The sequence below is a fragment of the Carlito syrichta genome, unplaced genomic scaffold (genome assembly GCF_000164805.1).
Source record: "Carlito syrichta isolate Samal-C Ts95f unplaced genomic scaffold, Tarsius_syrichta-2.0.1 Scaffold289212, whole genome shotgun sequence".
Lineage (NCBI taxonomy): Eukaryota > Metazoa > Chordata > Mammalia > Primates > Tarsiidae > Carlito > Carlito syrichta.
The window spans coordinates 175,249-241,474 of record NW_007233308.1 but is presented as its reverse complement, the minus strand read 5'-3'; the positions used below and the strand labels follow the sequence as shown (position 1 = coordinate 241,474).

Genomic DNA, 66,226 nt, shown 5'->3' with positions numbered 1-66,226 from the left:
TCTCAAAAAAAAAAAAAAAAAAGAAAAGAAAAGGACATCTGGTCCAGGAAAGAGCTGTGTTTAGTTGAATAATCTCAGAGCCATGTGGCACAGGAGAGCATATTCAAGTGTGCTTCAGATTTTCTGGTTCTGGCTAAATATCGGGCACAGGTGTCCATGGAAACTAATGCTGTGAAAGATCGTTAAAGTCAATGGGAGCCATTGAGAGTTATAAACCTCTCCGAGCAGGACTTGAAATTATTGAACAGCACTTTCAAGCACTTTGCAACTGTACCCAACTAACATTTAGTGGCACTAAAGGGGAGATAACAAAACAGTTTAAGGGCAAGGTAGGTTCTAAAGAGGTCAGTGTGAGAGTAACAGCCAGTGTGAGGTGCTGTAGAGTAATGGAATAGTAAGTACAGATAAGATAATCAATAACATCATAGGCATGTTAAGGACATAATGTATACATCAAGTTCATGCAATGCATGTATGAGAGTTTTAAAAGGAAAATACAATATATACACATACACACATATTTATATATGCAACTGGTGTGCTAAAGGTATCACACCAATCTGTATTCTAAGATAGACATATAGCATATATATAACATAAATATATAAGTATATAATATTTTTACTAAAAAATATATAGTATATACAATTAATATATTACTAATATATATTTCCTAAATAGGTATATGGGAGAAATGGAAGGATAAATGTTCAGATAAAGATCAGTAGGTAAATATTATGATGACTCAGACATAGAATCAGCTTGAAGGGCATTCAAAATCTAGTGGAGAGAATAGAGACTACCTTGAACATAGCACCACATATAGATTTAAGGCATAACACTATATGCAGTTTTTTTTTTTTTTTTGAGTTGGAATCTCACTCTGTCACCCAGACTGGAGTGCAGTGGCTGCTCCCGGCCACCGCAGCCTCGACCTGCTGGGCTCTGGCGATCCTTCCGCCTCAGCCTTCCCAGTAGCCGGAATTACAGGCATGCGCTACCATGCCCAGCTGATTTTTTGATTTATTGTAGAGATGAGGTCTCACTGCCCAGGTGGGTCTCGAACCCGGAGGCTCAGGCAATCTACTCACTTCAGCCTCCCAAAGGTGCGGGATTACAGGCTGAGCCACTGAGCCCTGCTGTATATGTAGTTTTTAATATAAGAGAAAATAAAAATTGACCTGAAATAGAACGGAATGGAGACAAATTTTTCTGTGAGTTTAGGAAAGGAGTGATTCTTTTTTTTATCAATATTTTTTATTATGATATTGTGGGGTACAGTTAAGGGTTAGGTATACAAATATGCTTCGTTCAGGCACCCTTGTTGATAAGAGGTGTCTCCCTGAGGAGTGATTCTTAAATCAGGGTATTTACATGTACAATCATATACATACATATTTCTAGGTAAATTTAAGTATATACTAAAAATACAGAGAAATTCATGCTGAAGTGCTAACATAGTGGTTGAGGTTGGTACAAAATTGTCAACTCTGGATGATTTGAGAGCAAGTTCTCCATTAGTTTATGGAAGAAAGTTGAATCTTAACTTGAAAGAAGCCAGAAAAATAGCAAAGAACATTGAGTGCTGGGTCAACAGACAATATAAAGAGGACTTAGGGATATTTAAATTGAAGCATTTGTGACAAAATAAATTGGCACATTGGAAAAGAAAATAAAGAACATGTATTGGTGGATTTTTTTTTAAAGCTGCAAGAGAGTTTGGCTCAGCTTACATACGAGACTAGGGGTGCTGAGACCAGCACTGCCATTTGTCTCCTCTCCCTGCCATCTTCCAAGTGCTGATTCCCAAATTTTGCACCCTGCTTTGCCAGTCTTAGTGTCACTAGCATGCCAGTCCTTGACTGTAGCCACTCCTACTGCTCTATTTCTCTAGGGAGTACACAGAAACTGTTCCCCAGCTGCCTAGAAAAAAAAAATCTAGAAATAATTAGTATCATTGCAGGTACACCATTTACTGTGTTCTAGCATTCCAAAGTTCAGAATATATTTGAGTTGAAGAGACATCCTTAGTCTCTTTTCTTTCAAGTTTCTGACACCACGACAGTAGCGTCTCTGTTAGTATAAGAGTTTTACAATGCAAACTGGCTCTTTGTTACTAGGTACAGCCCTTCCTGCTAAGCATGGACATAACCATATCAAATGAACATCAGGTGGTTCTTGAAACAGCAAGAGCTTCCAATGCCCTGAAGATTTTCATATGTTTCCATTAAGGTTTGAGCTTGCAATCTGTCTGACCTGCTCAATGACCGGACTTGCACTGTAACTCGTAAGGTTGCCAATGAGCTAGGTTAATTCAGGCATTGTGAAGCCTTCTATGATTGTCCTCTCAAGTGAAAAAGGTCATCAGAACATCTCTGAAGGAGTTGACGTATGACTCACTGAGTCTTTTAGTGCACCAGGAAGAACTGTTTTGGAGTATGTAATAAAGGACAAGTGATATTAGTGAGTGCTTAGAAATAAGGAACGATAATGTTCATCATTCCTGCATAGTGGCTTCAGCATAGTGGGCACTGGCAGAGAAAATAACATCAGTGGCTCAAGATAGCATATTAGTAGTGACACTTATGAGGTGAGACACCCCCTCCAACTGCATTTTATTTATACAAAATTGTGTATTTGTTCTTACATGTCTAAACTTCAGTCACCTTCAGAGTGCTCTCCATTTGATGCAATACACCTATTGAGATGCTTTCCCGACTTGCTCAAAACAGTTTTTGAACTCGTGAGTTTTGATGCCTTGTGTGTGTGCGTGGTTCATTTCTTCCGCATTAGGCAAAATGTTTTTTCTTTGAGGACTCTTTTCATCCAGGGAAACAAAAAATAGTTGCTCGGGGTGAGATTAGGTGAATAAGGAGGGTGTGGCGTAGGCCATGCCATTTTGAGTCAAAAACTGCTGAACACCCTGCATGATATGGGCAGGTGCACTCATAAATCACCCATCATGAAATGGGCAAACACCTTGAAAGAATCATTTAAAAAAATTCACTGACACTCAGCCCCTCACAACAATGCTAGGTGGTGCGCTGATGCAGATGGGTTCCAAGAACACTTACCTAGCAGGGAAAACCTATAGTACAAGGCATCCACCCTCCAGAAAAATAATTCAGTTTTTCTTTGGGTCCCCTGCATATAAGCCACCTGTATCATGTCCATGCTTTCTCCCTCCTTGTTCCTTTCTCTTTAAACCAACTTCTTAATGTCCTGGCGATTCTTCTAACTTCTTTAGATGTAAAAGTTGAGGAGTTTTGCAACTTCTGTTGAGAAAACCAGTGTTCTCACTTTTCTTTTCCTCACACTTCTATAGATTTCACTTAATTTCAAGCCTTTTCTATATTTCAGTATAACTTGGAAAGAAAAATCGAATGCATGATCACTACATGCCTCTAGAGTCAGCAGAATCTGTGAACTCATTTTTGGGGATCACTACTAACCTGAGAAGGTGTCAGTTAAATCTCTCTGCCTCATTTTTGTCTCCTTGGCCACTATTGTTTTCACCACTGTTTATGAGATAATGCAGTTGTTTAGTAAATTATCTGTCTGAGAGCACTGGGGAAGGGTCAAGGGACTGGGGATGATCTGTAAGGAACTTTGTCTTTCCTCATTTTCTTTTTGAGCTTGTGGATCCTATTATACATTGAGGATGTATTTTGGAGTTTGTGAGATATTATTTACCTTTGTGATGTACTACTGAGATTTCAATGAATCCTTTCCTTTGGTCAGCTACCCTGGTGAGGAGGTGATCAAAGGAAATGCCATTCAGATCTGGATATTTTCATGTAGAGTGGCAGCAGATACATCCATTTGTGTAGATGCCATTGTTTCAGAAGCTGCTTGTGGCTTAGATAATTGCTCCTGGGAGGTAACTTTTAGGTTCTCTGCTGTAGAGTGTAGGATTAAAGAAGAAAAGGGAATAGAAGATATTGTGGCTCTTCTCATCCCCGTACCTGAGACCTCATGATGCATCTCATCTCTGGTAGAAAATACATACTCCAAATACAATGTTCCACATCATTTCCTGCTCTTCAAATTTCCGTATATTCTTCTGCTCACTTTCTATCACACCATTTTGTCCCGAAGGTGAGTTGCATATTAAGAATATTAGTGTATACATAAGTAACTTTGGTGTGTTTTCTTTTGAATTTGGTTAATACGTGAGTTTGGGCATTAAGATTTTATTATTATATTTATTATTTCTTCTCACTTATTTACTTTAGTCAAAAGTTTTAAATATTGATAACTTCTCATCTCTCTTAGGCATCTCACACTTATATTTCTATTTTGTGATCATATGTTAATAAACTAGTGTATGTGTGGCATTACTATACTGATAAAAGTGAAACAATGCATTTTAACGTCCCTAAAAAGAATAAATATTATGAATATAATTAATAAGTAATATATCAATTTTGTAACTATCTTATAATTACTCATGTGATTGAAGTAAAAACTCTCATTCCTATAGTTTGAAAGCCTTTGACTCATTCACATTTATTAAATGTTTTTCAGTTGCAGAATGATCCAGACTTCAAAAATAAAATTAAGGCACATGCTTTAATTTACCCTAGCTTACAGATAATTGATTCCTTCATGCCGTCTCACCGAGAATATGAACACGGTCCATTTATGAAAAGGTATATGACAATTAAAATTGCATCCTTATATTTTACTAAAGGATCAAGCACTGCTCCAAGCAGCGATAAAAAGTCAACATATGCCTCAAGAATCAAGACATCTGTTCAAGTTTGTCAACTGGAGTTCCTTCCTTCCTGAGAAGTATAAAAAGCATCATGTTTATGCTGAACCAATTCTCGGAAGACTTAACATATCATACCCAGGACTTATGGATAGCAGAGTATCATCCTTGTTAGTCAATGATTCCCAGTTACAAAAGCTACCATTAACTTATATTCTCACCTGTCAACATGATCCCCTGAGAGATGAGGGACTTATATATGTCACACGACTTTGAAAAGTTGGAGTTAATGTTACTCATGATCATATAGAGAATGGAGTCCATGGAGCTCTGACATTGATAGCATCACCATTTTATTTACATCTAGGTTTTAGAATAAGAGATGGGTATGTTAGTTGGTTAGAAGAAAATCTATAAATGGTATATGCAGCTAGCTAATATTTTAGTTTATGTTATAATCCAAAGGTTATGTTTTGAAGTCTTGGGAGTTTAATGGGCAGAACAATGATATGAGTTTTGGATAAATGTAAGTTTAAATCAGCATAAAGGATATCATGTACCTTTGAACAAATTACTTAATTTCCATAATATTAAATCTTGCCAAAATGAAGACATTCACTGTATTATTCTCATTAAATATTATTTATTCTGCTTGACAAGCTCTAAATATGCTCCAATACCAGTAACGTATAAAAAGGGAGTATGATGACAGGCAAACTAGGCATGACAGTTTCCAGGCAGTGATAGGAATACTAGTGAATGTGTGATGAGATAGTCTAAGGAAGGGATGGCATTTACATGGCATCATTACTACATTATATTTAAGCCATTTTTTTCCAGTTAGGTGTGGTTCATACATTAATTGCATCTGCTCATTGTAAACTCTGTTAGCTTTTTTCCATTCACTTGATACAAAGTCAGCTTTCAAATGTAGGTAGGCTTTGTTGCTTACAGCAGAAAAAAAATTAATTTCTGGACTGTAAATCTTCCACAGCCTGAAGATTTGATCCTTACTCAAACTTTTAGCAAAATTGACCCTGATGGTAGACCAATTTACTGCATTGATATTAATCCAGGGCATTCCCTAGTCAGTTGTACATGGCAGTCAGGATAACTTATTTTATTTTGAATTTCTGAAATGAATCCTTTACCTGTGAACATAGGCTACATAACTAGCAAGATATTTAAGCAGATGATCTTTGTACCTTTTCCTTTCTTGGTGATAATGAGACCAACATTCATGTCAGCCTACACCAACCTCACAACTAAAATGCATTCCCATTAGGAAGCATTACAAACAATGTCTAACTTTATGAGGTCCTTGTGAAGCCATTGTTTGCCTGATGTTGTTTTCTCTGTTCTGTGTCTTTTCTGAATAGTAGCAAATATGGTTTTGTGTGAATTTAATTGTATCTTGTGGGTTTGTTGATAATCCAATAGCAATAAAAATACAATAAAAACTTTATTTTTTTCCCCCACATATTGATCACATGCCTTTTGGCTATCTCAATCATAATCTGTTCAATAACTTCCAACAGATTTTACCACATAAGGCTCTTTTCTAAAATTCAAACCCTGAGCTGTTGTATAAACTCCAGAAAGTGATGATTCGAAAATATTCTTTGCTATTAATTACCCCAAGATACGTGTAAAGCTATCACATCCTTTACAACAATCAAGAATGTTTCATTTATAAAGCAAAAGGAACATTGATCAACATCCTAAACCAGATTGACAAAATCTGTGTGAATTTGAACTAATTACTAATCATTCAAATTATGTGAGTAAGCAGTGTATGTTCAATATTTGTTTTGCCAGCAAGTATCCGGACTAATTGCAGCATTCATGGATGCTTTTGTTCACTGATTCAGTCACACAACTGTTGAGCATTTTCTACAACTTCAAAAAAGCCATGAACATGGAGAAAGAATGAGAAAAGTGAGTCATTCTTTTTGTTCATAGTGTAAGTATTTTGAAGTAAATTATTTAAACGTTAAACATACTAATAGGGGATTGAAAGCTAAAACATAAAAATGAATTAAATGTGAATTACATGAATTCTAACACCATTTATATGATCAATTTTTCTGTTTATAGATATGCTTAACCATCAATATTCTTATACTATATATTTCTGTACAGACTTGTGAAATATTTAAAATATTTCTAGTGACAGAGTAACTTTGTATCTAATATGTTTTGGATATAGGTATTGAATTATCAGTTCATTTAAAAACATGAAGTAAGTTATTAATTATTACCTGAGATATAAAGGGGTCTTAAGAGAACTCTAAATTGAAAAAAAGTTAAGGTGTTTCTTAGCATTAAAGTGATTGAGAATTTGTTTAATGATCTATTAAAATAAGGCACCATAACCAGATAAGTTCATAGCCATACCATCTTATGTTTAAAATCAGTTATGTAAATGCTCATGAAAGCATTTTGTATAAAATAAAAGTGAAAAGGCTGTGTAAATTATTTTATTAATTCAGCATAACTTCTATGCCAAACCATGATTAGGATAATAATAACAACAAAGAATGTCACTATATGAAGAAAACATGGTATATATCCACAACAGAATACTATTCAGCTGAAAAAAAATGATAAAACTTGTCATTTGCAGCAACATGGATGAGCCTGGAGAACATTATGTTAAGTGAAATCCATCAGGCACAAAAAGACAGACAGATACTACATATTCTCACTCTTATGCAGGAGCCAAAAGCTAGTAGAAGTAGAGAGTAGAACTGCTGTAACTAGAGGATGGGAAAAGTAGGGGAGGGGAGGAGAGGAAGAGGTTGGTTAATAGATACAAATTTACAACTAGATGGGAAGAATCAGTTCTAGTGTTCTATAGCACTGTAGGGTGAATATGGTTTACAATAACTTAGTGTATATTTTCAAAGAGCTAGAAGAGAAGATTTAAAATGTTTCCAACACAAAGAGAGGTGTAAAATATGCTAATTAATTTTATGTTATCATTACTCAAGGTACACATGTGTCTAAATATCACTTTGTATTCCATAAATATGTATAATTATTATGTGCCAACTAAAAATAAGAGTAAAAAATATGAGAAGAAAAAAACTCTATTATAAATATAGATGAAAAATTCTAGTAGCAAATGATATCATTGTTTACCTAGAGAAGTTTAGAGCTTAATTAGAATGTATGTGAGTCTAATACAACCTTTGGTATAATAGTTCAATTGCAAGTTGAATATAAAAGGATAGTATTTCTCTGTTCTACCAATAAACACCTAAAAATGAAATTAGAGCATATTATGTGAACATAAAAAAACAAAATTAAGAGGTAAACGATTAAGAAGAGGGTCTAACTTACTTGGTAAAAAGAATAACATATTTTTAAGGAATGAGAAAAGTAAGATATGAATAGAAACAAGATTAAATGTTCTTGGATGAAAAAATTATCATAAAAAGTTCACTTTCCTTCAGATTAACATATATGTATTAAAATTCAAATTAATGCACAGTATATATTTTAGTCTTTGTTGTTTTGGTGTTGGATAAAACAATCTTAAATGTTAGAGAGAAAACGGATACTCAAAAATGGTTGAAAAAGAAAAACCCTGCAAAAGGACAGTAAGGATGAAACTACTTTACCAGAAATCAAAACATCCAAGTAGTTAGAAAAAAGCTAAGCACATTAAAAAATGTTATTGTTCTGTAACCAGATTACGTATAAACAAGCAAGACAAATTGCAGAAAAACAAATTTCTCTATATCTGTGTGTACACATTGCCATAGTTTTTCTGTACACTAGTTTTTGACAGTTCCTCTGCTGGTACAAACAGATGGACCAGATGGTGTAAATCTTTCAGAGAGAGCACAGTACTGTCAAATGTGTCTGATAAAGCAGTAAACTACATTCATATTACTGTTTTTTAAAAAATTTATTTAAAAAAATTTTTTTATTTTAAAGATGTGAGGTACAATTCAGGATTACATGTACACGTGGTCATTGTACAGGTAAAGTTTGGGCTGCCCTTTAGTCACCGTTTGCCTGGTTTGAGATCATGTACCTTTATTGATGTTGTGTCCCAGCCCCCAACTCTGGTAGTATCCCCCTATTGACAATCCCTTTCTTATAGCATTACGGGAAATATTCAGGGTCAACTTACGAGTGAGAACCTGTGGTACTCTGTTCTTTGTTTCTGTGATAGATCATGGAGTATGATGGACTCGAAATCCATCCAAGTTGCTGTAAAGTCTGTATGTTTGTCCTACTTTATGGCTACATAATATTCCATTGTGTATATGTACTACATTTTTTTAGCCAGTCCAGTCTCAATGGGCAGCACAGTTGATTCTATGTTTTTGCTATTGTGAATAGTGCTGCAAAAAACATGTGTGTGCAGGTATCATTTTTGTAGAATGATTTGAGTTCCTTTGGGTATATTCCTAGTAGGGGGATTGCTGGGTCAAATGTAAGGTCAGTGGCTAGTTCTTTCAGAAATTGCCACACTGTTTTCCAAAGAGGTTGTACTGGTTTCCATTCCCACCAGCAGTGTAAAAGTATTCCTTTTTTCTGCATCCTCACCAGGATCTGTTGCTGTTTGTTTTTTTAATGATGGCCATTCTTACTGGGGTGAGGTGGTATCTCAATGTGGTTTTTACTTGCATTTCTCTGATGATTAGTGAGGCTGAGCACTTTTTCATGTCTCTGTTGACTGCCCTTCTTTTGAGACCTATCTATTCATGTCTTTTGCCCACTTTTTACTGGGACTGTTTGTTTTTTTCCTTTCAGCACATTTGAGTTCTTGTAGATCCTGAATGTTAGGCTTTTGTCAGTTATACAGTTGGCAAATATTTTTTTCCAGTCTGTGGGCGGTCTCCCTTCTCTTGATGGTTTTTTTGGCTTTGCAGAGGCTTGTCAGCTTGAATATGTCCCATTTGTCTATCTTATCTCTTATGGCATGGGCACTTGGGGTTTTGATCAGGACTTGGTTGCCAGTTCTAATTTCCATAAGGGTATCTCCTGCATTTTTAAGGTTCTTATAGCTTGAGGTTTTATGTTTAGGTGTCTGATCCATTTAGAGTTGATTTTTGTGTATGGTGATAGGTAGGGGTTCTGTTTCAATCTTCCGCATGTGATCAGTTTTCCAGCACCATTTTCTGAATAGGTTCTCCCCTCTCCAATGGTTGTTGGAGGAGGCTTTGTCAAAGATGAGTTGATTGAGAAATTGAGGTTTTGCTTCCAGAATTTGTATCCTGTTCTATTGGTCTGTATGCCTGTTCTTGTACGAATACCAGGCTGTTTTGATTATTGTAGAATTATAGTAAAGTTTAAAGTCTGGAGGTGTGATACCTCCTGCTTTGTTTCTTTTGCTAAGGATTGTTTTGGCTATTCATGGTCATTTATATTGCCATATGAAGTCTGTATTGCCATTTCTAGGTCTGAGAAGAAAGGTATTGGTAATTTAATGAGTATTGTACTGAATCTGTAGATTGCCTTTGGTAGAATGAACATCTTAACAGTGTTGATTCTTCCTATCCATGAGCATAAAATATTTTTCCATTTGTTGTGTCTTTTTGGATTTCTTTGAGCAGTGTTTTGTAGTTTTCATTGTAAAGGTATTTCACTTCTCTGGTTAGGAAGATGCTGAGGTATTTCATTTTTTTGTGTGTAGCTATGGTGAATGGGATTGTGCTTTTTTTTTTGGTTCTCTACCTGCTTGTTGTTAGTGTATAAAATGTGACTGTCTTTTGCACATTTATTTTGTACCCCATGACTTTGCCAAAGTCCTTTATCAGTGATAGCAGGTGTTTGACAAATTCCCTTGGATTTTCAAGGTATAGGATCATATTATCAGCAAAGAGGTATATCTTAACTTCTTTTCCTATTTGGATGCCCCTGATTTTCTTCTGTTTTTTAATTGCTCTAGCTAGGTCTTCAAACACAGTGTTGAACAAGAGGGGAGAGAGTTGGAAGCCATGTCTTGTTTTGGTTTTCAGGGGAAATGCTTCCAGTTTCTGTCCATTTAGCAATATGCTGGCTGTGGGTTTATCATAGATGACACTATTTTGAGTTATGCTCCTTCTATGCCTAGGTGTTTGAGAGTTTTTATCAAGAAAGAATGTTAGATTTTATAAAAAGTATTTTCTGCATCTAATGATATAATTATGTGGTACTTGTTTTTACATCTGTTGATGTATTTCATTTCATTTATTATCTTGCAAATGTTGAGCCAACCCTGCATCCTGGGGATGAAACTTACTTGGTCATGGTGGATGTTTTTCAAAAAGTGTTATTGGATCCAATTTGCTGGAATCTTGTTGAGAACTTTTGCATCTATGTTCATTAGGTATATTGGCCTGTAGTTCTCTCTTTTTGTTGTATCTTTACCTGGTTTGGGTATCAGTGTATTGTTAGCTTCATAAAATGATTTGAGGAGCATTCCGTCATTCTCAATTGCCTGGAAAACTTTCAATAGGTATTAGCTCCTCTGCATGTTTTATAGAATTCTGCTGGAAAGCCATCTGGTCCAGGGCTTTTTTTGTAGGTAGTTTTCTTATGACAAAGTTTATTTCTTGGGTTGTTATCAATCTATTTAGTATCACAATGTCTTCTTGTTTCAACCTTGGGATGTTGTGTGGTATCATAAAATCCTTCATTTCATTTAGGTTATCAAGTTTGTCCATACAGGTGTGCATAGTAATCTCTGATAATCTTTGGTATTTCTTAGAGGTCAGTAGTGATTTGATATTTTGCATTTATGATTGTGATTTTGAGCTTATATTCTCTTTTTCTTGGTCATTCTGGCTAGCAGTCCTTCAACCTTGTTTATTCTTTCCAAGAATCAACTTTTTGTTTTGTGGTTTTTTTCTATGATATTTTTGCTTTTTATGTCCCATGTTTGAGCTTTTACTTTGGTGATCTGGATTTTTCTGCTATGTGTTGGTAGTCTTGCCTTTCCAGCTCCCTTATGTGATTTGTTAGGCTATTAATTTGTGATCTTTCCATTTTCTTGATGTGTGTTGGTAGAGATATAAATTCCACTCTTAGAACTGATTTCATGGCATCTCAGAAGTTTTGGTAAAATGTTTCTTCATTTTCATTTGTTTCCAGGAACATTTTAATTTTTGTTTTGATTTTGGGCTTCACCCAGTAGTCGTTCAGCATCATGCTGTTTAGTGTCCATGTCCTTGTGGGTTTTGGGCTAATTTTGTTGATTTTGTTTCTTATTTTTATTCCACTGTAGACTGAGAAAGTACATGGCAGTATTTTGATCTTATGGAATTCATTTATGCTTGATTTGTGGTCAAGAATGTGACCGATCTTGGAGAACGTTCCGTGTGGTGGTGAGTAGAATGTATATTCTGAAGTTGTTGGATGGAATATTCTGTGGGTATCTATTTAGTCTATTTGATCAAGCGTCAAATTGAGGTTGCTGATGTCTTTGTGGATTTTTTGCCTCAATGATCTATCTAGGGTTGTTAGCAGGGTATTTAAGACCCAGCTATAATAGTGATAGAATAAATATCTTTTTTTAGTTTACTTACTAGTTGCTTTATAAATGCTAGTGCTCCTGTATTGGGTGCATATATGTTTAGTATGGATATTTCTTGTTGATGGAGTGAACCTTTTGTCATTATGTAGTGTCCTTTCGTATCTTTAAAAATTTTTGATAGCTTAAAGGTTATTTCATCTTATATTTAGGTCATTACTCCTGCCTTCTTTTGTGATCCATGTGCCTGGAAATTTTTGTTCCGGCCTCTAACTGTGAGTCTGTGTGCATCCCTCATGGTGAGATAATTTACTGGATGCAGCAACTTATTGGGTCATGGGTTTTTTTTTTTTTTTATCCCACTTGCCATTCTGAGTCTTTCAGTGCTGCATTTCATCCATTCACTTCAAGCTGATTATTGAAATGTGATTGTTTATCCCCATCATGAGGTTCTTATAAAGATTTTTCTTTGTTTTCTTTTAGCTTTTGGGTTGATGTATGTGTGTGTTTTCAAGTTTGCTGTTGCAATGTATTCTCTGCTGAATGTGTTTTCTGCTATCCTCTTGGGAACTACATGTTCATTCTTTTTTCTTCTTTCTTCTCTGCCTAAGACCATTTTAGTGTCTCCTGTAGAGTTGGTCTGGAAGTTGCATAATATTTTAGGGATTGGATGTCTGGGAAGGATTTTAATTCTCCATCACTGATGAAGCTGAGCTTGGGTGGGTAGGAAATTCTTTGTTGAAATTGTGTGTCTTTGAAGGCTTTGAATATTGGACTCCAGTCCCTTCTAGCTTGTAGTGTTTCTGCTGATAGGTGTGCTGCTATTCTGATTGGTTTTCCCTGGGAGGTAGTCTGACCTTTCTCTATTGCTCCTTTCAGGATTTCTTCGTTTGTGCCTACTTTGTGTAGGTAAATTACTATGTGTCTAGGGGTTGGTCTTCCCATTTGATGTCTTGAGTGGGTTCTCTGTATCTCTTATGTTTCAGTGGTCCCATCTCTAGTGAGATGAGGAAAGTTTTCTTGGATAACCTCCAAAAATTCTTGCTCCAAGATTTTCTCCATTTCCCTTTATTCTTCTGGGATACCAGTCAGGCATAGGTTTGACTTCTTGATATAATTGCAAATATCTTGGAGGTTTTGTTCTTTCTTTCTGAGTTTTCTTTCTATGCTTTTTACAGATTGGGATAATTCCATGTTTTGGTCTTCACATTCTGAGATTGTTTCTTCTGCTTGATTAAGTCTGCTTTCCGTGTTTGTCATCTTGTTATTCACTTCCTGGATGAAGTTTTGTATAGCCAAAATCTCTGTTACAAGTTCTTTCAGTGTTGCATCTTATACTTCTTGAGTTTTATTCACTCTTTCTATCTATTCCTTAATCCTTGTTGTATTCTGGGGCTAGTGTTTGGTGACTTCCATTTCTTGAGCTCTGAGGTCTAATTTTTCAGGTATTGTCTCTTTGTTACACTGGAAATTACCTGTGATCTTCCATTGACTTTTTCCTCATTTGTGACAGATTTCTTTCTTTTCTCTTTATTTCCATTATTCAGTGCCAGTGGGAGAGACTTTCACTTCTGATGTTTGCTCAGCCCTCTATTCTTCCCTGATCAGGGCTCTGAATTTGTTCTATTTTGAATCAGGGCTTTGAGTGAGAAGCTTTTCTGTCTCTTGTAGTTTTGAAAGTTTTGAAAGTCGAATAAAGTGGAGGATGGGGAGCTAGGTTTCAGAAAATACTTGCAAGTCACAGTGTTCACTGATTGTGGTATGGGTTCCCCAACACCATTCTATATGACAATGCAGTGGGTATGTGTTTGTACTCCCTGAATCAAAGATACAATAACGGCAATGAGGAAAACAGAGAAAAATAGAATGGAATAAGACAGAAAAAATTAAACAAGCAAACCTGAAAAAAACACAGAAAAACAAAAGTTGAAACCAAAGCAAAAAACAATTGAACACACACATAGAGACACATACCAAAAGAAACTGGAATAACAACAAAACAAAACAAACAACAACAAAAACAAAACACAGGAAAACCAAATAGACACACACACCTAACACAAAATGAAAGGAGAAGGAAAAGAGAAAAAATGAAAAATAAAAGAATAGAGAAAAAAAGGAATTCAGATTGAACCCTCACACATATATCACACACACATTAAATTAAAAAAAGAAAAGAAAAAGGCAAAAACAAACCAACAGAAAGAACTGAAAGATGAACACTTAATCATTCTCACACACACACACACACACACAACACACACATACACACACACACACACACATAAACAGAAAAAAAGAAGAAAGAAACATTTTTAAAAAGAGAGAGTTGCAGATAGAACCCTCACATACACACTTACATATTCATACACAAAGAAAAAATATTTAAAAATTTTAAAAACTTACCAAAAAAGACAAAAAATAAAATAAAATAAAATAAAACCTTGCCTCTTGTGGGAGGTTCTGTAACTGTTCCTTTCAGCTGCTTTTCTGCTGTCTCTTGAAGTTTCAGCCTCATTCATGGTCTCCCCAGTGTCTGGGTTCAGGAAATGAGAGAAGGTGGTGGAGGTGAGTGAGGCTTCAGCCCTACCTTCCCACTTTCATATGGTCAGGGGTGTCCCCTACAGTGGGGAGGTACAGGATTGTGTCTTCCTCAGGTACTAGAAAGGGAGGGGGATGCCCCAGCCAGGCTTATTCTGGAGAAAAGATCTCCTATTATGGATGACATCTAGGCTCTACCTGGGTTTGTCCCTCTCAGTTGTGCCCCTGCTGTATGGCTCTGACATTCAGGGGATTGCTGGGGAAGAGGGGGTTGGGTCAGTCCTGGAATCACCACTGATCTCTTTGGAAGTCTTCCTCACCATTTTCTGACCATACCCTTTGTCCCTTGACTAAATCAGGGTAGAGGGTGGTTCACCTGAGACTCAACACTCACCCTGTCCCTCCTGTGTTTGTGCTTTCAGGTGACTCCCTCTGGGTCATGATCAACCCCTGATAAATCAACTGCCAGTCACAGAGATTGGGTCTGTTGTTCCGTGGTGAGAAAGCTGGAGCACACTCTTGCCCAGTTTTCAAGATGGTGGCAGAATGCCTCTTCTGCCTTTTTTAGTGGGGCTCTGCCTCTGGGCTCCCTTAGTGTGCTCCCTCTGCAACCCTTGCTACCAGTGTCCAGCCAGGAGTTGCAGTGGTGAAGCAGAGCCTGGAGCTAGCAGTCTCTTCCAGCACCTTCTCCCTGGGAAGGCCTTTGTTTCTTTTTTAAAAAGGCACTTGGCTTCTGTACCCCCAGGAAGCACTAGGGAATAAGCGGAGAAGCTGTGGCACCAGCTGCTTCACCAGGAAAGCCCTGGCCACTTGCTCTCAAGCCCACACTCACTCAGTCTTTCCCAGTAGCTTCTTCTCGTCAGGGGCTTATAGACTTAAAAAAAAATGATGCTTGGTTTCTGCATCCCCAGAAGCTCTAGGGACCAAGCAGAGCAGTTGCGCTACCTGTCACATCACCAGGAAAGCCTTGGCCACTTGTTCCCTAGACCCTACTCAATCAGCCACTCACATGCCCACTTACTCGCTGATACATACGCGAAATTTTTCATGCACTGGGACTCGCATCGTCCAACTGGCTCTGCCTCCATATTCTCTTCTATGTTGCTCTTTTGTAAACTTCCAGGAAATGGACAGATAAGAGCTAGCTGTGAGTTACAAGTAGCTCAATCCTTGTCTGAGGAATTCTTCACAAGCCTGGAAATGTACTGGTACTTTTTTTTTTTTTTATAAACTTCTGTCTTCAAGGGAAGCAGATGATATGAACCAACACAACTGCTGCTTCAGTTCTAGAGTCACATGGAAGATAAAGATGACTATGCATTTTATCTCATGTTCAGAATGAGGCTACAGTTTATTAGGTGGAAAAGCAAATCTATATTATCCACCTCTGGAGCACTGTAAAACCAAACTGCCCAATTGAAGCATGTAAGAGAATGCCAAAGTTCATGCCTTTCTACCATATCATGCACAATGCTTTTAGTACATGTTTTTATGCAGACATAGTGATGTGCACTATGTGTCCCTCCCTATTGCTGTGGAAAACTCTGGAAACTTCATTCCAACAAGATATACAAGAAGTTTTAGAAACTGGCAATCTATCTAACTTGCCCCTATGGTGAGAACAAGGTAATGCTTTTCTTTGCTCTTCCTAAGGTTGCCAGTATTGAGGCAAGGGAAAGCCACTTGCTATTGTCCTTCCAATTAAAAGTACACCTTTTGAGAAGTCATAGTCTTCCAAACATCTCTGAAGGGGTTGGCATGTGACTCACTGAGAGCCCTTTGGTAGAGTGGGCAGCAATTCTTTGGAGAATGTAAGAAAGGATAGTGATTTTAGTAAGTATATAGAGGTGAAAGAAGAGATTCTCCTCATGTCAGCATAGTGCTTTAGAACAGTGGGCATTGGCAGAGGAAGAGATGTCAGTGGTCCAAGACAACTTAGTAGTTGTCACTTGTAAGCTACTTTTATCCTTTCTATGCATTCTTCCCTTTCCCGCTTTCCTCTTCATTAACACCTTAATATCTTGGTGTTGCTTCTAACTTCTTTTGATTTGAAGCACGAGAGTTTTGCAAATCCTACTAGAAAAATCAGTGTTTTTCTTTTTAAAAATTTAATTTTAATTTAAAGTTGTGGGGTACAAGTTATGATTGCGTAGAAAGTGGTTTAGGTACAGGTGAAGTCTTGGGTCTCCCATGGGACATCACTTCGCCTCTTTCTTTTTTTTTTTTAAATAAAAAACACTACTATGGATTTAATTTCATTTCTAAGTTTCTTCTTTATTTCAGTCAGATTTGGCAAGGGAAGAGATTGAATGATAGGCTTGTGTAGCTCTAGGATGAGCAGCTCCTGTTAGCTTATCTTTTGGATCAGGTGTATTTATTTCTGTTATTATTCTGAGAAGAGAGTGGCAAAATCTTCGGCCCCTTTTTCTGTTTATAGAGGTTTTGATCATCATTGTTGATTTTTTCCTTTATGCTTATTGAAAATGGCAGGTTGATGAACTATCTTTGTCTAATATATCATCTGTCCTGAGCCACTGTTGAAGGATCCAGGGCCTGGGAGAGAGAACACTGGACCACATGGTAATTCTATTTTTAATTCTATGAAAACCTCCATACTTTTTTCTATAATTGTTGTCTCATTTTACATTATCACCAACAATGCACAGGGTTCCAATTTTTTCCCATCCTCATTAATACTTGCTACTTCCTATTCTTTTAATGGTGGCCATCCTAATGGGTGCAAGGTGATATTTCCTTGTGATTTTGACTGCATTTCTCTTATGATTAGTGATGAGTGTCTTTCATTCAGTTATTAGATATTCATATATCTTTTTTGACAAATTGTCTGTTTAAGCCTTTGTCCATTTTTAAAGCAGATTACTTGTATCATTCTTGTTGTTGAGTTGCATATTTATTACATATTTTGGACACTAAACTTTTATATATAAATAACTTGCAAATATTTTTCTCCTATTATTTTTTTTTGTTTTTTTACTCTGTTGATGGTTTCCTTTGTCGTGTAGAAGTTTTTAACGTTTGATATAGTCCTATTTGTCTATTTTGGCTTTTGTTACTTGTGCTTTTAGTGTTATATCCAAGAAATCATTGCTAAATTCAAAGTCATAAAAATTTCCTCCTATGTTTTCTTCTAGGATTTTTACAATTTTTAGGTGTTCTATTTAGGTCCTGAATCTGTTTTTTTTTTTTTTAAATTTAATTTAAATTTAATTTTATTCTATTTTAAAGATGTCAGGTACAATTAAGGATTAGGCATACAAGTGGACATCATGTAGATAAAGTTTGGGCCTTCCTTCTGTACTCACTTCTTTAAGATCAGGTACACTTATTGATGTTGTGTCTCCACCCACACAACTCGGCAGTATACTGATACTGCTAATCCTTTTCTTATAGTAGTATGGTAAATGTTCAGGGTCCGCTTATGAGTGAGAACATGTGGTGCTTTGTTCTTTGTTTCTGTGATAGATCACTGAGTATTATAGACTCTAAATCCATTCAAGTTGCTGCGAAGTCCATATGTTTGTCCTTTATGGCTGCATAATATTCCATTGTGTATATGTACCACATTTTTTTTTTTATCCAGTCCAGTTTCAGTAGGCAACAAGGTTGATACCATGTTTTTGCTATTGTGGATAGTGCTGAAACAAACATGTGTGTGCAGGTATCTTTTTTGTAGAATGATTTAAATTCCTCTGGGTATATTCCCAGAAGCGGGTTGCAGGATCATATGGAAGGTCAATATCTAGTTCTTTTAAGAATTACCACACTGTTTTCCATAGAGTTTGAACTAGTTTGCATTTCCACCTGCAGTGTAGAAGCATTCCCTTTTCTTTGCATTCTCACCAGCATCTGTTGTTTTTTGTTTCATTTGTGATGGCCATTCTTCCTGGGGTTAAATGGTATCTCAATGTGGTTTTGATTTGCGTTTCTCTGATGATTAGTGAGGCTCAGTACTTTTTCATGTGTCTGTTGACTGCCCATTTATCTTCTTTTGAGAAGTTTATGTCTTTTGCTTACTTTTTAATGGGGCTGTTTGTGTTTTTCCTTTCAGCACGTTTAAGTTCCTTGTAGATCCTGGATTTTAGGCCTTTGTCAGATATACAGTTGGCAAATATTTTTTCCCATTTTGTGGGCTGTCTCCCTGCTCTCTTGATGGTTTCTTTTGCTTTGCAGAATCTTTTCAATTTAATGAGGTCCCACTTGTCTATCTTATCTCTTATGGCATGAGCACTTGGGGTTTTGATCAGGAATTGGTTGTCCGTTCCAATTTTCATAAGAGTATCTCCTGCATTTTCTAAGGTTCTTATAGTTTGAGGTTTTACATTTAGGTCTTTGATCCATTTAGAGGTGATTTTTGTGTACTGTGATAGGTAGGAGTTCTATTTCAATCTTCTGCATGTGGTTAGCAAGCTTCCTAACACCGTTTACTGAATAGGTCTCATTTCTCCAGTGGTTGTTGGTGGACGCTTTGTCAAAGATGAGTTGGTTGAGAAATTGAGTTTTTGCTTCTGGAATCTGTATCCTGTTCCATTGGTTCATATGTCTATTATTGTGCCAATACCAGGCAGTTTTGATAATTGCAGCCTTATACTAAAGTTTAAAGTCTAGAAGTATGATACCTCCTGCTTTGTTTCTTTTGCTAAGGAATGGTTTGGCTGTTAATGGTCATTTATGTTTTCATGTGAATTTCTATATTATCATTTCCAGATTTGAGAAGAATGATGTTGGTATTTTAATGGGTATGTGTTGAATCTGTAGGTTGCCTTTGGTAGGATGGACATCTTGGCAATGTTGATTCTTTCCTATCCATGAGCATGGAATACTTTTCCCTTTGCTTGTTTCTTCTTGGATTTCTTTGAGCTGTGTTTTGTAGTTTTCATTGTAAAGGTCTTTCACTTCTCTAGAAAGATGCCAAGGTATTTCCATGTGTGTATGTGTGTGTGTGTGTGTGTGTGTGTGTGTCTCTATTGTGAATGGGATGGTGCTTTTTAATTGGTTCTCTGTCTGTTTGTTGTTGGTGTCTAAGAATGTGACTATCATTTGCACATTTATTTTGTACCCTGAGATTTTACCAAGGTCCTTTATTAGTGCAAGGAGGCTTTTGACAGATTCTCCTGGATTTTTGAAGTATAGGATCATATCATCAACAAAGAGGGATAACTTAACCTCTTCTTTTCCTATTTGGATGCCACTGATTTCTTTCCCTTGTCTAATTGCTCTAGCTAGAACTTACAACAGAATATTGAACAGGAGGTATGAGTGTAGGCAGCGTTATCTTGTTCCTATTTTCAGGAACAGAAAATTCCAGTTTCTGCCCATTTAGCAATATGCTTGTTGTGGGTTTATCGTAGATGGTGCTTACTATTTTGAAGTATATTGTGAATCTGTCTTTGAGTTAGCATTTTTTGTGTATGTTGTCAGACTAAGTTTACTTTTTAGAGAAAATTTCCCTGTAAAATCAAACACAGATATAGTAAACCACACAAAGCAAATGTGTTGTTAATTAATTACCAGGAAGTGAAGACCCTTGTAATCACCACCTGGGTTAAGAACTAGAGCTTTGCCAGCCACCCAATGCCTATTCTTGTGCCACATTCAAATCACTGCTGTCCTCTTCTTTCAAATGTAACCACTATCCTGAATTATATAGCAGTAATTCACTGTATTTTAAAAATAGTATTAATACCTATTCATAACCCCTCAGAAACTCTTGTTTATTATTGCACAGTTTAAAACATGATATGTCTTTAAATCTCTTTAATCACCAGATACACTTTATTCCAAATTTATCGGTTGAAGTACCATGGCCATTTGACTTGTAGTTTCCTGTATTCTGGGTTTTGCTGATTCTATACACCTTTGCAATTACCATAATTTTTTATACATTATATTTCCTGTGAATTGTCAGTTTTGACTGCTGGAATGTCTTCATCTCAGAAGTGTCTGTCCATGACCTCTGTCCAATTTTAACACTTTTTTTCCTTTCAATTCATTGAGTTCCTTGTAGATCCTGGATATTAGGCCTTTGTCAGATATAGAATTTTCAAACATCTTTTTCCATGTTGTGGGTTGTCTCTTTGTTCTCTTGAGGTTTTCTTTTGCTTTGCAAAATTTTTTTAGCTTAATAAGGGACCACCTGTTAATTTTAGATTTTGCTGCTTTTGCTTTTAAGGATTTGACCATGAATTCATTGCCTACTCCAATGTCCAGGAGGGTATACCCCAAGTTTTCTTCCAAGATTTTTATAGTTTGAGGTTTCACATGTAAATCCATGATCCATTTTGAGTTTTCATTTGTATATGGCAATAGGTAGGGGTCTATTTTTAATCTTCTGCTTGTGGCTGGCTGATTTTCTCAGCACTGTTTACTACACATGGCTTCCTTTTTCCACTGTTTGCTTTCATCTGCCATTTTAAAAAATGAGTTGGTTGAAGGTCCCTGGATTTACTTCCAGATTATTTCTCCAGCCTGATAGCTCTGGCTAGGACTTCTAGTATGTTAAATAGGAGGAGTAAAAGTGGGGATTTTGGTCTTGTTCCAATTCTTAGGGGGAATGCTTTCAGCTTCTGCCCATTAAGGTTGCACTGTTGAGTGGCCATTTGTGTTTTTTGTTTGTTTGTTTTCTGGTCTTTTCTCCTCTTGACCATCATGAGCGGGGAGGGAAGCAGTAGTAAGAAGAGCGGTGATTTGGGGAGAAACTGTCTGGAATATCTTCACCAGTGTAGTATCGTAAGAACATAGTGTTCCTCTCCCTTTGGGGCTGGAGCAACTGGCCAGGACCCACCTCTCCAGGTCACTTGTCAGCAGGATTGTCAGGTGGTCACTTGTGGCCCTGCTGCTCTACTCTGGTTCAGGTACTCAGGGGTTGTGGATAGTCTTCCTTCCATTTGGTCAGGACCACTCCTTTCTTCCAGGGGTAGCTAGGAAGCCATGGGGGTTGTTATTTCTACCTCTTTTCAAAGGTGGGCAGGACCACTACCACTTCCTGCTGTGCATAGTTGCTCAGTTTCTTAAGTCTCACCTTACTTCATGGGAGAGAGGAGCTATGGCCACCATGGAGGCCCCTGAAGGTGAGCTGTGTCTACAGCAAAGACCTAGGGCTGCAGTGGCTGCCTTGCCAGAGAAACTTCTCTGAATTGGTCTCTTAGCCTCTGCTGGGTGCTGGGGAGGGAGAGATGGGGTGCTCCCACATGGCAAAGACCACCCCCACAGGGTGCTTCCCTTTCAACCTCTCTGTGTGGGGGAGTGTTGGCAGCCATGGCATGTAGCATCTGGTGCTGGGGTTCCCTGGGCTCCATGTGGCACCTGCCATTGTCTTTGTCTCTATTTAGGGTCACTTTCCTCACCTGACTGGTGCAGAGGATGTAGAGGATAGGGTTTCTGGGCTGTCTCTCTCTTGGCTGAGATTGCAGAGGCTCACTTGAGGTGTGTGGAGAAGAAAAACTGTTATATTCATTCATTTCTTCTGTTTCCAGCAGTGCTCTCTAACTCTCTCATGGGGCTGCTTCTAGGGATTTTCAAAACTTGAACTATCTTTTCTCTATGTTCCCATTTACCATCTGAAAGACCTCAGGTTAGATTTTTCAGTTTGACCTTCAAAGACCTGGGTCTGCTCTTCTGTATAGGTTTCTTTGCTGAGTGTTGCAATCCCACGATTTCTTTAGTTAGCCATCTTGGCCTTGCCCCACTTCTTATACTGTTTTTTACAGAATTCACTCATTTTTTTTGAGTACTTGCCTCATTTTTTTGTTTCTTTGTCAGTTTATTTTTATTGTGGTAAAATATAACTAACATTTTAAACAATCATAAATGTGCAACTCAGTGGCATTAACTACATTCACAGTGTTTTGTAACCATGATCTGTTCCCAAAACTTCCATAAGTCTTTGAGGTACTCTCTAGCAGCATTTCTTTAGCATTTCTTGCAAGGTAGGCCTAGTTGTATTGAATGCTCTCAGATTTTGTTTATCTGTAAATGTCTGAATTTTTCCTTCACTTTTCATGTTTTCAGATATTGAATTCTTAGTTGATAGGTTGCTAAGGGAGGAGGAATCACTTGAACTCAGGAATTCAAGCCTGCAGTGAGCTATGATTACACCACTGCACTCCAGCCTGGAAAATAAAGTGAGAACCTACCCCATAAAGTAAAAATTAAGAAAAAAAGTTAGAATTAACTTTTGATAGTTTTTTTTTTCTCTCACCACTATCACTATATCAACCTATTGACTTCTGGCTCCATGATAAGAAAATAATTGACTGATAATTTAACTGAGGATACTTTGTGTGTAAAGAGTCATTTTTCTCTTACTATTTTCAAAACTCTTTCTTTGCTTTTTGACAGTTTCATTATAATAAATCTTGATATGGGCCTCTGAGTCTATCCTATTGAAAATGAACCTTCTTGGATTTGTAGATTCATACCTTTAGTTAACTTTGAAACATTTATTAGCTACTATTTTTTAAAATATTCTTTCTGCTCCTTTTCTTACTCTTTTCCTCCTTGAATTCCCACAATGTGTATGCTGGTTTGCTTGATGGTGTTTCACAGGTCCCTGAGGGTCTATTTGCTCTTTTTTATTCTTTTTAGTTTGCTTCTCAAACTTGATAATTTCAAATGTCCTATTTGCTGATATTTTTCTTCTGCCTTCCCAGATCTACTTTTGAGGCACTGCAGTGAATTTTCTGATTCAGTTATTATGCTTTTAAATCTGGAATTTATTTTAAGTTCCTTTTTTATAAATTCTGTTTCTAAATTGACAATCTCATTTTGCTCAAAAATCATTTTCCCCTTAGCTCTTTAAGCATCTTTAAGATGTTTGTTTTAAAGTCTGTCTAATAAGTGCAACATCTGGGCTTCCTCAGAAATGGTTTCTGTTGATTCACTTTTTCCATTGAATGGGTCATACATTTCTGTTTATTTTTATACCCTATGTTTTTGTTGTTTTTGTTTAAAGCTGGGCATTTATAATGTAAAAACTTTAAAATCAAATTTTCCCCTTCCCTAGAGACTTACATTGTGTTTGTTTGTTTGTTCGTTTGTTTTCTCCAAGGAGATTTCTGTGCCAGGGATCAGCCTAAGAAGAAGAAACAAAATTTTCTCAAGTATTTTCTGAGATTGCATCTTTCCCTATGCATGTATGGGACCTTCTAAATTTCCTTGTATGCACAGTTGTTTTAATTTTCTTAAGCCTGAAATGTCTGGCTCCTAAAAGTGAAAAAAAAGAAAAATATAGAGTGAATTCTTTAAATCTTTTGGAAGCTGACTCTTCTGGCGGGGGATAAAACAACAACAGTCAGCCTCTATGCTTTTATCTCAATGATTAAGAGTAGTTGTTAAGAATCAGAACACAGAACCCCAATATTTGGAGGACAATGTTCTTTTTGTCCACCTTTGCTTGAGAAAGTTGTACTGGGATGCAGGTATGGCTGCTTAACACAGGACTTGGGGGGTGAGGAACAGACCACTACCACTTTGAAGGTTAAAGTTATCCAAAATTATTGACAGCCTACCACCTAATATTTCCCTTGGATTGTTCAAGCATCAAATAGACACCAGTGTTTTAACATAGTTACTTGTGACAGTCAGCAAGTATAATTGTCTAGGTGGAAAGATGGATTCCTAGCACTGCTTGCTCTGCTGTCTTTTCAAACATCACTCTTTATTTTTAAAGAATAATTTTGCTGTATATTAATTTTTGATTGACAGGTTTTTATTTCAGCATTTTTAATATTTTTTCCACTGAATTCTAACCTCCATGATTTCTGATAAGTAAGCATTTGTTATTCTTATTGAAGATACTATTTTCAAGATATATTGCTTTACTGTTACTGCTTTCAAAATTCTATCTGAATTTCAACAATTTGCTACTACTTGGAGCTCATTGAGCCTCTCAGATGTATAGATTAATGTATTTTTTCAAATTTAGGACATTTTCAGCCAGTGTTTTTTAAATATTATTTTTACCCCTTTTCTCACTTTTCTTCTAGGACTTCCACTATACACATGTTGTGTGGTGAATGATGTCTCACAGTTCTCTGAGGCACTGTTGTTGTTTTAAATTCATTTTTCTTTTAATTTTTTAACTTGAATTATTTTAATTGACTTATCTTCAAGTGTACAGATTCTTTTTTCTGCCAATTAAAATCTGCTGTTAAGCTTTCTCTAGTGAGTTTGCATTTCTGTTTTGTGCTTTTCAACTCCAAGTCTTCTAATTTTTTAAATTTTAAATTTTTATTTTTTTTGAGTTGGAATCTTGCTCTGTTGCCCAGGATGGAGTACAGTGGCATGCTCACAGCCACCACAGCCTTGACCTGCTGGGCTCAGGCAATCCTTCTGCCTCAGTTTTCCAAGTAACTGGAACTACAAGCATGTGCCACCATGCCCGGCTAATTATTTATTTATTTATTGTAGAGATGAGGTCTCACCAAGTTGCCCAGGCTGGTCTTGAACCTGTGGACTCAGGCAATCTTCTTGCCTTGGCCTCCCAAAGTGCTGGGATTACAGGCTTAAGCCATCACGCCAGCTGACTTCTAATTTTTTAAAAAATAATTTATTTCTTTTTATATAATCTCTATTTGGTGAGACATTGTTTCCATACTTTTCATTTATTCCTCAGACACAGTTTACTGCAGTCCTTTGAACGTATTTTAAATATCTGATTTAACATATTTGTCTAGGAAACCCAATGTCTCTTCTTCATTTAGGCCATAATTTATTTCTTTATATGCCTAATAGTTTTTTGTTGAAACCTTTTTACATTTTAAATAATGTAAAGTAGTAATTCTGGAAATTAGATTGTATCCTCTTTTCAAATTTTATTGTTGTTTATCTTTGATGTTTGTGCTGTTTCTTTAGTAATATTTTGCACTAAGTCTGTAACATGCATATTCTTTGCTGTGTGTGACTACTGAAGTCCTTGCTTAGTTAGCTTATAATTCGTTAATTAGCTAATCACTGAACAGAAATTTCCTTAGTTGCCTGGAACCAATAAGTCTCCAAGCTTTTGCTAAGAGTCTCTGTTGGTAACTCTTCCTGAGCTGTCACTTCCTGCTTCTGCAGAGCTTTGAAATCAGCCAGAAGTTAGAAGCTGGGCCTTCTCAGGTCTTTCTGAGGCATTTTTTGCAGTCCTTTACATACTCATGAATTATATCAGAATTTGTATATCTCACCGGTGAATGTAATATTTTCTGTTGCTCCATTTGTTCTAGTCAGGTTTTTTTTTCTTTTTCCTCTGTTATGGGCATCTCAAGCAGTTGCAATACTAAACAATTGTGGGGCAAATTTAAAAATCAAAATTACTGGAGAAAAGACTCCTGTCACCAGATGAGTTGTAAGTAAATTCAAATAAAGACAAATCCCAAGAGTCAAGTTGTATATAGGTCAAATGATAATTATCTGTGAATGGGACTTTAAAGGCAGTTGTATCTCCTCTTGCCTTCTCCAGTGGCTTGTAGACCACTGATTGTCATATTCATTGAAAAGCTGTTGGATTTTGAAGCTATTGCCCAGTTGAGGAGAAGAAGATGTCAGTATAGCAAATAAAAGTTAAACAAAGCTTCCTGTTCTTATAAAATTTTTCCTGTTTTTCCTGAATAAACATGTCTTAGATTAGTGTAAGCCTTTGATTAATTTCCTTAGATCTGAGAAAGCTGATTTGGACAATTTTTACCTGTGTTCTTTTTGCTTTGTTGGAGGAGTAGATTGTCTGCCATTTCTGCTGCCATTACATTACAATTAATTTTTATATATTGATGTTGTATCTTGCTATCTTTCTGAATTGTTTCATTAATTCTAATAGCTGTTTTCTGGAGAAAATTTAAAATTTTCCATATACATGATGTTATCTGTGCTATAATATATCGGGGTGCCAAAAAAAGTATACAAATTTTAAATGATGTTAACTATGTATTATTTTTAGTTCACCATAACTAGAAGTGTCTGGACTCTGATAGTAAACATTATGGGCACCTCCTGTAATTGCAAAAATCAAGCACAACTTGTATTCATCTTGTGTTATTGGTATATATTGAGTATTATAATTTTTTTTTTTTTTTTTAGAAAGCAGGATTTATTGAGAGGACAGAAAAGCTCCCATAGTAGGAGGGGACCCAAGGGGATTTGCCCAAGTATTATAATCTTAATACAGTTTTTCCTTTTTAAAAAGGTGTAAAAATTTTTGTCACTCTCTGTGTTGTATGATTATATCACTTCTTCCATTTCTAATTGTATGCTTTTGCCTTCTTAAAAAAATAATATAGATTAATATATTTTGCAGCTTTGTAGGTTTATCTCTGATGCTTCTGAAGATTTTATTTTATTGTAGTACATATCTTGCAAGTCACCAGTGCTAAGTGATGGTGAGAAAAGATCATATTTATGAGATAGTAAGGGATAAAACTGATTTCATTCTTTCTCAAATTTAATATTTATGACTATTTCCCCAGTACAAAAAGTTGTAATATTATTGTTTTGTGTATGACTTAAAACTATATCTTGTTTATCCCAGAAAATGAACAAATATGAACATTAGTGTTATCTATAATAGTACCATAAGCTGAGGGAAATGATAAATTAAGAGATTAAGGATAAATAAATTGTAGTCTATGCATAAAATAGCATACTAATCAATAATGAAAAGAAATGAAATTGCATTATATTCCAAAATATGGATGGCTGTCCAAAACATTTATGTTGAGCAAAAGGAGTCTGACAAATATAAGTCAAATTGTATGATTTTGTTTATACTAAACTCTATAATAGGCAAAACTAATCTACTGGAAGGTTAAAAAAGCAGATCACTGCTAACATGAAGACAGACATCAGGAGAAATTAACTGCAAAGTATCCCGAGAAAACTTTCTGAGGTGGTAAATTTGTGTTATATATTTTATTGAAATACAAAATTTTGAAAGTGTATATGTGTGAAAATATACACTGTAGAGTTACACTGTAAATTTTACCTAAATGTTTGATTTAATAATTTTGAAAACTGATAAAATTCATCTCACAGTGTTAAATAAAAATGGCCTGCTATATACATGGTAGTGTAACTCCTGAAATCCAAAGATAGTAACAATACAGTGCACAGGCAAAAAAATTAGATAACCTTCAAAGAAATGATAATTATAGGTGAATTGACTTCACAAAGGAAAAAAAAATAGTCACAAAATAATAAAATTATATCAAGCTGCTGAAAAAATAACTACCAACAAAGAATTCTACACTCCTTGCCATATAGTCTTCAAGAATGAAGATGATATAAAGATAGTTTCATTCATATAAAAATAAAGATAATTTTTCACTAGTACATCCACAAAAAAATAAGTATTAAAGGGTGTTCTTCAGGTAGAAGTGAAATAATTTCAGCCAATAGCACAGAGACACACAAAAAAAGAAATAAGTGTAAGCTGGTAAGTCCTAATGAATTATATATATTGTGTATAACAATATTCCAAAACATAATATTTTTGTTGTGTATAAACAACATATATGTTTTAGTTATAATTCCTAACTCCCTTATATAATATAATGTAATAATATCAATGTTGTTTGGGGTTTGTCTCAGTTTGGTCAGGCTTTTATAACAAAATATCATAGACCTAGTGGCTTAAACAACAAACATTTATTTTTCACAATTCTAGAGACTGAGTAGTCCAAGATGAAGGTGCTGGAAAATTCAGTGTTTGGTGAGGACCTGATTCCTGGGTTCATAGATAGCCATCTTGTTATTGTAAGTCATGTCGCATGGCAGAAAGGGTAAGGGAGTTCTCTGCAGTCTTTTTTATTAGGGCACTAATCCCATCAATGAGGGCACTATCTGTATGGTCTAATCACCTCCCAAAGGTTCCAACTCCCACTAACATCATATTGGAAATTAGAATTTCCAAATATAAATTTGGGGTAGGAGCACAAATATTCAGTTCATAGCAGGATTTTAAAGAAATATTTGTGTCTATGTGTTTTGCACATATTACGAAGATAATTAGATTCAGGCCCACTGTGTACATTCAGTTTGGTGTTACTGAGACTATGGTGTAAAATTGTACTTTTTTAGGAAGGCATAAGAAAGAGAAATTGATTAACCCTACCGGTTAGGGATCACAAAAACCAACATAGAAAGGATTAAGCTGAAAATTGAAAGCAGAAAAAATGTTTGACAAGGAGACAAGAGCAGAGAGAAATTAAAGGGACTTCTTTTAGGAGAGAGGTGTGATGACTACTCCAGAAAGTTTGTATAGTTTGTTGTTATAGGGTCATTTTCAGCACTTGACATCAATTGGATTACATGATAAAAGGAGGAACGCTGTGAAGATGATTGGAAACATACAATCTCCTACTGAGGTATTTGGTTTTTATCTTGGAGGAAATGGGGAAAATATGACTTATTGTAAAGGTGTTTGGGATTGTCTGACCTGAGCTGAACCAAGGTATGAGAAGAGGCATTCAAGACTCCATGGATACTAGTCTATTGATTATGACACTGTGTGATGAAACTTGTGGAAAACTGAAATCAGCACACTGCCCTTAGTGGTTTGCATGGTGTTTCAGAACCTCACAAACCGCAAGCCAAAAATAAACAAAGCAATCATTGCTTCTCTTCCTTCTGCAACACCTCTTTCTGTGGGTATGAGTATGTGTAATATGGTGCAAAGACAGAGACCTTGTACTTTTCACCTTAGTTCTAGTCTCTCGGTTTTCACCAGCACCGGCCACTCCTAATTTTAGTCTCCAAATACCATTGATGTTGGTGAATTTGAGAGTTCCTCCATCCAAGAAGACTAGTACATTACAAACCAATTAACTAGGCCAACCTTAATTTATTTTATTAGGCACCTCTACATGCAAAGCATTGAACACTTAGGAGTTACAAGTATTTAAAAAAAGGGTTTTTTTCAATAATCTTACAGTCTATTTAAAAAGGGAGGCATACAAATTAGTTGCATTTAATAAAAGTTTTATAATTAGAGTAAGATCATGAGTCTCAATTTGTCCAGGACAATTTCAGTTTATATGCATTATAATTAATAGCATCTCTTTCACTTTTAATAGCATTTTACTTTAAATGTTTAAGTGATAGCTTATATTAAGTTATGGCTATGAGATTTGGGAAAAACTGTATTATAGATTAAAAAATAAACATTTTGCTGGTAATTCCAGCATTCTGGGAGGCAGAAGCAGGAGGATCACTCGAGTCCAGGAGTTCAAAACCAGCCTGGGTAACATAGTGAGACCTTGCCTCTGCAAAAAATTGAAAAATTAACCAGGCATGGTGTTGCCCACCTGTGGTCCTAGCTATTCAGAAGGTTGAAGTGGGAGATTAGCCTGAGGCCAGGTGAGCTGTGATTGGGCCACTGCACTACAACCTGGGAAACAGAGTGAGACCCGATTCTAAATAAATAAATAAATAAGCATTTTAATTACTTAGTTCATGATAAGCTTTAGAATGAATACTTATGCATTCAAGAGGTCCAGTATATACTTGTATTGGGTTTAGTAAATCCTATCACTAAAAATTATTTCCTCTAAATACCAATCCTGTAATTACTGTTTAGTAGGTCCTGACACAACAAAGAGAAACTGTCCAATTCCTTCTGTCTCTGAAGATTGCAAGGTGATCAGCTCTAATATGAACAGGATCTCTCTCAGGCTTTCAGGCTGCAGCAGGCACAAGTTTAATGTTTGCACTTGATGTTTCCTACCACCCAAGGCTAAATTCTTGGTATGGTTTAGTTTTAAAGATTTACCACTTAACCACATGAACATAGTCACTATGTATATTAGTCAGTGTCCTCTAAAGAACAGAACCAGTAAGAGATGATAGATCGACAGATAATGATACATACAGATATAAAATATATATTTTAGCTATATACATATGTAAATAAAATGCAAATTGACTCTCACAATTATTGAGGCTGAGAAGTTCCACAATATGGTATATATAAATTGGAGAACCAGGAATGCCAGCAGTGTAATTCAGCCTGAGACAGAAGGCCTGAAAATCAGGGAAGGCAATGATGTAACCACCAATTTGAGTCTCAGGACCTGAGAACGGGTGTAAATCCCAGAGTCTAAGAACTATGAACTCCGATGTCCAAGGGCAAGAGAAGATGGATGCTTGTGATTTATAAAGTGAAGTGTGGTATAGCACAATGAGGGACACTTAGACCAGAATATCAAAAAGATGATGTTTATTACCTACAGGTTACAGAAGAAGGAGGACAACATGCCTTGTAGGGCCAATAGGAGGCAGTCAAGGAAACTGGCTCTCAACCAGAGGGTGCAAAGCAAGAGAGAGACGGGGAGGGACCTATGAGTGCAAGGTTCCAGGACAATTTAGGTGGGTTTCCTGTGACAGCGTGGGATTGGTTAATTTGAAATAAACATGAGGATAAGTGTGAGAGCTCAGGAGTTACGTTATTGGGTTCACCAGACTTAAAGCAGAAGTAAGGTTGTCAAATGGTTCAGGATATGTGGCCTTTTCTATTCAGGACACAGAAACAGAAATTGGATAGAGACTGTCTCAAAATATGTTGATCAATCATGAAAAACTAGGGACAGGACAAGGAAATAGAGGTTGAGGAAGCACTAATATGAGTTAAATAGTGACAATGTCCCAGCTCAAGAAGAGAAAGTGAATTCACCCTTCCTCCACATTTTTGCTAACTTCAGGCCCTCCATGGCTTGGATGATGCCAACCCACAACTGAAAGAGTTATCTTATTCAGTTTACTATTCAAATGCTAATCTCTTCCAGAAATACTCTTAAAGACACCAAGAAATAATTTTTTAGAAAATCAACTCTGGGAATTATTGGCCCAGTCAAGTAACACATAAAGTTGATCATCAAATTCAGTAATCCTCTAAAAAAAAAAAAAAAATTCTGTTAGAAAATATTACAACCACCCAACCACAAAAATTTACTTCAGGGCTTATTCCTTGCTTTCATTGAGGCTCTGATTTATGTCACAGTAATAAAGTTGCTTGAGGCTGATAAAGGTTTCACAGGATGAAGAAACCTTGTAGGAGTTTTAAATTGTATGTTAATAATGCATGCATAATCTGACAAATTATGACATCTATTTCAGGGTCTGTGTATTTGCAAAACAACTTGCTACTGATGCTGTAATGATGATCATATCTCCTGAGAAAGTTACTGGTTCACATTTGCTCTGCTACATTCAGTATTTATAAAAACATTTTACTTTCAGTTCTGAAAAGCTAAAAAAGAAACATCATGTCAATCAAAACCCTCTGCTTGGGGCTTTTCTGTGCTCTTTTTGTCTCTCATATTTACACACCCATACCGGACAACATTGCAGAAAGGTGGAAAATAATGGCCTTGGATTCAGTTACTAAAACTTTGACATTTTTGGTAAGATTAACCTTTTTTTTTTTCTGCTGGGGATTGGAATGCTTTATCGACTAAAAATGAGTGCTGATGAACTTTTTAATTAATAGTAGTAGTGTCTCCATTTTTAAAGAACCATTGCTTGCTTGAGTAAATTAACTAAATAACATTAAGTAAGTGAAACACTACATTTGTGCAAAAAAGAGTGAGACAGAATTCTTGCTTCAGGAGTTTATGTCTAAATGTAAAGACCCATTTGCTGTGATATGCATATAAGAAATGGTATTGGTGAAGGGAAAGGCTTCACAGTTTATTTGATAACTTTACTTAAATTTGAATTTTTTAATGGTTCAGATGTTCTTATTGATGTTTGTACTTGTTTGATGTTATTTTTTACAACTCTTACTATGCAGTGGTATTCATTGCCCATTTTCAATTATTAATTACGGGTTTCAGGCATTGTCTGACTTGGAATATACACATTGAATTTATGCAAAAATAACTCCTTCATAAGGGGGAGATATGGTGAGAAACTAACATTTTTTGCTCTTATAATTTATAGACTTTTAATAGCATATACTTCCACTCATTTCCTACTATTCTGCAATTATTTGTATCAGTTTACGTAGGAAGACAAGCAGATTCAGAAGAGCACATGCAGGTAAAAAGTATTAACTTTAGAATTTGAACCTAGACCTGTATTCAAAACCTGTACTCCTTCTGTCGAACCAAGTAGCTTCCAGAAAAGTTCTTTGATAATAGTAGCAGTAGGAGGCTAAAAAAAGTAGACAAAGACAGCAGATGATCAGAAAAGAGGGAGCAATCCATGGTATAAGGGAAGAGGCTGCCTATGGTGCTTTATGCAGCAGACAACAGATCTGTGAAACAGTACCCAGCTCCTTCTGATGTCTGCTAAGTCCTTATATTTTTCCCTCTAATTACTTCTAAAGGTTCACCTTCTTCATAACTGTCTTTTTCTCCAATGTTCTTACTTCTTGTCTTATTATAAAATGAAGGACTTTGTGGGTAAACAAGTGTCAGCTCCACAGAGAAACTATGTTATCTTCCTTGATTATCTCATATGTATTTAAAACTCAACTAATGTTATCATCAAAATTGCAACATTAGTAGAACACCCAGCTAAAACATTTTACTTTTATTGTTTTATTTTCTCGGCTTCAAATTATTCTCATTATTCTCCATCTATACTAAGATTATGTACTTTATGTATTTGAAATAGTGTATGGGTTATTCTTTATTTTAAAAAAGATTATAAGAGTACACATGTAATTATTTAAAGATTATTCTAGAAAATTTAACAGCCATTGGGAGTTTTAGGAAAAATAATTTTATTCTTGTCAGATATAAATTTTGTAACTCAAACTTGTGATATCAGTAAGAATAATTAATTTTTTAACATATGAAAGGGAATTAAGTGGTCTTGAAAAATAAATGCATTACTTTGTAATCACATGTTACATCAAAAGGCAGAGTTTGGTTTAAAAAAAAAAAGAATTATGGGCCGGGCACGATGGCTCAAGCCTGTAATCCCAACACTTTGGGAGGCTGAGGTGAGGGCATTGCCTGAGACCACGGGTTCGAGAATAGCCTGAGCAACTAGGCGAGACCTCATCTCTACAATAAACCAAAAAAATTAGCCGAGGTTGGCAGCATGAGTCTGTAGTTCCGGCTACTTGTCAGGCTGAGGTGAAAGTATCACCTGAGCCCAGTAGATCGATGCTGGGGTGGCCATGAATGTACCACTGCACTCCAACCTGGACTATGGCGTGAGAGTTTAACTAAAATAAAAAATAAAATTATGTCCAATTCTGAAAATCTTCTTAACCCTTCATTGTACACTTTTTACATACAAAATATAATAATATATTATGAAATATATAAAAATGTATTTTAACACAAGAGATATTAATAATAAATACCTTGCAGGATTGTTCTGAGAATTAAATATTATGCTAGAAGAGCCAAAAGTAATCTCTAAAATTGTAGTTGTTATGATTTTAAAAAATATTTAAGGATCTATTCAAAAGCATAAAATACAAGAAATGAGAAACAAGGAAAAATCTAATTTTTAAAAACCAATTCACAAATGAAAAGTTAACATTTAGTCATCTACCAAAAACTCACTTTAAGGTATATTCTACTTGATTATATTCAATTAGTATAAAAATACTCAAGAATTCTTATTAGTGAAAAATAGTTAATCATAAGACAAGATTTACTGAATATACACACATACTGGGCACTCTTCTACTTTAATTGAAAGTACTAATCTGTTTAAACCCTACTGCAGTCCACTGAGAGATTTGTTATTATTATTACAGCCTAGTATTGCCACAAGGACAGGCTTATAGATCAATGCAACAGGATAGAGATTTTAGAAGCAAAATCTCAATTTCTCAAACAATTCATCTTCGACAAAACTTCCATTAACAACCACTAAGAGGAGAACCTATTCAGTAAATGGTGCTGGGAAAACTGACTGATCACAAGCAGAGGAATGAAACAGGATCCCTCCCTATCACAGTACACAAAAATCAACTCTAAATGGATCAAAAACCTAAATGTAAAACCTCAAACTATAAGAATCTTAGAAATGCAGGAGACACACGTATGGAAATTGGATCTGACAACCAATTCCTGATCAAAACCCCAAGTGCTCATGTCATAAGAGATAAAACAGACAGGTGGGACCTCGTCAAACTGAAAAGCTTTTGAAAAGCCAGAGAAAAGCTGGGATCAGTGGCTCAGCCCGTAATCCCGCGCCTTTGGGAGGCTGAGGTGAGTGGATTGCCTGAGCCCGCGGGTTCGAGACCCACCTGGGCAGCAAGACCTCATCTCTACAATAAATCAAAAAATCAGCCGGGTGTGGTAGCGTGTGCCTGTAATTCCAGCTACTCGAAGGCTGAGGTGGAAGGATCGCTGGAGCCCAGCAGGTCGAGGCTGCGGTGGCCGGGAGCGGCCACTGCACTCCAGTCTGGGTGACAGAGTGAGACAAAAAAGAAAAGCCAGAGAAACCATAAAGAAAGAAGAGAGAGAGACAGCCCACATAATGGGAAAAAATATTTGACAACTGTATGTCTGACAAAGGCCTAAAATCCAGGATCTACAAGGAACTCAAACATGCCAAAAGGAGAAAAACAAATAGACCCATTAAAAAATGATAAAAAATAAAACAGACACTTCTCAACAGAAGACATATGAGCAGCTGACACATGAAAAAATGATCAACTTCACTAATCATTAGGGAAATGCAAATCAACACCACATTGAGATACTACCTAACTCCAGTAAGAATGACTGTCATTAATAAAACAAACCAAAAAAACAGCTGCTGGTGAGAATGTGGAGAAAAGGAAATGCTTCTCCACTGTTGATGGGAGTACAAACTAGTGCAACCTCTATAGAAAACAATTTGGCGATCTCTAAAAGAACTAGAAACTGATCTCCGTATGATCCAGCAATCTCCCTTTTGGAAATATACCCAGAGGAACTCAAATCATTCGACAAAAAAGACACCTGCATTGCATGTTTATTATAGCACTAGTCACAATAGCAAAAACAAAGTGGAGTGGATGAAAATAATGTGGCATATATACATGATGGTATATTATGTAGTCATAAAGAAGGACAAAATTATGTACTTTCTGGCAACTTGGATGGATCTAGGGTCTTTCATATTCTGGTCTATCACAGAAACAAAAAACTGAGTGCCAATGTTCTCACTCATAAGTGGACTCTGAACACCTACCATTATACTACAATAGAGGGATTAGCAGTAGCAGGACACTGTGGTGGGGCAGGGGGACAACACAACATCAATAAGGGTGCATGATCCCAATGCAGGCAAAATGAGGTCCAATGGGAGGCCCAAACTTCACCTGCAAGTAGACCACTTATGTATCCAATCCTGATTTGTACCCCACATCTTCAAAATAAAAAAGAAATTATAAAAAATTTTAAAAAAGAATACCAGGCATTAAAAAAACTTCCAGTAAATTAATGGGTTTTGAATAAGAGAGCATTTAATCTAAAATGCTGAATAAGCCGGGCCCGGTGGCTCAGCCTGTAATCCCGCGCCTTTGGGAGGCTGAAGTGAGTGGATTGCCTGAGCCCGCGGGTTCGAGACCCGCCTGGGCAGCGAGACCTCATCTCTACAGTAAATCAAAAAAATCAGCCGGGTGTGGTAGCACATGCCTGTAATTCCGGCTATTTGGAAGGCTGAGGCGGAAGGATCGCCCAGCAGGTTGAGGCTGTGGTGGCCAGGAGCGGTCACTGCACTCCAGTCTGGGTGACAGAGTGAGACTCCAACTCAAAAATAAAATAAAATAAAATAAAATAAAATGCTGAATAGCTGAGACCTTTACAGTATTATTTAGAACTGTTGTTTATAAACATTCAATTTGTTTACTTATGTTATATTCCTTTTTGTTTGACTATCTCTTTATATGCATTTGGTGTTATTTAAAGAACCAAATGTTTAATTTTGTTTTGTTTATCCAGGCTCTGGGTTTCGAAAATATGGGTATCATGAGATTTGAAGATTTTATTTCTATGATAATAAGGCTGGATTATACTGAACCACTTTCAGATGAATACGTCACAGTGACTGATACAACTTTTGCTAACATTCCAGTACGTTTGTACCTGCCAAAGGGAAAGACAGAAACCCTAAGACGAGCTGTAATATATATGCATGGTGGTGCTTTTTGTCTTGGAAGTTTCAGTAAGTTCATCATCATACAAGGAAAAAGTATAACTGGTTATATGTTTTTGATTTAAGATATTTTTATAAATATGTACTCATACTTATGTATACATACGTATGCATACTTATATGGATATGGTAAGTATAGGTATAAGTGTTAGTTACTTAATAGAGAGATAGACATAGACATATATTTGTCAAATAATATAATGGTGATTTTGAATTATGTTGTTTTGTCTTGTTTTGGTAAACATTTTATTCTCCTTAGCTTTAATATTGATTGAACATAAATCAAATGAAAATAGGGCATAAACAATCAAATAGAACACTTTTTTCTTTGGGATCTGAATATATTCAGGGGCAGAAACACTAAAATGATCCAGATGTTTTAATCAGCAAATCAGAAGCATACGCCATTGGTTTGTTCCAAGATCAATTTTGCAGTTATTGATAATAATACCAGTAGTGATAAAGTTTAGAATGCAATTCCTAGTCTTGACTCTAAAAGGAAAATATAAAATGGAATCGTTATAATACTCTTCCCATGAAGTCCAGGTTCCTTACTTTTCAGGTACTTCACATTCAGTGAATATTCCACAAATATGTTTTTGAAGGAAAAAGCAAAAACAAAACACAGAATGGCCAGGCTAGGCAATGTAGTGAGACTTTGTCTCTACAAAAAGGCAAAAAAATTATCTGGGTATGGTGGTGTGCACGTGCAGACCCAGCTACTCAGGAAGCTGAGGTAGTTAGATCACTTGATTCCAGAAGGTCGAGACTGCAGTGATTGTACCACTACACTTCAGCATTGGAGACAGTGAGACTCTGACTCTAAAAAAATTAAAAAAATAACTGACAGAGATTTCTGATGAGCTCTACGGGGATTATTATTATCCAAAATATTCTCCTAGTACTTTTCTCTTATGTATTTTCATCTCCTTAATGTTTTTAGTAAACTAGATTTTATCTATTATAATTTAATTTGTATCAGGCATTAGGATGGTCATATATATATGTATTTTTTCATAGTGGTGCTTTCTATTTTAGAAGGTTAAGTAAATTCATTACATGGTCAGAATAACCTGCTTCCTTGATAAGATAAATTAAATACCAATTTGGCCTCATTTTTCATCAGTGATGCATTAATTCCACTAAGGTTTTCATAAGGTCTAGGAAATATTCAAATGTTCATATACATATTACCTAGGATTTCAGTAAGCACAAGAGACATACCACAAATGAGAAAATATCTTTTTGCTTGAAAAATAACAAGAAATGTTCCTGATTATTATATTGCTATCCCTTTTACCAAAATGGACAATGATTGTGATCAGCAATTCCTAAACATGTGAGAATTATTACTCAGGATACAACATTTCTATGTTCTGCTCAGATAAATTCCAGATGTGTTTTTTTCCCCTGTGTCTTACTTTTATAGTTGTGTATTACTTGTTTTCAGGTCTCCCAAGACATATATATATAAATTGCAAAAAAAGTCTATTTTTGATCAATCAAAAGTAGACACTATAAATATTTTCTGGTATTTGCAAGTTTCAGTTTTCTTTTTTTTCTAGGCTTTTCCTTTTTTCCCCCCAAAACATGCCAAAGTTGCTTTGAGAACTAAGAAATACAAGAAAATGTCACTCTAGTACATGTTTTTACATACTTCTGTGGTTCTTGTTTTTCTTTTTTTTTTTTTTTTGAGTTGGAGTCTCACTCTGTCACCCAGACTGGAGTGCAGTGGCCCCTCCCGGCCACCGCAGCCTCGACCTGCTGGGCTCCGGCGATCCTTCTGCCTCAGTCTTCCAAGTAGCTGGAACTACAGGTGCGCGCTACCATACCCAGCTAATTTTTTTTTTTTTTTTTTGATTTATTGTAGAGATGAGGTCTCACCAAGTTGCCCAGGCGGGTCTCGAACCCGTGGACTCAGGCAATCCACTCACTTCAGCCTCCAAAGGCTGGGGATTACAGGCTGAGCCACCGAGTCCGGCTGTTTTTCTTGTTTCTACCTAGATTCTACAAGCACTATAAATGCAATTAACAGGCGTGAAATAGAGAAAAACATGATCAGATTATATCAATAGACATTGTGTGAGTAAAAATAGTTTAAGATAAGAATAGGAAACAAAAAACTTAATTTGACTTTGGTGGTAAGATAACTTAAGCATTGGGAGATAACAATTAAGACATAGGCTTAAAATGTATTATTGAGGAGCTTTAAAGTTTGTGAAATAAAACTACAAATAAAATCCCAAAGTCTCCAGATGAGATGGGCTCTGCGTGGCAGATAAGGACACCCAGATGAAGATAATAGGAACCCAGGGGTCCTGATGAGTGAGAGAAGGTAGTTTTTTGTTTTTGTTTTGTTCTTTCTGGGAAGGACAGCTCCAGGCACACATCCTGTTTGCACCTCTGAACTAAGGTTCCTGCAACCTGAGCAGAGACGTTTTGGCTGGAAAACTACTCCCACCAGCCGCCTGAAGGGGCATCCAACAGACTTTTGGTTTGGGTCTTGAAAACTATTTAATCAGGACTCAGCTGTTTTCAACCAATTGGGACTGAATATACAGACCTGATTGAGGACTGAGACAAGATCTTTCATACTTAAAAAAAAAGAAAATTATTTAAAAAATTATTTTATTATTTAGAGACAAGGTCTTGCTATGTCACCCAGGCTGAAGTGCAGTGGTACAATCATAGTTCATTGCAGCCTTGAACTTCTAGGTTCAAGCAACCTCCTTCCTCAACTTCCCATATTTTAGCCAGAGACCCTCTGTGTTCTCTGGAGCACTTTTATTTTATGAAGCTGTAATTCCCCAATCCACAGATTGTGTTTGATCAAAAATAAAGCTCTCTCTTTTTCTTCTGCAGATCTCACTGTCTTTTGTTAACAAGGTGAAGGTCAGAAAATTCTTAGATCATGTACCTTTGAGTCTTCATCCATGCATTGCCTTTTCTTGCACATTATCAACTCAATCTTTAATGAAAACATTATTTTTTCCACCTAAAAGACTGGGTGATTTACTTTTCTGTTTTTCCAGGTTGTCACACACCCTGTATTTAAACAGTGTTTTAATTTGATGTTTTGTTAATGTGCAAGAGAAGCCTTAGAAAACTCTGGAATTTGATCACAACTCTAGAATTCTCTGATTTTTCAAGGATCTTGTGGTAAATAAAGCAGTAGCAGATATTACGGAATTTTCCAAGGTGTTGTGCGCTCAGGGTGCTGGTAAATAGGATTTTTGTGAGTACTTGGGAAAGGGGTGTGTGTGTGTGTGTGTGTGTGTGTGTGTGTGTGTGTGTGTGAGTGTGTATTGGGGGGAAGTCAATGACTTGTGTGCCAAGCATATCCAAACTCATATACATCTAAGTCCATATGCTAGCTTGCCAGAGGATTTCTCAAAATCTAGTTACTGGTCCTTAGATTCTGTCTTAATGCCGATGTTTTTGGATCATTTCATAACATTGCATATTCAAAGAAAACAGAGGTTTTGAGAAGCTATGTTATTAAGCATTGTTTTAGAGAGTCAGTATTATTTTCTCCCATGACTTCTAAACCAATTGAAATATACAGAATTCATGCAAATGAAAGTCAAAACTCTATCATTATTTCTAATGAAGGCTTTGGTGAATGCATGTTTAGATGTTGTAGCTGTTTCACTCTTAAGTTAGCGAGATTAACCAGCTGTTGTGGCTGGCCCTACTGACCAGTCACATACCTCCTCCCCATGAATCTTGTTGCCTGGAGAAGCAAAGTTGAGTAGAATGCACCAAGACACAAAGAGTCCTTGCAAGGATCATTGTGTACAGATTGCAGAGAGCAATAAAAAGTAAGAATGGGCTAATACTAGATAATCTTCCCCAAAATACCAATTGACAAAGTCATCTTTTTACCCTTGGAGAGAGTGACTGAAAAGACTGGGGGAGCAGCGTGTGTTATGTGGATTGACATCTGTTTACATGAAAACTAGGTGGGAAATAAAAACTTCTATGTGACATTCTCGAACCACAGTTCTTTCCACATTCATAGCTATAACTGTTTCTGTTACTTTTTAATTACAGAAAGTACTTTGATGTTTATTTCTTCATTTCAGAGCTAACGTCTATAGATCACCTGAATAGATGGACTGCAACCAAACTTGATGCTGTTGTTGTAAGCGTGGAGTAAGAGAATAATTTTCTCTGACTGCTATGATTTTTGCCTTTACCATGTAGAGGCTTGATTTCCAAATCAAATCATCTATGTCTCAAATGCAATTTTAGAAAATTAATATATTTTACTTACCACCATTGAAAAGTAGACTGCTCCCCAAGGGGTTCAGTGTTCCATTACTTTCTTGTGACTTTGGCAATCTCTGAGATACAACCCAGGATGAGCATTTTTAGAAACACTGTTGCTCTAGACACATAATTCAGGCCTTATAAGACCCTAGTTGTAGCCCAAGTAACATAGCAGGACAGGATGAAGTAAATCAACCATTATGCATTCGGGATATTGGATTGTATTTGAGCAGGTAAAATAAGTTTAATTTCAGAATATTTTTTGTTTGGATTGATGTAGGCAGTAAAAGTTGAGACCAGCTAATAATTTTAAGCCATTCTGAGGAAGAGTGAATTTACAGTCTGGATTTTGCAGAAACATATTAGAATGTCTTAGAACAGTTCAGTATTTTTTTTTCACTCATATTGGTATACTGTATTCTGGATTTCTGACATCCAGAATGAATGTCCTCTGGGGGAAATTTTTTTTTCCTTCCCTCTTTTCCCTAGTTTATAGTAACAAAAAAATAAAGACTTTTAATCCAATAAATCCTACAGGACTTGGTGACATGGCTTTTTTTCCCCTTTTTTTTCTTTTTTAATAACCTAGGCAACTATAGAAGTATAGAGAGAAAACTTAAGTAAAAATTTGATCATCTAGAGCCAGGCTCGGTGGCTCAGCCTGTAATCCCACTCCTTGGGAGGCTGAGGTGAGTGAATTGATGGAGCCCGCGGGTTCGAGATCCACCTGGGCAACTTGGCGAGACCTCATCTCTACAATAAATTAAAAAAAAAAAATCAGCTGGGTGTGGTAGCGTACGCCTGTAGTTCCAGCTACTTGGAAGGCTGAGGTGGAAGGATCGCCGGAGCCCAGTAGGTTGAGGCTGCAGTGGTCGGGAGTGGCCACTGCACTCCAGTCTGGGCGACAGAGTGAGACTCCAACTCAAAAAAAAAAAAAAAAAAAAAAAAAAAATTTGATCATCTAAAAAGTGTTTCTATCATCATCCTCATGCTTATTTACGTTACCTAAAAGAACTTCATGGTTGTTTTTTGTTTTTTTTTTTTTACCACGATAGCCTTTGAAGTAATCTAAATCTTACTTTAAATCTATCTTAATATAATGATATAAGTTTGTGCCTATCTCATACATTCTATCCAATCCTTACAATTTGTGTTGTTCTTTTACTAAAATGTCTAAATCTGCTACATTCTAAGTAAAGATACTAACACCTTTTGTACATACTTATGTCTAAATTATGCTTTAGAATTATTTAGACAGCTTATAATAAAATTCTAAGAATTCTTTCACCAACATTTAATGTTAAGTATAAATATTTACAAATTTTAGCATTCTGAAGACCAAAAATAAAAAGTTAAACCAGGCAAAGTGGGGACCAATGGGAGGCCCAAACTTTACCTGTATGTTATCTGCTTGTATACTTAATCCCAAATCGTACCCTACATTTTTAAAATGAAAGAAAGAAAGAAAGAAGGAAAGAGTTAGCTCTGAAAACAGGCTAATAGAGATATTTTCTTGCTTTACTAGTCTGCGTATTTGGGGAAAATCCATTTGCACCCATTGAATGATGTATATAATTTGCTTTACAAATGAGTTTACCAGAAACAAGCAAGCTCCCTTGCTTATTTAAATTGTGTTTATATTTCAAAATTTGTATTTAGCATCAACTGCTAGGCATTATCTATGATGAAGTGTATGCATTGCCAGCTTGTAGAATTTTTTTTTTAATCTAAATGACCTTGATAAAATAGGATACTTGCCTGGAATGTGCTCTGAGATCTGCTACTTCTAAAAATTCATGGTACTAATTGGGTTCAGTGGCTCATGTCTATAATCCTAGCACTTTGGGAGACTAAGGCTGGAGGCTCACTGTAGCTCAGGAGTTCGAGTCTATCCTAGGCAACATAGTGAAACCTCAGCTCTACAAAAAATAAATAAAATAAAATATAAGTAAATTTAAAAATCATAGTGCTTTTTATACAAGGGTTTAAAAAATATTTAGACTTCCAGTGACATTGAGAATATGCTATAGAGAATCTCATATCCAAAATACACTCGAGCTAAAGATTTTGCTTACAATCCCAGGGAAGTTTATAAATGCCCCTGAATGCTCGCTCACACATAATGCCATCCGTGGACTTGAGGTACAAGATTGAAAAACGTTATACTGGTTTTCATTCTAATCAAGAATTAATAGAAAATGCAATCCTGATTTTTAGTAGATTGAGCAAGAAGGCCTGGTGCTAAATTGTATCTATTTGCTATTTGAGTGATAGCTGGACTCATATAACCATAAAAGCTTACTGTTCTTTTTTAAAGCTATAGACTGGCTCCTCAACACCAATATCCTGCTCAGTTTGAAGATGCCATTGCTGCAGTCACATTTTTTCTTCAGGATAAAATTCTTACAAAATATGGAGTGGATCCTACCCGAATCTGTATTTCAGGGGACAGTTCTGGTGGCACTCTAGCAACAGCAGTGACTCAATACGTATGTTATATTTTGTCTTTATGGTGGGAAGTAGAGGTTGGGGCTTTTGTTTTTTACAGACATTCAGTTCTTCCAGCATCATTGATTGAAAAGACAGTCTTTGCCATTGAATTACGTTGATACTTGAGTAAACATCATTTTGACCTTAATGTAACTATTTCTGGATCATTCTGTTTCATTGATTGCTATTCCTAACCTAATGACATTACTACACGGACTTCAACTTTGTACTTCTTTTTAAATAATTTTTCTAGTACTCTATACTTTTCCCATCAAAATCTTAGATTATCTTGTCATTTTTAAAAAGAAAGCCTAATTGGATTTTGATTAGGATTGTATTAAATCTATACACTTGGGGAGGATTGACATCTTAATAATATTGAGACATAATTAATATACATGGTGTATCTCATATTTTATTAGGTCCTCTTCAATTTATTGGCAATATTTTACTATTCTCAATAATGAAAATCATGCACATCTTCTCTCAAATATATTCCTGAGTTATTTTGCAAAAATTTAATTTAAAAAATATTTTCCAAATGTTTACTGACAGTATGCTAGTGTCCTGGCTAGGACTAACCAATATAATCTGTAATATAACTCTTGCTTTGGATATTAGGAGGAAATTTTTAAATATTTTGCTAATAAATATGATGCTAAGAAGGCTTTTCATAGTGGGCTGTTGTTAGATTGGGAAGTTATTTCTATTCCTAGCTTGCTGATAATTTTTGCCTAAACTGGTATTGGATTTGCCAAATGTTCTTTTTTTTTTGAGTTGGAGTCTCACTCTGTCGCCCAGACTGGAGTGCAGTGGCTGCTCCTGGCCACCGCGGCCTTGACCCACTGGACGCTGGCCATCCTTCCGCCTCAGCCTTCCGAGTAGCTGGAATTACAGGCATGCGCTGCCATGCCCGGTTGATTTTTTTGATTTATTGTAGAGATGAAGTCTCGCCAAGTTGCCCAGGCAGGTCTCGAACCTGCGGGCTCAGGCAATCCTCTCACTTCAGCCTCCCAAAGCGCGCGGGATTACAGGCTGAGCCACCGAGCCCGGCTTGTCAAATGTTCTTAATGCATCTATTTGAGATGATCGTGTGATTTTTATCTTATAGTCCTTTAATGTGGTGAATTATGATGATCGACTTTCAAATGTTAAATTATGCTAACCTTTTAGGCATGGGCCTCACTTGACCATGATGAATTAAAATTTTTATATATTGCTTGTTTCCATTTGCCACAGTTTATTTTTTAAGGTTTTTTTTTTTTTTTTTAGTTTTTAATTTTAAAGATGTGGAGTACAATTCAGGATTAGGTATACAAATGTTCATTATGTAGGTACCCTTGTTGATGAAGTGTGCTCCCCCTTCCACTGGCAGTTTCCTACTACTGCCAATCCCTTTCTTAGAGTATTATGATAGTTGTTCAAGGTCCGCTTATGAGTGAGAACATGTGATACTCGGTCCTTTGTTTCTGTGATAGATCACTCAGTATTATAGCCTCTAAGTCCGTCCAAGTTGCTGCGAAGTTCATAATTTTGTCCTTCTTTATGGCTGCATAATATTTTGTCATGTATATATACCACATTTTAAAAAATCCAGTTGTCTTTCAGTGGGCAGCGCGGTGGTTCCACTTTTTTGCTATAGTAAATAATGCTGCAATAAATATGCACTGCCACAGTTTATTAAAGATTTTGTGTTTTGGGGAGATTAATCTCTATTTTTAAAAACACTTTGTTAGGTTTCAAAGAGAGTTATGACAGCCTCATTAAATAATTAGGAAAGAATTCCAACTCTTCTATTTTCTTTTTTTTCTCATTTTAGAAGTTTTATTGAGATATAATTGATAAAAATTGTATATATTTGAGATGTACATGGTGTTTTGATATACATATATACTGTTTGATAAACACATACACTATAAAATGATTACTACTAACAAGCTAATTAATATATTCATTATCTCACATGGTTATCGTTTTTTTCTATATGGTGAGAACATTTAAGATCTATTATCTTAGTAAATTTAAAGTATACAATACATGATTATTACCTATAGTCACCATGCTGTATATGAGATCTCCAGAACATATTCATCCTGTGTTACTGAAACTTTGTACCCTCGAACCAACATCTCCCTATTTAGCTCACCTCCTTCCCCTTGCAACTATACCCCCAGCCCCTGGTAACCACTATTCTACTGTCTGCTTCTGTGAGTTTGACTTTTTTAGAATCCATATACAAGTAAGATTATGTAGTATTTGCCCTTCTCTACTTGACTTATTTCACATGGCATAATGACCTCCAGCTTCATCAATGTTGTCACCAATGACAAGATCTCTTTTTTTAAAGCTGAATGATATTCCGCTGCACATGCATATATATATACACACACATTTTCTTTAATCATCTGTCCATTGACAGACACTTGAGTTGATTCCATATCTTTGCTATTGTGAATAATGCTGCAATAGGTATACAAGTGCAAATATCTTTTCATGTTTCTGAAGTGACATTGCTGGAACATATAATTGTTCTATTTTTAATTTTCTGAAGAAACTCCATACTGTTTTCCATAATGACTATATCAATTTACATACCCAACAAATGGTGCACAAAAAGGGTCTCTTTTGTTTATATCCTTACCAACACTTGTTATAATTTGTCTTTTTTGATAATAACCATTCTATAACAAGTTTGACATGATATTTCACTGGGGTTTTAATTTGCATTTCCTTGATGATTAGTGATGCTGAACACTTTTTTGAATACCTGTTGACCTTATGTATTTCTTTTTTTGAGAAACGTCTACTCAAGTCCATTGGCTTTTTTTTTTTTTTTTTTTTTTTTTTGAGTTGGAGTCTCACTCTCTCACCCAGACTGGAGTGCAGTGGCCGCTCCCAGCCACTGCAGCCTTGACCTGCTGGGCTCTGGCGATTCTTCCTCCTCAGCCTTCCAAGTAGCCGGAATTACAGACATGCGCTACCACGCCTGGCTGATTATTTGATTTCTTGTAGAGATGAGGTCTCGCTGCCCAGGCAGGTCTTGAACCCGTGGGCTCAGGCAATCCACTCACCTCGGCCTCCCAAAGGCGTGGGATTACAGGCTGAGCCAACGAGCCCGGCTCATTGCCCGTTTTTTAACTGGGTTTTTTTCTTGCTATTGAGTTTATTTTCTTAAGCATTTCAGATATTAGCCCCTTGTCAGTCACATGATTTGTAAATAAAATTTCTGATTTTGTAGATTGTCTTTTCATTCTGTTAATTGTTTCCTTTTATGTGCACAAGCTTTTTAATTTGATGCAATTCCATTTGTCTATTTTTGCTTTTGCTGCCTTTACTTTTTGGGTTATGCCCCCCTCCAAAATAATTATCTAGACTAATATCAAGAAGTTTTTAAAAGTTTTCTGCCAGTAACTTTACAGTTTCATCTTAAGTTTTTAATTTTTGATCCATTATTTTGAGTTGATATTGGGTATAGAATGAGATAAGGGTCCAATTTCATTCTTCTGTATGTTTTCCCAGCACCATTTACTGGAGAGACTGTCTCTTTCCCTTGTGTGTTCTTGGTAGCTTTGTCAAAGCTCTATTGACCATTGCTATGGTTTGGTTTGTCCCAAGAAAACTCATGTTGAAATTTGATCCTTAGTGTTGCAATGTTGGGAGGCGAGGCCTAGTGAGAGGTGTTTGGGTCATGAGGGTGGATCTCTCATGAATGGATTAATGTCCTCTGGAGGGAGGGAGTTCTTGTGCTCAAGGGAATGGCTTAATGGCTTAGAGAGCAGGTTGTTAAAAAGCATCTGGCTTCCTTGGTTTCTCTCTCTTGCTTCCCTTCTGGCCATGTGATCTCTTTGCAAATGCAGGTTCCCCTTCTACTTTCTGCCAAGATTTGAAGTAGCCAGAGACCCTTCCAGATGCAGATGCCCAGTCTTGAACTTTCCAATCGTCAGAACTGTGAGCCAAATAATATTTTCTTTGTAAATTTCCCAGTCTCAGGTATTCTGTTTTAACAGCACTAAACAAACTAATACAGTCATTTATTCCTAAGCTTTCTATTCTGTTTCATTGATCTATATGTCTGTTTTTATGCTGTTTTAATTACTATAGTTTTGTTGTATATTTTGAAATCAGGTACTATGATGCCTTCAGTTTTGTTCTTTTTAATCAAGATTGTTTTGACTATTTGGAGTGTTTGTGGTTCCCTATGAATTTTAGGATTTTTTTATTTCTGTAAAAAAAGATGGAATAAGAATTTTGATAAGAATTGCACTGAATCAGTAGATTGCTTTGTGTGATTTGGACACTTTAACAAGATGATTTCTTCAAATTAGTAATCATAGCAGTATCTTTTCATTTATTTGTGTCTTCAATTGTTAAATTAATATTTCATTTTAGTGTACATCTTTCACCTCCTTGGTTAAATGTATTCCTAAGTGTTTTATTTATTTATTTTTCGATGTTATTGAAATGGGATTGCTTTCCTAATTTTTCATCAAATGGTTTGTTGCTAATGTATAAAAATGCAATTGATTTTTGTATGTTAATTTTGTGTCTTGTAACTTCACTCAACTTGTTTGCTTATTCTAACTGGGTTTTGGTAGAATCCTTAGGGTTTTCTCTATATAAAATTAAGCAATCTTCAAACACAGACTTTTTAATTTTCTCCTTTCTAATTTGGATGCCTTTTATTTCTGTTTGTTGCTTAATTCCTCTAAGTCTTCCAGTTCTTTATTGAATAGATGTGGTGAGAATGAGCATTTTTGTCTTGTTCCTGATTTAGAGGAAAAGCTTTCAGCTTTTTACTGTTGAATATGAAGTTAGCTGTGAGCATGTCTATATGGCTTTTATTATGTTGAGGTACATTTCTCTATACCTAATTTGTTGAGAGTTTGTATTAGAAAATTTAGTGATTTTTGTGGTGTGCCTTTTCTTCATTTGTTGAGATAATTATGTAATTTTCATCCTTCATTCTGTTGAAATGATGTATCACATTTATTGACTTGCATATATTGAAACATCTTTGCATGCCAGGGATAAATCTCTCTTGATCATGGTACATTATTGTTTTAATGTACTGTTAAGTTTAGTTTGCTAGTATGAGGGGCACCCAATAATCCCTGAAATGATCTGTTGGAGTGTGGGCCCCTGGTAGTAATGGCTTCCCCTGCTACATATGTGTTCTAGGAACTAATCAGCATTACTATACCAGCTAGTGTTGTTATGAGCAGCTGTGTTCAACTTCAGTGAAATTTTTTTGTTGTTGAGATTTCTTTAGTGTGTTGCACATTTCATGATGGGTGATTTATGGGTGTACCTGTCCATATCATGTTGAGTGTTCAGTTTTTGACCAAAAATGGCATAACCCCAGTCCCCTACCTTCCCTATTCACCCCATCTCACCCTGAGAGACTTTTTTTTGTTTCCATGGATGAAAAAAGTCCTCAAAGGGAAACATTTTGCTGATGTGGAAGAGAAGTGCTAAAAGCCATCAAAATTGGTGAGTTCAGAAACTGTTTTGAGCAGTAGAAAAAGCATCTCAATAGGTGTATTGCATCAAATGAAGAGTACTTTGAAGGTGACTGAAGAAGTTTAAACATGTAAGAACAATTTTTTAAATAAATAAATTTTGTTTTGGGGAGGTTTCCCCCTTATATATTGTTTAGAATTTTTTTCATCTACGTACAGAAGGGATAGTTTGGCAGTTTATCGTTGTCGTTTATAGCCTCAATGTTATTTTTTTAGGCTTACTCATATCAACTTTCTCCATCTACGCATTTAGGTTCGTAAGTTTCCCTATAAGTCTATGTTTATAGACTCCACATATACAACTATGTTGATAAGGGATAGTTTGCCAGTCTCTCCTTGTCTTTCATGACCTTGACATTTTTCAAGAGTGCTAACCCTGATGTTTACTCATTATATCAACTTTCTCCACTTTTTTTGTAAAAAGAGGCATAATGAAACCAGTAAGACTTCATTTTGAGAAATGTTGCTCTGTAAAATATGACTTTAGTTATAAAAACTTACAAAAGGTTATGATGGGTACCTCTTCATTTACTTTAAAATTTTCTTTTCTTTTAAGTATTAAAATAAAACACCCAGAGTTAGGGCACTTAGAGGAAGTTTATACACACAGATATACATATATACACGAGTTTATATGTATACATACATATACACATGCAAATATATGCATATATACACAGATTTATATGAATATATACACACATAAACATGTGCCTATGTGACTACACTAATCTGTAACATCACACACACACACACACACACACACACACACACACACGCACAAGCCCTATTGTGGAGTCAAAATGGCAGTGATAGCGAAGCCTCACCTTTGGTTCTCCTAGGTCTCCTTTCAACCTAAACTATTACATTTTAGTCCTTTCCATGTATAGAGTTCTAAGTCATTTTTCTAAAGGAAAAAATGCAAAAGAATTTCATTACCACAAAGAAAGTTTGCAAACCATTAGATCTGATTCCTGAGAACTCTTCCAACCTGAATTTATTTACTGTTTATTTGAAATAATATATTATTTATTTGAAGGATCTTACTAGATTGAGGTGGGGAGTAAGTTGGAGAATGAAAACTGAAGAATGTCCTACATAGTGATTATTATACTAATTGCCATGCAGAGTTGTATAGCAGTCTAAATCTTACATTTTATCTGAAACTGGTTTTGTGGATGAAGAGATTCTGAAGGCTGTCCAACAATTATCCAATAATGATTAAGCAACACCTTGCCACACCTGTATTTTCTGTTTGCACATTTGTAATACTTGCTTGGCTTTACATGTGAAGAAAGCTTAATTGAAGTAATGATTGGTTGTAGCCATACACAGAGATTTATGAAGATGAACCCTACCTTATAGCTTTCTAGTAGGACAATACTAAATAACACAAGCACCAAAAAGATATGTGATTCCCAGTAAAATCTATAGGATAGTACAAATTGTTCTCTTAAACTGAATTAAAACCTAACATCAGTCTACTCCTTGAATTAATTAATTTTATAAGAACATAGTATCTATTTAAACTTCCTCATCAATCTGTTCAAAGGGATTGTTACAGTTGAAAATACTGCATCAGAACACAGTGTGCTTAATGCTTAAAAAGATGATTTTGTTTACCCTTTCTTATTTATTTTTATGGTCAAATTTTATTTGTTCTTTATGGTCTTCTAAACTCTACATGAGTTTTATTCTCATAAAAAATATTTATTTCCTGCATTGAATTTATTCTGGTAATCAGAATCAACGTTTACATTGTAATTATTATAAAACTTACTTTTCCAATATCTTATGATCCTGTGATTGATGTTAAACATTTATGGCTTAAAAAACTGTGTCAATAAGAATTTGCCACTGAGAGATCAATATTGAGGGGTACTCTGAAAAGACTTAAAGAGAAAATGTTTTTAAAAGAGATTTGTTTTTCCTTCAGGCATATGTAAAAAAAATGACTCATTTGTTTCAATTCACATTATAAAAATATTTGTTTATGGATTAGGAAGGCACATAGCTTATTCTGAAATTTTCCTTTTGTGAACTTTGCCCATTTATCAGTTAAATTTCCATTATTGAAAAGGAATGAATATCTTTCACCCATGATTTTGAGATTTTTTTTGCAACATCACATAATATATCCGAAAATCACTGATGTGGCTTGCTGATCATAATACCTAGTTGATCACTATAGTCAAGGAAACATTTGTGGACATAGTGCCTTAATCTTTAACTAAGAGGAACAGATAAGAAAATAATGTGAATTAATTTGATATTTTAAATTACTAAATACAACTCTCTTTTTAAAAAAATGTGTATGTCAATATAGGTAATTTTAAAAGGAAGTGATAACACAAGTATCACTATTTATTTAAGTATATGGTTTGGCCTTTCTAAATATACCATTTTAACCAATTTGTATCATTTATCATAGGGTGGTAATAGAACCCTGTGAACTGATTTATAATATTTCCATGTAATCTCAATGCCATTTTTCTATGGCTACATATGGTCCTCCATATTTGACACTTAAAATATTTTTAAAAATTCTCTTTTCAAAACAGTTTTAATAGCAATTATTAATCAGAAACTACTATTGATGGTGATACTTAAAAAAAAAAGGCATGAATCAGTCGGGCGTGGTAGCGCATGCCTGTAATTACGGCTACTCAGAAGGCTGAGGCGGAAGGATCACTTGGAGCCCAGCAGGTAGAGGCTGCGGTGGCCGGGAGCGGCCACTGCACTCCAGTCTGGGCGACAGAGTGAGACTCCAACTCAAAAAAAAAGAAAAAAAAAAGGCATGATTGACGTGCAAAACCCTTGGATATGAGATGATTTTCATTAGGACATAGTCTAGTTTCTGTCATTTTGTTTGTTTACTTCTGTGTAGTTGCAGCATCTAAGAGTTACATAGGCCACCTGAAATCCATGAAGAGCAATACCTTCTGTTACTTTGAATTTTGCTGCCATCACTCTGGAAGCTTCTATCCATATGTGCTAACGAATAAGATGGATTGCAGAGGTATCTGTGAGATTCCACCATGAGCTCTGTCATCATTTGTTACACTGGAGAACCCTCTCCTAAGAATGAGAGAGATTGCTCAGATTTTCTATTATGGGTCAATTAGCAATAGCTCTTTCCCTCCTTATTTCTGTAAAGTGGGATACACGTCTAGAGAAAGTAACTTGTCTTAGGATATATATCCTAGTCTCGGGGAAAAAAAGTATCGCAATAAGATTACTTGTTAAATAAAATACTGGATAATTTTCTTAGGTCTGTAAAACTAAAGAATCTTTATCAACAGTGCAGGACTGAATTTTTATGGGACTCTGACATTTGAAGGCTGTTCAATTGTGACAACAAAGTTGCTTTATTTGGTAGTGACAAATGAAGTTAAATTTGGCAGTTAAAATAATTGTTTTGTTCTGGCTTGACATCAGAAATTCTACCATCATAATTTTTTGTTTTTCAGGTTAAGGATAATTGTTTTTCTCCTCACTATTGGCGACAAGAGTTCATAATAATGCACTTAATTTGCCACGAACTTAGATCTATGTTTTTTAAAAATAACTATTTTATTATAAAGATATGGGGTACAAATCAGGGTTAGGTACATAAATAATGTATGTGCAAGTAAAGTTTGGGCCTCCAACTGGTCTTCACTTCCCCTGGTTTAGGCCAGGATACCCTTTTTGTTGTTACATTCCCCCTCTTCTTTCCTCCCCTGGCAATGTCCTGTGACTGCCAATTCCTCCCTTGTACTATTGCGGTTAATGTTTAGGTCCCATTCATGGGTGAGAAAATGTGGTATTCAGTTTGTATCTGAGATAGATCACTAAGTATGATGGTCTCCAACGACATCCATTTGCTGTGAAATCCATGACTGTCTTTCCTTACGGCTGTGTAATATTCCATCTTGTATATGTACCACCTTTTCTTTATCCAGTCCACTTTCAATGAGCAGTAGGCTTGGTTTCATGTTTTTGCTATTGTGAATAGTGTGGTGATAAACAGACATATGTGTCTTTTTTGTAAAATGATTTATGTTCCTCTGGGTATGTATCTTTTAACATAACATGAACTCATAAAAGATAAAGGAGTTACATATGTTTCAATATTACAGCATTCTGAATTCCAAGTGGTTCATGATTATGTTAAGCATAATTTTAATGTAGCATTATTTTCTTTAAGTAGCCAGGTTTTTTTTAATGTGTGAGCTTAAGGGTAAAAGGTATTTATATTAGCTAGATAAAGAATAATATGTAAAGTTTCTCTCTCTGTCCTTTTCTCTCTTTATCCCTCCCTCCTCCCTCAGGAAACTTCTAACATAACATTAGTTTTGATTCACAAATTTATTTTTTAAGTCTATTGTCTCTAATGTGGAATATATTTTCTTAAAGAGCCAAAAGGCCAGCAGGAATAAATCTTTTTGAATCCTGTGTTATCTCAAAAACCAACAGAACAACCAACCAATAAACCATCAAACATAATTTTTCTGCATATGTTTATATGTTTACTGTCTTTTCTGTTTCTTTTATTATCTCAAATCATCTTTCTACCTTTACCTTCCTCCTTTTCAGGGTTCTTTCCCTAAAAGTTATTCCCTTTTGTTTCTTGTATATTGAAAATCTCCAACTTCATTTGCTCTTTCACCATAGCACATATAATTATTCCCAGGCTTTCTCATCTTAAAAGGAAACAAAAAGAAAGACAAAGCAATAAGCCTTTCCTAACACTTTATCCAATCTTCTATTGCATCACTAGTTTTAATTTGTGTATTCAACTTCAATTAAGATCAAATTATACTCCCTTTTCCTATATAATCATAACGTATATGCTTTTCAGTTATCATTTCATTTCTTTTAAATTGTTGGGGTTAAGTTAATCTATGACCTCACTTCCCCCCACCCCCCCAAATCTAATGACATTTTCTTTCTTCACATTTTAAAAATCTTCTTTTCACCATTTAAAACTCTTGCTAGCTGGGCTCGGTGGCTCAGCCCCTAATCCTGCACTTTGGGAGGCTGAGGTGAGTGGATTGCCTGAGCCCGTGGGTTCGAGACCCACGTGGGCAACTTGGTGAGACCTCATCTCTACAATAAATCAAAAAAACTAGCCGGGTGTGGTAGCGCGCGCCTATAGTTCCAGCTGCTTGGAAGGCTGAGGTGGAAGGATCGCTGGAGCCCAGCAGATCGAGGCTGTGGTGGCTGGGAGCAGCCACTGCACTCCAGTCCGGGTGACAGAGTGAGACTCCTACCCATAATAAGTAAATAAATAAATAAATAAAACTCTTGCTAACTTTTATCTTAGAAAACCCTTCCTTCCTGTAATGTCTATATAACACCCTCTCTTCCTTCTTCTTTTACCTCTCTTCCATTCAATTTTATGTGAAATGATCTTCTTCTCTGGAGATGCCTTAAAATCTGGTGTTTTCCAGGGTACAACCCTTGCTCACTCTGTCTTTTATTCCACTCTCTGCCTGGTCTTATGTCCTCAGTGCTGACTGATCTGTTGAAAGCTCATGAATCTATACCTTTCACAGAGACCACTGCCCTAACTCAAAACCCACATATCTAAATATACTTCTCCACCTGGATGTTTCATATGCTCCATAAACTTCCCTAGGCAAACCTATTCTATATGATCTCCATATTACTTGTAAGTGTACACATAACTATAGAATAGTAATTATGTTATTATTTGTTTCATATGCATATCCCCAACCAGACTCTAGGACTTTTGGAGTCTGGGATGACATATGTATTTTTAAATCTTAATATTTTCTAACCCTAGCAGCATACTTGTATTCTTTCTGTCTTCATCCTGCTTTATCTGATTAGCAACTTTCATAACAGAACACGGCCTCATGGATTATCCTCAATGTGTCTCTGCCTAGCTAATTTAGAGATTAAATAGACACTAACTCTGTATCCCTTTGAAACCAGCAATAATTGATATCTTATCTTTGAAATAAGGTATATTTGGTTTTGCTCTTTGCCTTAATAGGATGTGGGTGGATTGATTTTGTCTTCTCCCTGTTCATGTAGTCACAATGTTTTCATTCCTTGGTTCTTTGTCCAAAAAAGTGAAAGCAGTGAATAGATGCCACATCAGAGGAAAGTATGGTGAGAAATAAGATTAGAGAGGTTGGCAGGGGCAACTTATGGAAAGACACTGTGAATTTTTTTTTACTTGACTCTAAGGGTATTGTGAGGTTTTCAAAGAGTTGTAATTATATTTATATTAAAAATAATGTTTTTGCAAATGGAGAGAAGGTTGGAAGGTGGGAAAGAGTAGGAAAAAAGAGCGTGAGGGGAACAACTGCAATACTCTGAGCAACAAATAGAATGTTGTAGATTATGATGGTGGCAGTTGGAATGTAGAAAAGTGGATGGATTTATAAAATAAAAAGAGGAGTTGACAGATTGGGAGCTATTGGGTTTGGGAGATTACATATAAAAAGGAGTCAAGTAATGTTAATGAAAGATGAGTTTGAAGGTCTTGTGATATATACAAGAGAAAATTAAATATAAAACAATAATCAGAATGTATAACTTGAAGCAAATGCTCATTGAATATTAGGCGACTGCGACTTCTCAAAATGTGGAGGGTTTCTGATACAAAGTGAGACTCTGGGAACTAAGCCTGTGTTTGAAAGTGGAGATGAGGCTGGTCAAAAAACATCTATTCAAGAGTAATAAGTGTAATGAAAATAGGAGAGAATTAAGTGACAGACAATATTGAACAAGTGATTGAAATGATTAAAAGAATCAGGGCATGACAATGCTCCTGTATTGGAGAGTAATACTTACATGAAATTGGTGGGAGGGTATGTTTTTCAGAAGGCATATGAGATTAGAGTCATGTATACACAGGTTATTAAGATGCTTATGTAGACACCATCTCTGCATCCTCAAACAGAATGTAGTTGCACCAATAAAATATTTCCTGGGATTTGCTTGTTGGATGATCAACAAATATTTTTATGAAGCATTTCAAGGATAGATTATTGGGTTCTTTTCACGTGTGTTTTCACAACAATAATAAGTATAGTCAGCATTTACTGAGTGCTTACTATATGCCCAGAACTTTATTTTAATTCTCGTATAATCTTTATTAAAACCATATGCCCTATTTAGTAATGTTATATCAATTTTATGGGTCAAGGTCATAGAATGAATATGTTACAAATCCAGATGTGAAAGTCTTCACCACTGAGCAACATGATTTCAGGCTCTTTCTTCCCAGATGACTAGATATTGCACCTGAATGTGGCATCACTATGAGTCCAGCGCTTTTGAGAGATATACCCTGTTTTACTGCAGGTTCACCGTCTTAGGCTCTTTGAAGAGTTCTCCATCTAGCCCATGTGGGAATTCTTCAGCTTCCAGCATGACTGGAATATATGTGCTAAGATGAGCCCAAAAAACCCTCCCATGTTGAAATTTCTTCAAGGTGGTTCATAATCTATCTAGATATACATTGACTTTCGATGTATGTATGGAACTGTGTGCAGAGCAGGTAGGGCTGGTTGATGAAAAGGAAAATTAGTGTGGGTAGCACTGATAGTTGCATTAAAGTTGGGTGGTGCTCTGGGATGAGAATGACAGATATGCTAAGTTTGGTGAACAAGACTTAGCACTATCAATGCAGGGACTCCTCAAATAACAAGTTAATATTTTGCATACATTCATCTTCCCAAGGATAACAGGCCATGGATGATTTGGTGTGGACTTTCAGAACTTTTAATAACACACACCCAAACCAGGAAACTTGATGGAAGGGTCATTTGTGAATGACTGGGTTAATAAAGGCAGTGGATGATGAAGGGCAAAGTGAAATATAACCCTTTATCAGGGGGAACTTACCATCGTCTAGAGAAAGTGTCATGTCCTTTGGATGGTCATGGGATAGTTGGGAAATGGGAGAGGACTTTATAATGCCTTATACTGTCTGGAGTGGGCTTTAAATCACAGGAATTCATGGCAGGTTACTGCTTCCAAGTCCATTCAAAGTCACAGACTGATGCAGGGCATACAAAGCCATGGAGCACCTCTTTTCTGACTTTGCTATCAACTTCCTTTCTGCCACCACTCCCAACTCATACCAGCCAGGGGGGTTGTTTGTGAATAAAAAAATGTAATGAAAATTGTTCTAGTCCACATTTTCCTCCAAGTTTTTAAGCATATCGTGGAAACTATTCATGAACTGGTTCCCAAATTTTGCTTTTAAGTGGATAGACTTGAGAGACCAATCTTTACCATGGTGTAAATAAACTGTCTTCTTGATGACAGTAATATCAGTGACATGGCCAATAACTCAACAACCAGTTTCAAATTCAGATTAGGTTGCTTAATAAAGGAGGGGTGAAGTGAATAATTTATATGAAACATTTTACTGTAAATATTATACATTCAGGATTAATGATGGAGTTGGAGACCAGCATACTTAGTGATCTATCACAGAAACAAAGAACTGAATACTGCATGTTCTTACTCAAAGTGGGACCTGAACATGGATCACAATAGCACAAAGGAGGGATCTACAGTTGCTGGGCACTGCCAGGGGAAGAAGGGAGAGAGGGAACACGTAACAACACAAAGAGTACCTGGCCCAAAACCAGGGGAAATGAGGGCTAGTTGGAGGCCCAAACTTTACCTGCATGAAGCCTACTTATATAGTTAATCCTCACTTATGCCCCGCATCTCTATAATAAAATAAAATTTTAAAAAAGAAAAGTTTAAATGCATACTTCCATTATGTTTTTATTGAAATAATGTTCATTCTTGAAAAGGATTAAGAATAATGATGGGCTTTGTTGAACATCTTCCATAACTTCTTAATTGCTGAGTTATTTAAAGGTCTTTATTATATTGAAAAATTAATTTAAAAAGTAAATGGAAAATTTAAATACAGTAACCAATGTCTAAACCTTAAGGATGTTACCATGATTTGGGTATGTTCTCTCAACTTTTTGACCTTGTTCTTTCTCATTCTTGTTCTTTTCAAAACAATAACATCCCCAGATGAATGTCATAAGGTTTTTTTGTACCCATTAGTTGCCCACAAAATGAAGAATACTAATCAAATTGTGTGATATTTGTGTCCATTTTATGGAATAGTCCATTCAGGGCTTGTTGACATGGTTCAATATTAATTTTTAACTGAACCTTTGAACTCTGATTAGCTGGTTGTCTTTGAGCCATTTGGGTCAAGAAGGAAAGAACTAAGCTATAAATAGTTTAAAAATTCACTGTTATTATTGGGACCTACTTGTCTTATACCTGTTACTGCTTCTTGCATTTTGTTTTTTTCTGGCTCTAGAGACAATGTCCTGCTAAAAGAATTATAAATGAGATAGCAGTACTCATTTTTCTATTTTTTTCATATTACATTAAGCATTTTACTATCTTAGGCTCAGTTAGGTAGGTATACAATGATAGCTTCATGTCAGTGTTGGTGAAATTCAAAATCAAGTAGGAAGATTCATCATGTACATTTTTATATGATAAAGGAAAAGTGAATAATTGACCTGAAAAAGATAATAGAGATTTGGGAATTTGGAGAAAAAGGAGTTTTCTTTGATAAGGCATTTACATACATAATCATAAATACATGGTTATGAATATATATATAAAATGTGTGGAAAATATCTGACACACGCCAGATGAATAGCACAGTTGTTAAGACTAAAGCAAAATTATCAACATTGGTGAATCTGACCCAGGTGATCTGATATCTTGAAGGGGATTGTCTTTGACCTGGATTTTGAAACATTTTAGAGAGACAGGAAAAAGGTGTTGAATGGCAAAGTGACAAATCACATGAAGAACATAGAGGTGGGAAATAGTGACACATTTTGAAGAAGTGATTTAGTTTGTATGGTATCCCAGAAAGGAAAGTTAAGGACAGATAAAGGTGTTGGTAGGTTATTGTTGCCCTCTCCCCCTGTATGTGGTCTCCAGTGTTTTTTTCCTACATTAGGAAGATTGAAAGTAGGATGACTGAGAGTGAGATATCGATGGTAACCTACTTTGACTAGTCAATTGTCTACCCATGGGTACTGGGAAGAGATTTTTGGATCTAGAAGAGTTTCTAGCAAATAACTGTTTTGGCTAATTTTCATTCTCTACTTGTTAAACCTCTATCATCTTGGGAATGCATTGTGGAGGTAGTAGGATGCCATTTCCCATTCTGAGGTTCCTCTTGGATTTCGCTTTAGTTTCTCCTCTGAGTTCAGCCAGCCACTGTGGTGATAGGTTGACTTAGAGACACATCCTCTGGTCCTGAACTTTTCACTTGGAGCAACAGTAGGTATTTTCATGTGTCCAGATGCCATTGTCTCAGATAAAAGATTTTAGATGAGACTATTTCTCCTGGGAGATTAATTCAAAGTCCTCTCCTGCTATCTGCAGGGTCATAAGTGAAGCCCCCAAATGCCCTTTCTCTTTAGAAAGGAAAAGGAACTCCTTGTCACATACTCCACATTTTTTCTTTGCACATCAAACTTTATATGCATCAACACATTTTTTTTCATAATTTCACCCTTTGTTTCCCAAACACCACACTCTTCTCTCTTAAGATTCCTATCATTTGGCTTTTTTCTTCCTATTTGGTCCATGTGCTTTTGCATTTGGATAATGTTTCTTTAAAATTGGGCCAGGTGTGGTGGCTCATGCCTGTAATCCCCACACTTTGGGAGGCTAAGGCAGGGGGATTGCTTGAATTGGAGGAGTTCGAAATCAGCCTGGGTAATATAGTGAGACCTCATCTCCACAAAACAAATTACAAAACTAGCCAGACATAGTGGCATGTGCCTGTAGTACCAGCTACTTGGGATGCTGAGGTGAAAGGATCGTTTCAGCCCAGGAGGTTGAGGTTATGACTGTGCCACTGCACTTCAACCTGGGTGACAGAGTGAAATCTTGACTAAAAAAATGAAATTATGATCTGATATTGGAACTGTCTGCTAGTAGCCAAAAAATTATAAATTTTTGGAATATTTTAAAGATTCTAAAATGAAATATTTAATAGCTATATTTACTCCTTTCATTCTCCTTGGTTGCTTTAGTTAAGAAAAATTTTTGAAAACTTATATGTGCTGCCAATTTCCCTAGAAATATCACATTTAGAATTGGGTTATTTCCATTTGTGATTTTTGCCATTACATATATATCTCTCTCCTTTTTTGTTTTCTCTCTTTTTCTATGTCTCTCTCTCTCTCTCTCTCTCCTTCTTTCTCCCATTTTTTTTTCTTTTTTTCCCTTCACACGCAACCAACATTTTTCAAAACTTTAATGTTGAGTTGGCTTTGACTTTTTTTCATGCCATTGAAAGAAATTATAAATATTGTCAAAATAATAATGATTTTCACATCAATGTGTGTAGATGTTTATCTCATGATTTATTAAATGGTTAAAAAATTTATACCCGTGGTATTTGGGAAATGTTTACCTTACAGAATGCCATTGTATTTTTTTTTTTAGGTGGAGAATAATCCTAAAATGAAACACAAACTAAAGGCGCAAGCTTTACTATACCCTTACTTACAGTTAATCGATATTAATATGCCATCTCACCGAGAAAATGAGAATGGTATAGTTCTGACAAGAGAAATGGCCATAAAACTTGTGAGCTTATGTTTCACCAAGGATGAAGCACTTCCCCAGGCAGTTAGAAGGAACCAACACATGCCTCTGGGGTCAAGAGATCTGTTTAAGTATATTAACTGGAGTATTATTCTTCCTGAGAAGTATAGAAAGGATCATGTTTATACTGAACCAATTCTTGGAAAATTTAATTATTCATTCCCAGGATTGATAGATAATAGAATGTCACCTTTGTTGGCTAATGATTCCCTGTTACAGAATTTGCCACTGACCTATATTCTTACCTGTCAATATGATCTTACAAGAGATGATGGGTTTATATATGCTTCAAGACTTCGAAATGTTGGAGTTCAAGTTACTCATGACCATATTGAGAATGGATTTCATGCAGCTTTATCATTTATGACATCACCACTTTATTTACATCTGAGTCTTAGGATAAGAGATATGTATGTAAGCTGGCTGGATAAGAATTTATAAGTATATAATGTATGTGTGTAGCCCCTACTTGGTGAGTTGTAATTTTTATATAAAGAACAATGTCATTTGTGTTGTATAAATCTGAATTTGAATCAGTTGTAACAGTTACTGTGTCTCCTTGAACAGTTATTAAATTTTCTGACTTTCAGACCCTTTGTATGTAAAAGGTATATAATCCTACTTTCCCCTTGCTTATCATTTATTGTAATTATGTTGGTTCTAAAAGGAACAGATGCTTATTAAAGTTGAGGAATAAAGCAGGGTGCAGTGGTACATGCCTGTAATCCCAGCACTTTGGAACACTGAGGAGAAAGGACTGCTTGAGCCCAGGAGTTTGAGACTAGCCTAAGCAACATAGCAATACCTTGTCTCAAAAAAAGTATAGTCAAACATGGTGGCACTCATCTGCAGTCCCAGCTACTTGGGAGTCTGAGGTAGAAGGATCATTTGAGCCCCAGAGTTTGAGGCTGCAGTGAGCTGTGATCCTGCCCCAAGAGAGTGAGAACACCAACATGGAGAAAATAAATAAAAAATAAAACTGGGAAGAAAAAACAAGGAACAAATTTGCTGCTACAAATGTGTGGAAACCATTAGACTAGATAAATTCCCATGAATCTGTATTAGTTTCTTGTGACTATGCAACAAATTGGCATAAATTTGGTTGCTTAAAACAACAAAAATGTATTATCTGACAGTTCTGGGGGCCTAAAGTCCAAAATTAGCAAAACTGGGCAAGATTAAGGCACTGGCAAGAGTCATACCCCTTCTGGAGACCCTAGAAGGAGCTCTTTGCCTTTTTTTTATCTTCTAGTGACTGTCAGTATTCCTTGACTATTGTCAGATTACTTTAATCTTGAAGGTCAGTATCTTCAAATCTCTCTCTGTTTCATCTTCACATGGTCTTTTCTTCCGTCCATGTCAATTCTTCCTCTGCTGTTTTCTTAAAAAGATACATGAATTTGCATTTAGGAAGGTCTCCTTGAATGATCCAATATAATCTCCCATTTCAAGATCCTTAATTTAATTATATTTGCAAACATATGCTTTTCCATTTTCCATATATATAGATATCTTTTGGGAGGTATTTGTTTTTCTTTAACATTTTCAATCAAAAAAATTTTTAAGGCAGCAGATCAATATATTAATTCAAGAATCAAATCTAAATATGTATTTGATAATGACAAACAGCTAAGTATGGGATAGGAAAGTTTCTTTACAAAAACCCTCAAATACATTATCTCAAAATACTCAAATAACAAATCACTTCTGCAGGTCTTTTTTTGAGTGAAATCATGTTTTTAAAAATTACAGATTTACTGCTGTGAAAACAAATCTTTGGTACAGTATTATGAGTCTTGGATATGAAGCATAATACGTTGGATCAACTTAGCAAGTTGAAAATGTAGCAAATTACATGTATGTATGTGTGTGTTTGTGTGTGTGAGAAAACGTACAAGCCTGTTGACCCAAGGGCAACTCAGATATCTAACTTGTTCAGTTGAGACAGACATTGTCAAATCTCAATTTTTCAGAAGTCAATTAAAAATTACAATTTTAACAGTCTACAAACCAAATAGAGAGGAGCGGGGAGATGGGACTAACAGTAGTGGAAATCTGCCTGGGGAAGGGGGCGGGACAGACCTCATCGACAAGGGTATCTGCACAGTGAATATTTGTATAACTATCTCTGAAATGTACCCCACAATTTTAAAATAAAAAAATTTTAAAAGTTAGAAAAAAAAGGAAAACATTAACTATGTTCAAAGAGTCATTTTCTTCAGTTCAATTTTAGCACCCCAAGGATAAAAGAGCAGTCATGACTGTCACAAATGAAAACAAAATGAGTACCACTGTAGTCAGTTATGTTTCCCAACTAAGGTAAAAAATATGATACTATATACTATAACAAATTGTAGCTCTTACAGTTCTGATGTAACCTCCCTTAAATTCTTTAAAAACATATTTTTAAGTTATAATTTTTTTCATGATACTAAATTTGCTACCAGTTCCTTTTCTTTATGTAATCTACTGGCTACCAGTTCTAATTGGAAAAAAAATTAGAAATCTCTTCATTTTGACAGCACATTCAGCAGAAATTGTTGATTAAGCAAAACTCACAAAAATGCAGCTCTCTAGAAAGTGCATTTTGTTGATTGTCCTATTGTCTGATTATTTTTCATAATGATTCTTGACTAAAAATCATATCAATTATGTAAGCATCAGTGTGGCCTCACTAGTATGTAGTTTCAAATCCATGGGCAGGAAAAATGACTCACAGTTAAAGAATAGCTAGGAGTGCAACTTTCAATTTCCAAAACACCATTTATCCTGCAGAGCAGGAAAACATTTTTCCTTTTTTGCTTCACAGACATGTATGCTAAGGTAGGTCAGTCAATTCTTACTTAGTTTGCAAATCTGGTCTCAGAACAGTTCCAGAGGGTGGACCAGCTTCTGTTGTTGGTTAAGCTGAGCACCTAGCTATCCTCTTTTATGACTTTAACCAGGCAGTGATTATTGTTCACAGGCAATGATTTTCATTTCACTGGGACATATTTTCAAAACTGGTTCTCTTTTACATGGTGGCATTTGAGCATTGTGACTGAGACATTAAGTTTGGAAATATTCAAACAAAAGTTACCTGTTCTAATTTATTTCTTGGCTGTGTAAGGGAAGACCTGATTACATCCTATGCCATAACAGCTAAAAATTCCAGCCTTTTCATTTTCTTTTCTGGCTATGCTATCCAGACCTTAATTTGTATCCATAGTTCACATCTCTCTAAGAGAAATAGTTGTACAGATCCTGCGAATCAGGATACATATTTTCTAGGTACCAAGAGGAGGGTTTGCATTGTAGTTTGTCTTAGACCAAGTCTTCATAATATATCTCCATAGTCTACCTTTATAAAACCCAGGGAAAATATATAAAGGAAATCCTTGACTTCATTTATCTAAACTTCTACAAGTCATCTGTTATTTTTATTGCTAATATTCCTTGTGACTCCTGGAAATATATAATGCATAGATTTCTGAAACATACATCCAACATATAAGGAAGTAAAAATTTCCAAAGTGCCTCTAAACAGTGTCCAATCCTAAAGTGCCTCTAAACAGTGTCCAATCCTAAAGGAAATTTCTAGGTTTTTCCTCCTCAAATATCCATGCCAGGATTGTGTTAGTTTGCTAGAGGGGCTATAATGAAGAACCCCATGTTGTATGGCATAAACAATAGGAATTTATCATCTCATGGCTCTGGAGTCTAGAAGTCTGAGATCCAAGTGTTGTCAGGGCCATGGACCCTCTGAAGGAACCAGGAATTGGTCTGTTTCAGGCCTCTATACCTATAAGCATGACTCCAATCTTCACCTGGGCCTCTCCTTTTGCATGTGTGATGTCCCAAATTTTCCCTTTTTATAAAGATAGTCGTATATGATCAGGACCCGCCCTAATGACCTAATTTTAACTTGACTACCTCTGTAAAGGCCCTATATGTAAATAAAATCACTTGTAAAGTCTTGGATGTTAGTACTCTAACATATCTTTTTTGGAGGAATTAAAAAAACAACACATAGCAAGTATCATATGTTCCAATCTTATAAAAGGAAAAAAAGGCCTTGTGCCATGGTTGATACTCTGAAGAGTCCATCAACTTTCCTTCTGTGCATTTATCCTGAGGAAGAGAACATCAGCAACAACAAAACTGCCAGTTCAATACACAGTAGGTCATATCAGAGCCTGCCATATACACACGCACCCACTTATAGATCATGTAAATTGTAGACCCTACCGCTGTTTGTCCTCCTATCGTGTTTGATCCTAATATACACACCACTAAGAAGGTGGTCACTCGCTCTTGAGACACATCAACTCCTTTTTTTTTTTTTTTTTAAAGTTGGAGTCTCACTGTGTCGCCCAGACTGGAGTGCAGTGGCCGCTCCTGGCCACTGCAGCCTAGAGCTGCTGGACTCCAGTGATCCTTCCGCCTCAGCCTTCCGAGTAGCCAGAATTACAGGCATGCGCTACCATGCCCGGCTGATTTTTTGATTTATTGCAGAGATGAAGTCTCGCCAAGTTGCCCAGGTGGGTCTCGAACCCGCGGGCTCAGGCAATCCACTCACCTCAGCCTCCCAAAGTGCGGGATTACAGGCTGAGCCACCGAGCTCGGCTACATCAACTCCTTTTAAATCCAACTCTGATCAATCCAGAGCTCTGTTCCAGTTGGATTGCATGAACTAATACTTTTAATTTTTTTCTCATGTAGTTCTCTAGAGGTCTTTTCAAAGGAATTGAAAATTGTTCACTTACCAGAACAATTTCCCCTAGTGAGTGCCTTGGTGAGTGATTAATGCCACTGTGGACAGTTTGTAGAAGTCTGCTCCAAGCCTCATTGCTGATAGCAATCACCACATTATAGGAATATTATCTGGATACATCTTTGTTTGACACCAATGCCAGCAGGAGGGCCTCTCATCTTTCTTTTCATCACACGTGTTGTATTTACTGCAGTATAGCAGCAGGGACACATCCAAGGTAACCCATATCAAGGAGTGGCCGGGCTCATCCTCCAATATGCAAAATTTCTCATGGCACTTAAAAAAAAATGCAGAAAAAGAAGCCCGAATCCTGCTGGCTGGCCATGTCTGCGGCATACAAAGAGGCTCCGAGGACTGGTAGCCGCCCGGGAGGGAGCAAAGATAATACAAAAAATCAATGAAACAAAAAGCTGGTTCTTCGAAAGGGTAAACAAGATTGATGGTCCCCTAGCTAGACTGACCAAGAAAAAACGAGAAAAAAACCAAATAAGCATAATCAGAAACACAAAAGATGAAGTCACATCTGACCCTGAAGAAATACAAAAGATCATTAGAGACTACTACGTACACTTGTATGGAAACAAACTTGAAAACCATAACGAAATAGAGGACTTTCTGACATCACACAACCTACCTAGGTTGGAACAAGAAGAAATTGAGACCCTAAATAATCAATACAATCAGGAAATCGACCACGTATAGAAACTTCCTACAAAAAA

The 66,226-nt window shown here is 36.0% G+C and overlaps 1 protein-coding gene across 1 annotated transcript; it reads left to right on the top strand.

Annotated features, from left to right (window-relative positions):
* The first annotated feature begins 31,978 nt into the window (after positions 1–31,978).
* Positions 31,979–61,218, top strand: AADACL2 (arylacetamide deacetylase like 2). The gene is made up of 5 exons (XM_008054202.1): positions 31,979–32,116; positions 36,614–36,836; positions 40,913–40,982; positions 43,417–43,588; positions 60,593–61,218. Exons 1-5 carry the CDS (start codon positions 31,979–31,981, stop codon positions 61,193–61,195), a joined length of 1,206 nt encoding a protein of 401 aa, XP_008052393.1. The 3' UTR covers positions 61,196–61,218.
* The last annotated feature ends 5,008 nt before the right edge of the window (positions 61,219–66,226 follow it).

Excerpts from the sequence above, each read along its gene's own strand:
- AADACL2 (XM_008054202.1), top strand. The coding sequence starts at position 31,979 with ATGTCAATCAAAACCCTCTGCTTGGGGCTTTTCTGTGCTCTTTTTGTC. Across the intron at positions 36,837-40,912 it reads TTTTTGTCTTGGAAGTTTCA|AGCTAACGTCTATAGATCAC; the intron begins GTAAGTTCATCA and ends TCTTCATTTCAG. Across the intron at positions 43,589-60,592 it reads CAACAGCAGTGACTCAATAC|GTGGAGAATAATCCTAAAAT; the intron begins GTATGTTATATT and ends TTTTTTTTTTAG.